Raw genomic sequence first — 72089 nt, 5'->3', positions numbered from 1 at the left:
CTCCAAGGTTTTTGAAGAAATGCAATTTTTAAAAAAAAAATGAATATAAGAAGAGACGGTACTAATAATTTATAAGTATTGAATCTTGAATTATCTGGTTGGACAATTTAAGAAGATTAATCATTTTTTCATAGTTTATTATGGTGCATATAAATTTTAATATACATGTTTTAAAATTCATATGCCACCAACTTCTTTTCACATGAAGGATATATATTTTGTCCCTTATATTGTTCAGTAAGTATAGTTTGTTAATTTGTAAGTTTCATCTATGATTTTAAAGTATAACAATTAAATTATTATCAATTGAGACATCATTGGCAGCTACTTGTGGTTTCCCTACCGAACAATATTGTTGTGTGGTTTTTCTCATTGCACAAGTATTCCCCAAACATCTTAAACAAGTAATAGATTGGTAAGAACCTCAATGTTATGAACTTTCTTTGTGATATGAGTGTATACTAAAACATTCTTTTTTTTCATAGTTCAATTACAGCACATATGATGTTGTTAGGAAAATCAACTGCTAAGGCTAAAAATATTGGATGATTGGCCCTTAATGTTCTGTATTTTAGTCCATACTTTCTTATAATTGTTTTATTTCAGCGATGTTCCTTAATTATTTATAATTATAATGATTTATTGTAGTGTAATAGACAAACTGACTCATATGAGTGCAGTTACTATGTAATGCATTAGATGACGACCATTATTTATGCTCATATTACAACTGGTTGGAAAGCAGTAATATTTGCATTGAATCAATTTTTTTTCTCCATTGTTTTGAAATCATATACACTAATTGAAATAATTGTGTTTTGTGCAGAGATTCAGGACTCCTTTTCTAATTCATGACAACTTCATTCATTACATACAAAAAACATGCGCAAAATATGTAATAGAAATTTACAATAGTATGTAATTGTTAGGATATAATAATTTATACGTTAGGATATCATAATTTGTACATTACATTAATTTTGGGTTATAATTTTGTTTTTGTTTGAAATATATATTCTAGTCTATTTTTGTGTTGTGGATACTGATTTTGATATTCAGGTCTGTTTCGTTGATGTAGGAAGTTATAAAAACAAGAGTGATATTTAAAAAAAAACGTCAACTTTAGACAACGATTATAGCAAAAACCAAGACAAAAAATGGTCTATGGCCTCGATTATTGTACAACTGAGGCCAAAGATCCTTAAATTAAATAATTATCTTAATTCAAATGGGATTTATGGCATTGATTGTAACAATAATCGAAGCAAAAAAAAACTTTTGACAGTAGTTCTATAAAAAACCAATACCATAGACCCTATCATATTTTAAATAATTATTTAAATTTAAGGCCATATAGTAGTGATTCCTACCAGAATCGTTGTCATAGGTCCTTAAAAATAAATAATTATTTAAAATATAATAAGGTATATGGTCTTTGTTGTTTTTAGAACCGCTGCCAAAAATCTATACTTTTTTTTTAATTTTTATTTTTAGTTTAGTGCTTCGATTATTCTTAACCGAAGCAAAAATCTTGACCTTTTTGCTTTGCTTCATAACCGAGGCCAACCCGCCACCCTCTTCTTACCTTGTCTTAATGTGTCCCGATTCTCAAACAATTGCCAATTTTCAACAACTGTTGTCGTATCTCTTTGTTGCACTAGTATTAGCCTTCTAATTGTGGGTGATATGTTTCGATTTTGTAGAAATCGAAACTTATAAAGATGTTGTGACTCTTTTGAAAATTTCACGAACTTATAAGCCTTGGTTGCTAAAGAATCGAAGTTATATACCCCTTTTGGCATCGGTTAATAGAGGACCGAGGCCAAAAAGTGCACCAAAATTTACAAAACTTTTCAAAAAAATGTGCTTTTTATTTATTTATTTGAACATGACATATAACCTGGTTGAAAAAGAGCCGAAGCCATATAACCATTTTGGCATTGATTAATAGAGAACTGATGTCGAAAAATGCGTCAAAATTTTTAAAATTTTTCAAAAATCTCACTATTTTTTTATTTATTTTTTCAGAAGAGGACTTATGTCCTTAGGGTTTAGATAATCGAAGCCATATGGTCATTAAAATTTCAAAATTTCCAAGGTCAGATATAGCTTAGCCAAGATTGGATACAACTCGACAAGGTCGGTTACAACTCAGTCAAGGTAGGATAAAGCTCTTTTTTTTTGTTTGGTAGGACATATGACATTGGTTATTTGTAATAATCAATGCCATATGCATCTTATGCTTCGATTTTCTGAAAAACCAAGGCCAAAAGGTTGATTAAAATTTCAAAATTGTCATTTTTTTTTCTGAACAAGACATATGGCTTCATTTTGTTTTTAAAATTAATGTCATATGTGCTTACTGCTTTGGTTCATGAACAAATGAGGTCAAAAGATTAGTTAAATTTTTTAAATTGCCACTAAAATTTATAATTTTTTTATTTTATTACCAACTCTTAGGCTTCGATTTTACGAACAATCGATGTTATAAAGTTGATATTGCTTTGGTTATTCAAATAACCATGGTCATATGTTTCCTAGGATTAAATTTGTGAAAGAAATAGAGGGTACTACTTCTACAATTTTCTTCTTCCTTCCTTTGCGAACCAACACCACCATCATTGTGTGTTGACTCCTTTTGTCTTTGAACATGATTATCACTGTCACTGCTCCTTTGTCGCCACACCTTTTGTTTCATGTTGTCTTTGCATCGCTACATTTTCACTTGTTCATTCCTTGTTTGCGTCATTCATTGTCTCTGTCACCATGGTGAGTGTGATTCTCGTCATTTTTTTTTTGTTTACATTCGTTCCTCATATTAATATGTTGTTAATATTTGTTTCCATGTATGGACCACTGTGGGGGATTTTGTAGCTCTCCAAAATGCGGGTATTGTTGCATCCTTCTCCATTGTTGCTCTTCTTTCACGCTCTCAGGTTCTTATTATTATCTCCAAAATGAGCCTATAATTTTATAGTATGTTGTTTATTTTTTGTGTGTTGGATATGTGATTAATTATATGCTTAAAAATATTGTTGTATTGAGTTAGCCTTAGTTTCCCGTTTGAGATTCAATACAAAAATTATTTATTGTCTCCAAGCTTTTTGTGTAAGGACCGTGTCCTTTACTTTTTATTATTTTATTATTATTTTAATAAAAGTGGAGGACAAGCTGCTGTAGTGTTTTTGGTTGCATTGAGAATTTAGGAAAAGTAGCATCCAGGTTTCAGGGGATTAATTTGTTGGTATTTGGAAGTGGGGAGCAGCGTCCAAAATTTTCTCGGAGCAGCGTCCGGATTTTTGGGGATGGAAGCAGCCAAGATTTTTGGCACCATTCAAACGCGTAGGAGAATAAAACGGGGTAAGGGGTTCTGCTCTGGGAAGGTTTGCTGCTGTAGTTTGGTGAAGAACGTGAAGTTTGAAGTTGCTGGAGAGGAAAGAAGCTTAGTTCTGAAAGTGTTGGATTCAAAGTTTTACAAAAAGGAAGTCTACAAGAGGTAAGGGGAGCTAGATCTTTTGTTTGATTGATGATATATGTTGTGATTAATGCAAATCTGGGAAGAAGGGGATGAAAAGTTGGGTTTCTGGTTTTCTGGGTTTCTGAATTCGCGATTCTGCAGAATTCTGCAGATCGTGCGTTCGTCCAATTTGATGAGCCAAATTGGACGTTCGTCCAAGTCGCTCGTAGGCAGGAATGGGTTGAGCGTCCGTCCTCAAGTTATATGTTGGCGTTCGTCCTTAAATTATTCTGAGTGTTCGTCCCTAAGATTTCAGTTGAACGTTCGTCCCAACTGTTGAGCGTTCGTTTCTGAACGAACGTCCGCGTTCGTTCGTCTTAGTATAGGACGCTCGTCCAAACAGTGTTTGTCGAGCGTTCGTCCTCCCATTGAGTGTAGCGTTCGTCCTAGTGAGCGTTCGTCCTTCCCAGCGAGCGTTCGTCCCAGTTAGCGTTCGTCCTTCCCAACGAGCGTTCGTCCCAGTGAGCGTTCGTCCTTCAACTCCAGAGAGCGTTCGTCCTTCAACACCAGAGAGCGTTCGTCCAGTGGAGTGTTCGGCAAGCGTTCGTCCGTCCGGAAAATGGACGTTCGTCCAAACTGTGAAAAGTGGACGTTCGTCCTAAACTTGAGCGTTCGTCCGTTTTTTTTTAAATAATGTTCGTCCAGATCCTTAATAGCGTTCGTCCAATTTGGTGGTGAATAGTGTTCGTCCAAGAGTGTGCAAAGGGTTAAATTGCTATTGTTTTGGATTGAATTAAATATGTAAAATGTTGAAAGTATGATACGATGTGATTTATTTGAAAATGTGAGTATGTATGAATTATGATAAATTACCGTGATTATATGATGAAAATGATGAATGTGAGTATGATTCGGAAATGAGATGGATGGAAGTAGTTATGTGAAATATTGTGGTTGTGTCTGTATAATTGTAGGGGCTTCGAAATGGTATGTCTATCCCTACACTCAAAGCATTATTCACACTCAAGTAGAGAAGAATAATGTCAGTGGTGAGAGTAGAGGGAGATCCTCGTCTATAGTCTTTGAATTTAGACATAGGCAGCTTGGGGGATTTATATTGCTAGCGTTGGAGAAAGACCAGCAGAGCTAGCAAGTGTAGAGACGACCAATAGTTCGACAATTATACAAAATCCGGATGAGTTGTGTGAGTATGTAGATTGTGGTTTAATAAGTATGCCTAAGTATTTCTATATTTAAATCTATGTATGATGACGTGAATTAACTGTACTAGGAGATAACATGCTTTTTATATCTAGCTCACCCTTGCATTGTTTGTGTTGTATGCCTATTCGGATTATGTTATTCGGCAATGATCATCCACTTGGATGGGAGCATATATGGTCGAGGAGAATGCCGAGGAGAGTCCTCTGGAGCAAGAGCTTGGGAATAATGTGGCTGCGGAGTAGTGTGCTTAGGAAGTTTCATATCTGAACACGTGTAGTGTTCTAATATATGAACTTTTAAGTTTGAATTTCCGTTTTCTTTTATTTTGGATGACTGTAATTTGTACTTAAATTACACGTCGTATTCTGACTGTTCTCTATATTTTAAATGATGACGTCTTTATTATGTAATAATTGTTATTATATAATCGGGATGTTACATTTTGAAGAAAAGTATTTTTTACAAAAATTCTCTTTTTTTTACCTCGTCTTAGTATGCTTCGATTATAGAACCGATACCCATTGTTGAAAATAACTATTGTCATATCCCTTCCCTACACTAGTGTGTTTATAGTATCTTTAAAAGTTTGTTGTATTTTGGTTCTTTTACTATTCTTGAGATTATTTATGGTTCTCATAACACTACAATTCATTGTATATAAATTAATATTGGTTATTTTTGTATTTTAAGTTTTCGTTTAGACAAAAATTAATTAAATTTAAGGTTAAATAATTTCATTCGTCCCCATTTTTGTAAGGAAATCTCAAATGGTCTCCACATTTTTATCTGTCTCAATTTGGTCTTTAATTTGAAAATTTTGATGCAATCAAACCCTTATCGCTAAATTGGCTCAAACAACTTTTGAAGATGATGATGTGTACATCTATAATGGATACTTGGCATTTGATTTTGAAATGCAGTTCAATAGATGTTGTAGACTCTTCAATTTACTTCTTCATTGATAAAGGAATTGTCTTCACCTTGCCTTTAGTAAGTCACAAATGTATTTACCACCAAACGCTCTACTAAATAACTATTTTTCTGACTCACAAAGAAATTTAGGTGCTTTCCATGTCCAATATCTCCCTTGTGAACCATTTTAGCATTTTCCCTTGCTTATTTTAAGGCAAAGCAACAATCAACATTTATTACTGTTGTTGTGGGAAAAGTCTCGCTTCCTTATTCTGTAAGGACCTCTTATCTCTACTATGGGACTGATCGAAAGCGTGTCCATGTTAGATAGTTTCACAAGCTAGATAGTTCTTCATAAACTAAGAATATTTGGGATACAAATGAAACTTTTCAAGTTTAGTATGGTCTCTAACTCTCAAAATTTTCGTTTCATCAAATTGGTCAATTCATCTAAAAGAGATCTGGATTGACAAAATACTTGTTTGATTGTGTTGAATCCTAATTTGTTGATTGCTTTTTCAATCCTTAAATTTGGTGAATAAATCCATAATTTGAATTGGATCACAAAATATATTTTATCAAATATTCAAACTTTTCTATTTTATAAAAACAAAATTCCACATCACATACTTCTTTATCAAATCACGTAATTTTTAAAACTCCGTATCAACAAGCTTAGTCATTGTTTACTTAAAGTCGTTTAAGACAATTTAACGACAAACACTTAATTACATCAATTTTCTTAAATTAAAAACTAAATTAAAACAAATAGAAATACAAAAATCGATTTAAGATTTTCCTAAAAATAAAATAAAGAAAAATAAAATTATTTAACCTAAATTTTACAACGAATCTTATTATATTTAGGACATATAAGATATTTTATTAGATATAAATTTATGTTACCTGCATTTCCGTTGAACGATTCTGATATAAAATAAATAAAAAGAATTGTTTTGTGATAGTATATTCAATATGACAATGATATCTAGTCTTCAATTATTAACATTGTTCAAAATGAGAAAGTCGCAATATCTAGAGAAAGTAAAATAAAATGAACTAGGTGCCTTGAGTTTTGTTAGGATTCCTTCCTAATTGATAAAAGCACCAAAAACAAGTGGTATACAAGATATGCAATTCTTGACAAACACCACTACCCCTAAGGTGGTGTGAGCTTGGACATTGAAAAATTAACATCCACTATTCCATGAAAAGTTGCATTAGTGAAAATGAAGTCATATATAACTGATCTTTTTGAGAAAACAATATATATATATATATATATATATATATATATATATATATATATATATATATATATATATATATATATATATATATATTCATTAATCGCTTACCAAAATAATTTATATTAAAGTGATATTCACCTGAAGCTCTTGTATGAAGCTTTAAAATTTTAGGTTTATTAAAATTGTAACCTTGTTTCGACTCTTCCTTCGTTATTTTGTACTAATTTCAATCAAAATGTTTGTGAACCCAAACTTATAAAGTCAAATTAAATCAAATTTAACTTCAAAAAAGAAACATTCATATTATATGAAAGAATTTTCCGGTTGAGAATTCATATTATATAGCTTTGGTTGCTAAAACATTATAGTGAAATAAAAAGATGCCAAATTTGACTAATTAACTTCATATTTAACATTTTTTTTTCATTTGCAAAAGTTCCCACATATAATCAAAAGGTTGCCTATTTTAAGGATCCAAACTCTTTCCATATGGACAAATAATCGTTGGTTGTCTAGATCGAAGAAAAAAAAATTGGTTTGATTGAGATTTGGATTTATATGAAAATAATTTTTTAGTAACCAAGGAAAATAAAATTTGCCATGAACACAAGCTCTTGGAAGAATGTAACAAGGTTCACTGATCTAGATCTTGGATGAAGAATCTTCTACGCTTTTTCTTCATTTTCTCAAATTTTGGGAAAGCGAAACACCATCTCATCAATTCATCCATGATGTTTTTTCTTTTTCTTATAGAACACGAGAGAAAAAGAGTAAAAATAAAAGGGTCAAATCAAATATTACCAAAAAGAAACAAAAGTAGCCAAAAATTCTTGTTTGGGTATTTCTTTTCTCCCAAATGAAAAAAAAAAAAAAAAACCCTAACTTTTTTCTTTACAAAGACAGAGAAGATTCATCCCGGTTTCATCAGAATCTTCATGGATTATTGATTGCACTTCATCATCTTCCTTTGGAATTCTCCATTCCATCTTTTTCACTTCAAAAAAATTAGACCCTTTTCCCCACTCATCTTCATCAATCACAATCATGATCATCATCATCATCATGTCCTGGATTGTTCCTTGATTATGCCACTGCCACTGTGCCTGTTCTCACAGCCTTATTTGTTGTGGAATTATTTTGACTGTTCTCTGATTGTCTCACACCCCTTTTGGAAGAAAGCTTCCAAGTTTTCTCCTTTGCGTCATCAATCTCTATTTGCTCCTGCCTGCATCTTTGCTGCAAAATGGTGTGTTCCCTCTGCATAAACAACAGTTACAAAAACCCTCATCACAAATCTCAACAAATCACAAAATTTCAATCAATCTAACACAAAACAACAATAAAAAGTAAATCTTTGGACTTATTGATTGAATTAAATCAGCTGAAAAGAAATCAACAAGTCTCGATTAGTCCAGCCAGAGAAATATTGCAGGTACTTTATTCTAGATCTGAGAACAAAGGTCTAGAACACAGCATCCCACATGGAAATTCAGTGTAAAGATGAAATTTTTTCATTGAAAGTTGAAGGAATGAAGAAGAATCAGCATCTGGGGTAGGGTGAAACAGATGAAAGAGGTGGATTGAGTGATCTGAATTGACCTAACCTGTACATGAAGATGTCACGGTTTTGGCCTAGTGGTTTTCTGCAAAGAAAACAAGCTTGAAGGAAGTGAGGTTCCTCATAGTGGTTTTCACTTCTAGCATAGTAAAACATGCTAGATCTTGGAGAAGGAATTGAGGAAGAAGAAGAAGGTGAAGGGGGAGAAGGAAAAGTAGCCATAGATGAAAAACTCAGAGAGAGAAGAGAAGAAGAAGCTAGAAAATGCAGGAATGGAACCAAAGAAAAATGGCTATTATATAAAGGGAGGTTCACTTGAATTGGATTATATAAGGTGGTGCACATTGCAAACTATGTTCCTACTCTCCACCAATCATGAGGCTTTAATATTATATTAATACTATGTTCATTTCTTTTAACCCTATTTTCTATTTTTCTTATAACACAAATGTTTCTACCTTCTTCGAATATTTTCAAGTTGCTAAACTTGAAAAATTAGTCAACTGCTACATTAATACTGTTTTCTTTTAAATGTTATTTCTTTTATAAAAAAAATATTTCTTTAAATATATTACTACCTACTTATACACATGTTTTATCATAAAAAGTATAACTTTTCTTTCATAAGAGTTAAAAAAATAAATAGCTTTTATTTGGATTTCACATAAAAAATAATCTAATTCATTTACACACATATAGTTGTTAATTAAGATTTAACATTTTTACCTTTATAAAATATATTGTTATTTTAAGATTTTATGGACTATTTATCTATTTTAAAGAGCAAAATAATTATAAATATTATAGAAATTTTTAAATGATAAACACGAATAATGACATAAAAATAATCATGAATTGTAGAAGTGATTAATTTTGATGAATGAATATAATAAAATGAATCATGTGATGTGTTAACAGAGAAGTTGATTGGTGGGGACAATCCAAGTGCACCAGAATAATTTTATTTCTTAAGTATATAATTAAAATGTTGAGTTTTTTTTGTTTATATAAACATAAATGTTCAATAAGATTAACTAATTAAATAAATTATAGTGTTTGTTGTTTCTTCTTTCGTTGTGAACCAAATAATAGACTAATTATAAAAAAAAAATACAGTTGTTTTTTAGATAAGTTTTTCTATTACAAAATTCTTGTTTTGAATTATTCGAGAGAATAATATCGAAACAAATTATAGTATTTATCATTTTTAATTGTTGACCAACCAAACAATTGTCTAATTAGAACCTGCCTCTCTTTTTTAAGATAAATTTTTATTTTAAAATTTTTCTTTGAATAATCATAGAAAACTTGACATTAATAAGTTATATATAAATGTATATAACAAATTAAATATTACTTTTAACTTAATTCATATAATACTTTTATGAATTGATGGTCAACTGTGAAGACCTAGAAAATGGTATTTTAGAAGTGGTAAGGAGTTAAAAATAATGAGACTCCATTATTTAATATTAAAATGTTTTAATATAAAAGAAAATGTTATAAACAAGTTTCATTATTTTAAAATATATCATCTCTAGAAACCACTTTTCTAGAGTTTTCTACTTTTTCTCTAAGAATTCTTGCTCCTAAGTCATCTGTTTGACAATCAGGAGATGTCTTTACGTTCACGGCGTCAAGGTCTATAAATGTAGCCGATCAATTTCAAGAATAGAGCAGGTAAGTTTCGACTCATTTTTCTTCTTCCGTTCCCAAATTTGTTTTAGAATAACCTAGTACTGTTGCATGTGTAATCATGATTCTTCTAGTCATTCTTGGTTAATCTGGAGTTATAAGGACTTTGTCCGCTTTCAATTTGGTGTTTCGTAGGTTCGTCTAGAGATTCCTTGTGTTTTAAGCAATCGGCGGAACGTTCTTTGAGTAGAGAAATTTATTGTGAGGTAAGGGAAGTTAGAACCTTTGTTTTACTTTATGATTTCGTTAGAATTTATATCTCTAGGTATTGTAATTAAACTTTTAGAAATGCCTATGTTTGGTTATATGAGGATTTTTATGAAATTGAGGATTTGGTCATGTTTTGTTGACATGTTGGAATTGTATGTTTGTGATGTGTGAAATTGTATTGATTATATGTACTGAAGTTGTCCTAATGTTTGGAAATTTAATGCAAAGTGGTTGAATTAAAGAAGTGTCTTTTGCTTAGGTTTTAAGGTCAAAAATAGGGGTTTATATGGGTGAATTTTAAAGGTAGAGGTTGGAGTGATGAAGTAACTGGTTGAGTGTTGTTATGAGATCATTTTGGACTTATTAGAAGTGTTAGATTAAAGAAAATCGGGTATGAAATAAGTAAGGGAATCAATGTTGAAGTTGGAGGTATATTTAGTGTAAAAAGAAGGTTTTAACTAGTGAAAATTTGAGGTAAGCAGTGGGGACTGTGTTTAGCAGTGGGGACTGTCTTAACTAGTTGTATTAGGAGACTATTTAGAACTTGCTTAAGCTGTCAAATGAGAAAAGTATAGTGTATAATGATTAGTAGTGCCTTTAGGATGAGTTCTTAAGTGCTTTTGGTTAAAATTGAGATTTTGCATGGTGAGATTTTGTAACATCAGAGAGGTGAGCAATTTGAGGTGTTGGAGGGTGCTAACAGGTATATTAGGACTTGTGAGAGTTGTCAAACCAGAAAAATCTGGTTTATTATGCAGTAGAGGGTTGTGAGGTTGTTTTTGCTTGGTTTTTGGTCAAAAAGAGGGGTTTTAGGTAGTGAATTTCTAAGGGAGTGATTTTGGGTGGAATTGGTGAATCTAGAGTCCATTATTAAGTCAATCAAAACAGGGTTATGCAGTTTTTGAAATGAAATGGTTGTTAGAAGAATTGGAAATGAGTTTGGGTAGCTTAGAGAAGTTGTTTTGGTTTAGAATGGCCAATTTGAGCTAGAGGTGCGTTTTCTGAAGTTTCTTAACATTTATAGGGTCTTAGGGAGTAGTAGAAGTTGGGGGAGAAGCGTCCAAGGTCAAATAAAAAGAGGGATTGGATTTGTCATGGCGTTGAGCGCCAGCCTAGGCGTTAGCTCTCGGGTAACAGGACGCTAAGCATCAGCTTGGGCGCTAGCTCTCTGTCTCGCTGGCGTTGAGCGCAAGTTTGTGGCGCTGAGCGGTAGTCAGCAGGGTTACTTTTTTTTATGTTTTGGGTATTCTCGGGGTACTGGTCTAGGTTATTTTCTTTTCTTTCATAAATTTTGCATGGTTTCTTATGCTTGGATGAAATGTATGACGAAGATATCAAAGTGTTGTGTGAACTATTGTAAAAGTGAAAGGTTATATGTATATGGTTTCAAATGGATTCTTGTGTTGTATGCAATGTATATATAAATATAGGATTTATATGAGAATGAAAGTGGTGTGTAATGAAAATGAGAAAAGTGTGTTATGTGAAGAATCTCAAGGAGAGATTCTATATTCTAACAAGTTGTAAGAGAATGCTTGATAGAGAGACTGTGGTACTCAGGTATCCTGATATTCTACCAATCATTTAACTCATGTAGAGTTGGATGGGGTGGCGGAGAGAATGACAGGAGGGCTTCACCCAAGCCCTCTAGGTTTTAGGAGTAGAAGATTAACCTCATGGTGAGTATGTCGAGTTACCCTTGTTTATAACTCTGCAGAATATAAATACTACCATGGGTGCATGCCTATAGTAGTCTATATCAGCATTATATCCGGATAAGTGAGTATAATGGTCTTGTGGTTGTATGAATTGTTTGTTCTTGAATGTTGTTAATTGTTAAACTAAATTATTATCTGAGACTTTATTTGTATACTAGCTTACCCTTGCTTTTATGTTGTCTGTCTTTGTGTATGTTTTCTCTTTTGCAATGATCATCTTAATGGTGTGAGCTTCGGGAGATGTCTTTTGAGTCTTTTCAGCATGAGATTGAGAGGATAGCTGCAATCATAAATAGAGTTTTATTCTCTAAAGTATAAGTTGTCCTTCAATGAAAGTTTATAATTCTTGATAAATTATCATCAATGTAATGTTTTATTTTAGTAGCTTTATACTACTAAAAATGGATGTTACACCAACTCGAATCAATAAATTTAATATTATTATTAGTTTTTCGAAGAAAAATATTATAAAGATGCAACAATGATAAACTTTGAGAAAACTTATAAAAAAAAGACTAAAATATTATCTTTAGTTTAAAATTGTAAAACAATAAATTTTATATTTCTTTTGTATAATATTCATATTTACTTAATATAATATATTCAATTTTTAACTTATTTTATATTTTTTTAGAGGAAAAATCCAAGAAATTATAGATTAATATTTCAATAATACGCGAGAAATAACAATGCCATTTTTATAGATATTCAAGCTAGTTATCACAACAAAACAATCACAACACAATTGTTGAGTTTTTCTGGAGAAAAGAATTAAAAGAGTTTGACAATAATAAATTATGAAAAAATATGTAAAAAAATTATTATATCATTTTCATCTCAAAATTTTAATTATTATTTTTCTCATTTATATTATTTATTTTTCTCCTTTTTAACTGCATGGGAATTTTAATTTTGACCTGAATTATTAGCCATCGTAATAATAACTTAATTCGTGATGAAGTTTAAACTTGAAACTTTGTGAGAAGTTTTACCACAAACACGCCTTTTCCCAAAAAGACCTTTTCCACTTTAAATAACCTTTTTAATATTTGGTCCTTCCTCTGATGAGTATTTGTACTACACTCCAAAATGGGTTGGGCTACCTTTTAACTCTCTATTTCAATGTGTCTCATCATGTTTCTTAAATTCAATTTAATTAATATTTTATATTTAATTGTTTAATATATTAGTTTATTGAACTAAAAATTAATTTAAGATAAAAAATTGAAATATAATTTTAAGTTTCACAATATATTAAAGATTAAAAAGTTAAGGGTTTAGATAGAAATATTTCTCAATCTTTTTATATAGATTCAACTTATATTTCATTATTATTATTTTTTTATATCAATTATTTGAGTAAGATTAAAGGCTAATTGTTTTTTTTTAAAACTTTACTTTAATTTTAAATAAATAGAATAAATATAACAAATATCTAATGAAAGAAATTACATATACAGTTTTAAAGCAAAAATATTATATAAAAAATAAAATTTAAAATTTTACTTTGATATTAGGTTCAATATCCAGAAAATTATATCTTACTATAGGAAATCTTAGTTGAACTATTTATTCTATCAATTTTATGTATGTAATATTATTTATTGTAATTAAATTGACATAAAATTTCTTTGAATAAAGACAGACAACTTTTATTTGGTCTGGTCTGGCATGAACTAATGGCAAAAAAACTAAATAAATAAATAAACAAATAAATAAATAAATAAAGCATGATGTCTCCACAAGGTTCTCTTCACTTGGACTGTTGCAAGTGCAAGAGAATCCTTTCACTGTTGCATTCGTTTTTGTTTTCTGAATTTATTTATAAGATAATAGAATAATATACTTTCATGATATTTTTTATAACATTTTATAAATGTTATTATGTGATTGGTTCATTATATTTATAATTATTATTAATGACTGTGAAGTAATTTTGGATGATACATAAATAATATTAAAATGTTGTAAAAAAAATATTATTAAAGTATTGTTATCCTTCATCGTAGATAAAGTTAAACTGTACTTTCTGAGATGATCAGAACGTGGCACTTGGAAAATGATGAAATGTGAAGTAATTAAAAACTGATGAAATTGCAAGATTTTCTGTCATACCCTAATCAAACCCTACCAAATGAGAATCTTTCTTTTGCTTCCTAAGATTTAGGTCTTTGTTCTTTATGTTATTACACATGCCTTTAATAAAGGATTATAAAAAACCTTAAACAACTATTTAAATGTCTTTTGCCCTAATATAAAAATGTTTACTATAGTAATTTGTTTGACAAACTTTAACCTAGGTATACATGATTTCAGTTAGTTTATAACTTATGATTCTTTTATTTTATCATTAGCCCTTATATTTTAATATTTTTTAATTTCTTTTTCAATTATTACCATTTTAAGTTTTCAATTATAAATATTAATTATTGTATTTTTTTGTTAACTTATAACTTTTAATTGTTTTATATGGTTTAGATAAAATTGTTTAATATTATAAATCAAAATAACTATATGATGTTAATTATATGAAAATTATATTAAAAAATATAAAAAAAATTAAGAGTTAAGTATATTTTTTTATCTCCAAACTATTTTATAAAAAAATTGTTTCGTTTCTAAACTTATTATAAAATACTTATTCTCATAATTTATGAAAGTAACTAAAACGTTCTCCAAATAAATTTGAAAATTATATTGCAGTCTTTTTTTACTGAATTTTTTCAGATGAAAAACACATGTTAGTTATTACTTTACATAATTTGATACAATACATAAATTAAATACTTTTTTTCTTAATTTTGTTTTAAAAATAAAATATAATCTTTTTATTAGTTTGAAAATGAAAAATATAATTAATCCAAAGTTTAAGATAACAATAATTTAAACAAAAAGAATAAAAGAATAAATACATCATAATTATTTTTATATAATAATCATTTTTAACTAAAAATTTCTTTACATTTAATAAACGATATCAACTAATTTTATCAAATACTTAAAACTAATAAATTAAATAATTTTATGTTATTGTTGGAGTTTGAGATTCCTTTGGAACGTGAGATTTGCATTGAATTGGAAAAAGAAAGCAATAATAATAATAATAATAATAATAAAGGTTGAGAGCTTTTGAAAATGTGCATGGAATTTGATTTGATAATGGCAAAAGACACATTTTTGCTTTTGAAAAAGTTGAGAAAATCATGTAAGAGAAAGGGCATAAAAGGTAATTGTGTGACTCCCATCGCATCAAAATCAAACAAACTCATGATATCTACGCTGTGCATGGCCCCATCTACCACTTATGCCTCTTTCTTTACACAGCACGTCACTTCCCACATTTCTAGAATAATCATAAAATAGTGTAAGAGTGAAATTTCATAGTGGGATTTCATAATTTTCCACCAAATAAATAAATCATTTTCCATAAACCAAAAACACTTCACTTTCAATTCAAATAGATAATTTTGAAAATATTTCTTTTATAATATTTTAACATCATTTACATATTATTTATTGGTCTAAAATTGTTCATGATTAATAATAATAATTTTAAACACTAAATAGTATTAAAATATTGTTAAAAAAATGTTATGAAAATATCTTATCTATTCAAATAATTAAATATTTTTGTTTTACCATATAAATTGCATGGTTTTCTAGGGTTTGAAGCTTTCAAACATTTAAATTGGTGGGACATACATTTAGGTAATTATTTATTGCTGAGAGTATTGATACCCTAATAAAATAAATCATTCTTTAAAAAGTATCATTTATAATGTTAAGAACATTTTCATTATGACCATTCATTTTTATATTAAAAAAGTCTTTAATTAGAGATCATACATAGAGTATAAGTTTAAAAGTTAAGTATTGTGAGATTAAAATATATTTAGATAGCATCAAATATATGTTTTTCAATCTTAAATAACATCAAGAAAAATAAAATAAAAAACACATTTTTATTTTAAAAATATGTATATGTTTATTAATAATTAAATAATATATTATCCAGAGTATGAGCATCAGAGTAAATTTAAAAAAAAAAATTATGCAACACAATAAAAATAAATAAAAATATAAAAAAATCACTATCTCGAAAAATCATAAAATTCAAATAAAAAAACTAAAATTAACTTATAAGGACGAATATTATAGTGAAAAGATGTAAAAAAAAAAATGAAATATATTATTATGAATATTGTTTGAATTTGTCGTTATCTTAATGATTTTTTATATTTACTATGAATATGCTCAAATAAAATCTAAAAAAAAGTAAATTAAAATCTTATAAAATATGATGAAATGACTCTTACAAGAGGCAATTATTAATTTTCCAAATAATAAAAACTCTATTGATTGAAAAGAAGATATGAGAAATGTTGTGTTTCTTTCTCAATAATTTAGAATAAGTATGACAATAATATTGAGAAATAAGAGAAAAAAAGAATGAAGATAGAGAGAAGAAGAAGAAAAAGGTTGAGAAAAGCAAACATGGAGCTGACGGGGCAAGGGACCCACAGAGAAAGAGAAGGCGACAAGGACCATCGAAGTGGGGCCCACCTGACTCATGGTCTTGCTGGCGCTTCTATTCACCTGTCCTTGTCTTCCGGACCCACAACAGCTGCCCGTACATCACGGTCAGCCACTACCCTCCTGCCCCTTGCACGTGCGGGCTTTCTTCACTTCCCAACCTACACAACAGAATCATTGCAAATTGCCATCAATCTTTTTAAATAAATAAATAAATTATTCACTCTTAAATGTATAAATACTAGTATTTATATCCGGACAAATGCACGGGTTTAAAAATTATAATATATTTATTATATTAATTTGAGATTACAAAAATATAAATATAGTTTAATATAATTATTTTATTTTATAAAATCAAATAATAATTTATTTTTTTTTACAAAAAAATGTATTTAAATTATTTATATATTTTTAAATAAAGTTTATTATATATAATTATTTTAAATAAAGACTGAGTTAATTAAAATTAAGCACTTAAATTCTATTTTAAATGAGACATTTAATAAATAATGTAAAAGAAATTAAATAAGAGACTATCCAGAAAGAAAAAAAAATGAGAATACAAAAATTATTGAGTAGACTTTATAAAAATATAATTTTTAAACTATTAAAAAAACGTGAAGAGTTGATAATATAAAAGTAATACAGAAAGATGTAAAAAATTGACGCGATGCAAAATATATCATACGAAAAAACACACAGAATAAATTTTGTAAACATACAAATGTTGTAAGAACTCATAATTTTATTTTTTCAGAAGTAGTAGTGTTGTTTAAGCTGTAAGATTCGAATATTTTAAGGTTAATGGTTGAAATTCTAAATAAAAGTTTTATTATACGAATTTTATTATTTTAAATCATTATTTTTTTAAAAATAATTCTTTTAGAGTTTTTTTTTTAGCTAGATATTCTATTTGTTAGGTTATCTTTTTGAAGATGAAAGTACTAAAGTAATCATTGTGGCAAGTTCTTCTAATCTAGTTGATTTGTTTTTGTAAAGGAGTAAATTAGTTTCTACTTTTTCTTAAGTTATACATATCTTCCATGCATGTGAGGTTTGGTCTATCGCATGTGTCTTCTTAGTTTTCTAATATGTTCTCTGATTATTAGTGGTTCTAACCACGTACCCACGTACCCTGATAATGACTCTGTGGTTGGTAGGTGCAGATAAAACTCTTTGAGATGAGGAAGCGATTTTAGGTCTTTTTGAGTTGTTTAAGCTCCTATCAGGTAAAAGAAGCTAAATACCTATGTTTTATTGTTTTATTGCTTTGATTATTTGAATTGGTTTTGAGTTCGATTAAGAGATTGAGTTTGTTTGAGATTCTATTGTGTTGTGGTATAATTACTTCAAATTAAATTATATGTGTGTTATTTGAATTGGAAAAGTATTGTTGTGAATGCGGGTTAATTGTTACTTGTTACTTGTTTTGATCTTTTGTGTTGATAGATTTGATGGTATATATATATGGGTGGTAATTGGTGTTAGATGTTTGAAGAATGAAAGGTGAGAACTATGGTTGGTTTCTAGTCTAAAATTGGAGGTTTTGACAAGGGGAATTCTAACGATGTTGGTCTACGAAGGTACTTGATATGTAAATTCTATTTCGATGGAAATTAAGACTTGTTTAGCCTTTAGTTTACAAAAATCTGATTTGTAGTGTGTTTAATCTACTGTCATATGTATTTATATATGTAAATGGGTAAAAAATTGTGAAATTGGTTAAAAAGGAAATTTTAATTGGTGAAACTCCATAGGAATCAATGTAGAAATAAACTTGGTGTTTGGAGTCTATATTGAGGTCATTTGAGACTTGTTTAACATCTCAGTGCACCAAAAATATGACTTGTAACTTGTAAAATCTAATATCTTGAGTTTTGAAGCGTGGTTGACATGGTACATCTCATTTCTGGCCAAATAAGTAAAATGATATTCAATTTTGGATATAAACATATTTTTGAATCAATTTTAGTGTCAATTATACCATTTTAGTTATTTTGATATGTATTGGAGGTAACCAAATTAGAAAAATCATGTTGCTGTCAAAAATTGACAAGAATAATTGATTATCATATTTGATAATCGATTATTTTAGTAGGTATTGTTGTCTTTGCATAGAATTCTCTGGAATAATTGATTATCAAACTTGATAATCGATTATCTAATAAGAAAACTTATATTTATGGCTTATGAACATGTTTCTATATATATATTTATGGTAGGTGAATTTAATGATACATATGATGCTTCATGAAATGCAATTTGAATATTAATGTATGGTAGTTATTCACACATTATGATGATATATAATTTTAATACATATAATTTCTGCAAGAAGTAAGCCAATCCTAAATATGAACACTTCTTTTTTGAATAATATAATGTCTTCTGATCATACTTACTTAGCCTTTTCCACCGATTCGACTTAGCTTTTTCCACCGATTCGACTTAGCTTTTTAGATATACCTTCTAATCTTATCTCTGATATAGATGAAACTAATAATGAACTTATTTTTCTTGATCCTACCCTTAATAATACTGATTTAGATAAAACTAATCATTGCAAATTGCCAACCATCATTTTAAGTAAATAAATAAATTAATTATTCAATCTTAAATGTAAAAACATTTCTTAACTTTTATCAAATTATCATTATTCAAACCGTTTTTATTATTAAAATATAATATCGACCATCAAATTTAAACTTTTAATACATTTTAGGGTTCAAAATATTAAAACATAAGTGGTTTTGAAATATTAAAATATATAATTTGTTCTTTAAGCAAAAATAAGTACTTTGGCATGTTAGGTTTGGGGACAGAGAGGGAAATGGGTGAATGGGAAATGAAAGAAAGAACTATGAAAAATGACAATTAACATGACATTTTGTGTGTAGGGTTTTCTATAAGAAAGAAAAAAAAATATGGTAGAATAGGATCTTATAGTATCTTTTAGATATAAGATTAATTTTTAGTATATGAATGAAAATAATTTTTATTTTATAAGTTAATGCTATAATAATAAATTCAATTTCAACTTATTTTTAATATTATATAAAAAAATTTCTATTCGAAAAATTTATTCTATTTGATATTAGTTACATCTATTCTCTCATTTATTATTATATTTCATTTATTTTTATTTTAGATGTCATGAATAAAAAATTAGTTAGAGATTTAATATTACTTTCAAATAAATTCATGTTAAACATATCTATCATTATATAAAGATTTAGTTAAAAAAGATAAAACCAAACTCATGAGATTTAATATTATTTAAATATTAGATTAATTTGTAATTGTGTTAAAAAAATTTGGTTTCACCCAATGAGTACATTCTCATTCAATGACCACCAAGTCAGTAGTTCTCTGAATTTCACTTCGTTAAACGAGTATCACCTAACAAGTCTACAAAGAACATAATTATGTAGATTTATGCTAATTAGCCCTGCAATTTCACTCCAACAGCCAACACAAATGCTCAATTCAAATAATACCACATTCAATGATTCAAACAACATCCTCTACAATATCAATCACACAAAAATTCTCAATTTCATAATGCAATTCAAGTAACCAATTTATAATCCTAATTTCAATTCCACTCACAAATTCTTCTTCATAGAGTTCAATCATACATACAAAACACCATACAAGCATATAATTATCAATTACAGTATATCAATCACATGAAAAATGCACACTTAAGCTTCCAATTTGAGAGACAAACTAGAATTATCAGAACCCTTAAAACACCTTAAAACACACAGAAAACATTATCTACCCCTAGAAACAACACAAACACAATCAAGATACACCATTAGGTCCATTGATTAATAGAGATTAACAAAGAAAATTCAAACATTACATGCAAGCCAAAAAGGGCCATATGCAAAGAAAGAATGAACGAACCAAGAAAATGGACATAAAACTAACATACTCAATTGAAGAAATAGATGGGATAAAAGTGAAGAACCGCCGCATATATCACCTTAAGAGTTTCCAATCTTCAAATAGATGAACCGATAGTGAGAAAAGCTAAAGAGAAGAAAAAAAACTCTAAAGAAAATAATTTTAAACAAATGATATGTTTTAAAATAATAAAATATTTTAGAAAAACTCGATTTATATTTTAAAATTTTAATATTAAAATAATTGAGTCTAACAATTTTAAACACAATATCAATTTTAAAATACAATTTTCTATACTCTTACACAAAATATGAGAATTAACTTAAATTTATTCATTGCATAAAAATCTTAAAATAATTCCGGCTTTTTTATATTCTTGGCATATGTTCAATTTTTACATATGAAAAAAAATATACTTTTGAAAAGAATTTGTGAAGCTTTAACTGTAACTCTGAGCATCGAATTTTTATATTTTTATCATTAACTTACATATATTATGAGTAATTCCAACTAATTGAAAATAAATTTTTATTCAATATTTCTCTTTATTTTCTAGATATTTTTAAAAAATATTTTTACCAGATGTTGAATATAATGAAGAAAACAATTCTATTAATTTTTTTTTTCTAAACAATAATAGAAATAAACATATTTTTTGTTTAAATTTATGGAACAATATTTCAATTTGTGAATTTTTAGAAAAGGAAGGTAGATAATTTTTTCTCTTCTACTCATACCATTGATATTATTATTTACTAGTAGAGATATAATCATATATGTCCACTCTATTTTACAAAAGTAAAAATGTATTTGCAATTAAAAATAATTATCAAAATGAAAATATTATTTGAATTTACATAAAATTATACAAATATATATATATATATATATATATATATATATATATATATATATATATATATATATATTTATATAATTACTACTTATGGTGAAGAATGTATTAAAATTATAGTTTTTATAAGGAGAAAACGTTTCCCAAAATATAAGTTAATTTTTTTACATTATTAATTATTATTAATGAATATCATTAGTATTGAATTGAATTATTTTGGGACTTGCTTGCAGTGTTATTTCATCTTTGATGAAGGAATCACGTGAGGGCTTACTTGCACCATTTGGGCTTGTCGTAAGGCTCGTTTAACATTATTTGTTTGACCCATTTAAGGCTAAAAGGAAGCGTATATTGCTGCAATTTAATTTCATTTTCTACTCAGAACACTGATTAAAAAAACACATTATTAAAGAAAACTGCTAGAGACTATATTGTAAAATTTACTCACTGAATTAGATATATCATACAAATCTAATCCTAACAAGTTATAATTCAATAAAGAAATCTCAATCAACGTTGAAAAAATCTCATACAACCCTAATCAAACTCTAAACCTTACGTTTCATACCAATAATAGCTTATCTTCACAAAATCTCAAATCCTAACCTAAAACTGGGTATCTGCAGTAACATACTATGTGATTTTCATACTCTTGTACCAAAAAAACAAGAAAAAGAATTCGTTTACATTGCATGCTAATAGTAATTAATTTACATTAAAAAAAAACCAAAACTTCTAAATAAGAACCTTTGATCCATGAACCAAACAAAAATAATAAAAGTGAATGTAATAATCATCACTTTTTTTGTGCAACTCTTGTTAATCCTCTATGGTCCAATCACACGAAAGCTTAGATTGAAAAGGAACTTGTATGTCACATAGAACAAGTGTTTTTAGAAGCCCTATTTTCTTTTTAGTGTGGATCGGCCATATTCTGATACTGACGTTATAAAGCCCTACCATGTGGTCCTTCTGTAACGTCGAAAGTTGGTCTTGAGTGAAAGCCACGACAAAGTTACCGTTGAAGCGCATCCTCAATCCGGTGAAACCTTGGACAAAGGTTTCATCTGGTTTGGAAGGGAACCTATGATTTAGGTACGAGGCTGTGGCATTGACATAGTCAAGGGAGACGTAGATGTCGGGGACGATGAGATAAAGAAGGAGGTTGTAAGTGAAGGTGGTGGTGGTGGTGTTGTAGGAGAAGCTGATCACGGTGGAGTTGTTCACAGAGAAGTTGTGATCATCATCATCATGATTAGGCTTGCGTTCAAAGACGAAATAAAGCAAGAGGAAAACAATTATAAATAAGATGTATGTCCATAAGCACTTTGATTTGATACACTCCCTTGTTCTGCTTGAACATGTCATGATGAAAAGAGAAGAGAGTGAAAGGTTTGATTTAGGATTTGATGTGAGATCTAGAAAGGATGGGTTAAGGTTCTCGAAGATTCTAAATTTGAGGAAGAAGAGATAAAAAAAATGATAAAGATAAAAGATGTTGAGAAAAAAATAAAGATAAAGATAAGACGTTTAAATTTAGGAAAAATAAAACATCCATAAAAGAGTGACATTTTTTTTAAAATTTAAAATACTTTTATATTTGTTTGGAAATAATTGTTGGGACGATAAATAAAAATTGAGGAATTATTATTGTTAGTATTTATTATACAGAAATAAAAATTATATTAAAAAAATATTATTTGTTTTAAATTTAGGTTTTGAGAAAATGTCATATTTAGTTTAGTTAGAGATTTCTTTTTACATACTAAATTAAATTTATTGTTAATATATTGAAAGAGTTATATCACTATTAATTATATTAGAGAAAATACATGAATTACATGTATCATCATTTAATAGTATATAATCACTAAATAAAACATTACAAATATTTATAATACATAATAAATAAATAAAAGTCATATAAAATATTAATACAGTATCTATTTTAATAACTATAATAACATAGGATATGTATACCACACTGAAAAATTACACAAGTTCTTTAAAAGAAAAGAAGCATATAGAGAACTAATTAGCTAAAACTAAACAATTTTATTAAAGATATATCATCACCTAACTTGTTATTTGTTCATACAGTGAGGTAATCATTGCAACAAAAATAACAAAATAACAAAGAAAAGAACAAAGTAAGCTAGCGTTAAAAAAAAAAACATCATAAGCTAGATGAGTTATGTCAAATGTTCGTTCAAAATTTATATAGTACTAGAACTCATAAAAAACATACATAACAATTGACTCTAGACTCAATTATTCAGATATATATGCTTTTGACATAAAACTTCAGTGTAGGTGTGCACTTGTAGTAGTTATGCTCTGTAGAGTCATAAACATAGGGTTATTACTCTACTACTTACAAGGTTAGTCTCTTTACGCTAAAGACCAAAAGTTCAAGATTCAGACCTCTTGTCATTCTCTTCCCCACCTCATTAATCTCTATATGAGTTTAATGGCTAGTAGTATATCAAAATACCAAGTTTTTTAACACTCATATGTTAAAGCATACATTAAACATCACCCCCATGTAGAATTTATCCTTGAAATTCTTTCAACACCAATTACACACATAATCATAACAAATATCCTCATTTCCATACATACAATTATCATATTCACAAGCATAATCAATGTTTATACAAATAAACACCAAAGAGCCAAAAAGAAGAAACAAAACTAGTATATAGACTGACGCTCAAAGTTGACGTTCAACATCATACCTTTCACAAAAAGGTGGCGCTTAGTGCTAGACCTTTCACAAAAAGGTGGTGTTCAATGTCAAACCTCTTTGCAAAAAGGTGACACTGAACGATAGTCCTAATGTCCGCCAAACCTATCACAAAAGGTGACGCTCAAGGATAGTTCTGACACTCAACACCAGTCCTAACACTTAACGGCAATCCTAACACTTAACGTCATTCTTCTCACAAAACATCACGCTCAACGACTCTCTTCTACCTTTCAGTATCCTAGAACTAAAATTGCTCCAGACCTGTAGTGCAAGATGGTGCTCAACAATGCCCTATCATCGCTCATGCCAAAGCATTTGAAAAAATGGTCACTTAGCGGTGAAAAGGGACACTCAGCGGTTTGGAGCAAAAATGCTTCCATACTTGCACAACCCATCTTGCGCTCAATGCCACATAAGTACCACTTAACGCCATACAAGATTTCAGCACACTTAGATTTGTGATTTAAGTGAAATGAAACCTGATCAATTGCTCAAATTAGACTTTCTTTTCTAGAGAAATGGTGAACATAGTTTGTATACCTTAAGTCATACTAATTTGAACAATTGCTCACCTCTTTGGTTCTCTCAATCACAACAACCAAACCATAATAAAAAACTTAATTAAATAATCAAACCATTCAATTCAAATCCAAATATAATATCAATGAAATTCAAAAAAAATACCATTTTCAATCAAAATATTAAACCCACACACACTAAAGCAACTAACTTTCATTACCTAAAAGATGATCAAATAACTTAAAGACTCATAAAGCACTCTTAAACACACAGGTAGCTCAAACTGCCCCTATGAAGAATACAAGCACGACCAAGACACATCGTTAGGACCATTAATTGACAGAGACTAATAAGAAGAACACAAACACCACATGCAGGCCAAAAAGGGGCCACATGTAGAAGAATAACAAACAAACCAAAAGAGAGGCAGGAAACCAACTTACCTTACTGAAAAAATTGATTGGATGATCTTGATGAATTCATCACAAGTAAAAATCCTAGAGTCTTTGATCTTTAAAGGATGAACCAATTGTAAAATATAGGGAAAATGAGTTCTAGAAAAAAAGTTTCTAAAGAGAATATGTGTTTTAAAATAATGAAACTTGTTTATAAAAATTATATTTATATTTGAAACTTTTAATATTAAAATAATCGAGTCTCATCATTTTAAATACCCTATAAATTCTAAAATACAATTTTCTAGACTCTTACATCATGCATGTGTTAGTCTTTTTATGATAAAAAAATAATAAATTGTTATTATTTTAATTATAAAGTAAAGTATAAATAATTGTTATAATTTTATTGTAGGTAGCTTTTATTTATTTTGTAGCTAATTTTTTAATTAAAAAATAGTTAACTTAAAAAAACTGTCAAATAAAAAAGAGTGGATAAATTTGAATAAACAGTTACCTAAAAAATAATATTGATAAAATAATTATTTTAATTTAAAAGGTAAAATCGAAAATGTTTAAAAATATTAAATAATTAATAAAATTATTACAAAAATAATCCAATAATTCATAGAGAACTAAAGCTTTTAAATGAAATAATATTTGTTCAAATACGTTTTAATAGTTCACATCACTCTTGAAAATAGAAATAAATACAGTTTAAATACACATTTTACTTTCAATCTTAGAAAGAAAAAAAAAACACCTTTTAAGATTCTACAGACAATATATATGTTGTAACAATGTTATACGACTTTTGAATTCAGAACAACTTCTTTTAGTTAGTGAGGTTCAATTGAAAATTCAATCCAGTTTTCAACCCTAAAATTGGTTAATATAAAAATCAGCCTATAAAACAGTGATTCAATTAAAAATCACCAATTTATTTGGAGGGAAAACAGGATTTATGAAGCTAATTACAGTTTAGAATGTGTTAAATTCTTAATTAAAATTTTCACTCATAACTCGAAAAAAAAAACGAAATCTTAATAATATTGATTTATAATTATTTTTGTGGAAAATATTTAAAACCCTTCATTTTCTTTCCATTCCAAGAGTAATTTACATGCATAAAATCTGAATACAAACTAAGAATTCTCAAAACCTAACACTAATATAGAAAACAATAAACTACAACATAACAAAGAATCTAAATAATTATTTTCATCTAAAAGTTAAAATTTGAGCCCTCTGTCTGGTTCCTCTTTATGAATTCCTTGATCAAGTAACACCAAACGTGCAAATTATTTTTGCTTTAATCTTCTATCAAATCACACAAAACACTTTCACGAATGGGAACTTGCAAATCACATACAATCTATGTGAGTACTCATTATCGATGGTTATAGCTAGACATTAATGTTGTAAAGACTTGACATGCTGTGTTTAGATTTGAAGATAAATTTCCAAAAGTACATTTGAAGGGAAAAATAGACGAAGGAGCGGTTGTTTAGATTAAGGTGGTTTAGATTAAGGGATTAAGGGAAACATATGATTTAGGTACGAGGCTGTGGCCTTGACATAGTTAAGGGATCCATACATTTTGGGGATGGTGACAAAAAGAAACAAGGTTGTAAGTAAAGGTGATGGTGGTATCGTAGGAGAAGCTGACCACGGTGACGTTGCTCACAGAAAAGTTGACTTTACTGTCTAGATACATGATTAAATAGAGTACAAAAAGGATAATCAAAGCATATATTGTGATTGCGGCTGCCACCTGGGCTACCACTTTTGATAACTTCATTATCTTGGTTGAAGATGACATTATGAAATGATGAAAGAAAAAGAAGAGAATGAAAGGTTTGAGAGAACAAGGAGACTGAGACGTTTGATTTACAAAGTGGTAGGTTAAGATTTATAAATATGTTGTCGGCCTAAGAATTAATTGAATATTGTAAGCAATTATATTATAAAGTGGGCGGAATATAGAATGGGTCAGCGGGAGCTCTTGCACCACCGTTTATTAGTTCCACAAATTGCCTCTGGTGTGCCTCAGCTGACACCCTAGCAGCCTCCAATTGTTGTAATGCAACTGTGTTTTGTTGTATCAACGATGCATTCTGCTGTTGCATCGCCACCACAAAAGATTCCATTACTCTCACCAAATTAGAAACATCAGACTGTGCAGGTGAAGGAGAAGGAGGAGGAGATCTGCGTGCCATGGTTCTGTCCAAAGAGAAGAACCATTAGTCTAAAATTCAATTCCTATAATAGGAATACGCAACTAAGATCACACAACTAAGACATGGTATTTTCATCACCTACAAAATTCCTAGTGAAAGAACTGCTCTGATACCATTAATGTAACATCCCCATAATTATAGCATCAAACTATAATAGAGTTCTTACATCATTGATACAATAGAACAGTTGATAGAAGGAGGAATAAGAGTTTTCCTCATTATTATACAAACCCTCACTGTTAATTCAAACTAATTACACTCCACACCTTAAAACAGAAATAAAAACATAGGTTTCAATATTAAAACTATTCTTCAGTCAATCCTCCATCTAAGGCTTGCTCCACCGGCATATCACCGACTTCTGCTCCCATCCACCGGATGATCATCGCCAATCAAAATACATAACACAAAATAACAACCAAACAACAGACAAAGCAAGGGTGAGCTAATGCAATACAAAACATCATAGTAAATTAAATTAATAACCAAACTTCCATCTTATAAGTTAAATTACTCAATAATATAATAAACATACCATTATCATTCGTAAACTCCACTCATTCGGATAATCGTATGAATATTGAACTCTTAGCTAGTTCTACACTTGCAGTGGTACTTTTACTCAACTACATCCTATCCTACTCTGTCCCCAAACTGGATCTTCGGACATGGATGTACTTATTCGCTAGCTCAATTATTCTATCCTACTCTGTCCTCCAAACTGGATCTTCGGATATGAATATCACCACTGAAGCTACATCCTTCCTACTCTGTCCACTCACACTGTGGATCTTCGGTAAGGATTTTCCACTCTCCACCACATAGCTTTCTCTCTAAGTGAGATCGAGACTATTGAGAGCATAAGAATGAACCCCTAAGTCGGAGTTCCTATATTCATACGTACAGTACTTGACACAAAATCAATAAGGAGTTCCTCCTTGGAACTCTATTATACAATTTCCATTCATAAATACACATGTCAACATATTATCATCTTTAGCCATATCTCAAGAAAATAATTCTCACATACTCAGACATTTCACAACCTCACAGAAACATCACTTATTAACACATAACTCTTTATGGTCTATTAATTCGAACCCTTAAGTAGTTCAAACAGCTTAGATACCTTCACTAATAGCTCCAGAAGGGTCAAAAACCCCCATATCGACCTAAAGAACGTCCAAAACGGACATCCAGAACTCCCAAAACGTAAAAAAACATCAAAACACTAAATTTGTTACGCATAACTCGCTTCAGCGAGTTAACTCATTCACTCAAGCGAATTTACTATTCCAAAATTACGAAAATTCACTTTCCGGACTATAACGACTATTCCTTTCATCATACAGATTTTCTAGACATCCAAAAACTTATCTCCCATCAACAACCCATATTCATCCAAATCTTATAAACATCTAAACTAAACATATAATTAAAAAGGCAGCGGATAATTAGTACAATCCAAAATTTCCGATCAAGACCTAGTCTCCTTTTAAATCCATAAACAGATTCAAAATCTTCGATCTATACGTATACCTAAAAACTTCCACCGATTCAAAATGCTTAATATGAACAAGATCTCTTCAAAGCCATCAAAACAGAAACATATCCCAATTCCAAACCGTACATCAATTCAAAAGATACAATAGAAGTAGAATTTCATTCTAAAATCATAAAGAGAATCAAAATCCTAAACATATACCAAATTTAAAATCATACAGAAACAAAAAGACTCAAGGTTAGCTCCCCTTACGGTTTTCTCCTAAGCTTGCTTTCAAACGGTTCCCCGACGTTCCTCTGCCTTAGAATTCCTTCTCGTGGCTCCAAACTTAGCTCTAAAACTTCTCTGGTCCAATGCTTTTAGGTAACAGTTCTCAGATTCAACTTAGGAATTCTCTCAGCCCCAAAACCCTCTTAAATAACCAGAAAAACGTGTTTAAATAGTAAAACGCGTTTACTGAGTCAAAACGCGTTCAAAACGCGTCCAAAACGCGTACAGCGAGTGAGTCTGATTTTGACAACTTTGCCAGTCCGGTTGAACCCCTTCCCGATGTCGGAATTACGCGTATAAGTACTCGAATCGAAATTATTCGAGTCTACTTTCTAATGGAAAAAGAATCAACTTAATATCTAATTTGTACAATTAATTATAATTAAAATACCAAACCATGTCAAAGTTGACAGCATTGTATTTTGCATATAAACTTTAACTTTTGTTACAACTTGATACATTTTTGGTTTCTTACTCTACTAATGACCCAAGATTCACATTTTCCTTTAATTTTTCAGGGTCTTACAAGAACCACATGACAGGGCTTTACAACATCACTATCAGAATATGGCCATCGAAGAAATACTCATTCTACATCAAACTAGGAGTTCTAAAAGCACCTGTTTTATGTGATATACAAGTTCTCACTATAAGAAAAATTTGAAGTATCTACCGATATGTAATGGATTTTAATCCGTAGATAATATAAATATTACATATGGATTTTACAACGAATTTTGGAAAATAAATTACATACAAATTTTTACGAATTTTTACCTATTTATTTTCCGTACGAGAAATTTTATGAAAGAAAAATATGTATGTAAAGATATACAATCAATCTGTATGTAAATGAAAACAAATCTTACATATGGATATCAAAAATCAATTATTAAAAAATGTAAAATTTATTTATCTGGTAGGTAATCCGATAAACCCTAATTTTGTTTTGGTTTCCTCTATTTTTTTCATTCCTTTAATATTCTATTCTCTCTTTCGAATAAAAAGTCATGTGACTCTGGTATTGTAGTCACTTTCATCTCATACCCTTACTCATTCATTACCACCACACATGGGCTCACGACCACCATACTCCAACTCACGGCCACAGCCATTGCCGTATTTTCATCAGATGCCCTCGTCGTTTTCCTTTCCATTCTCTCCTCAAAGAAAACTCTAACATTTCCATTTTCTGTGGTTAGACCAATCATGATTAAGAAGAATTGCAGAAAATCATTATTACACTTCATTTTTACTATTTTTATTTGGTTCATGTAATAAAGGTTCGTATTTATTTAGATATTTTGGGGTTTTTTTTAATGTAAATTAATTACTATTAGCATGCAATGCAATATAAATGAATTATTTTTCTTGTTTTTCCGTACAAGAGTAAGGAAATCACAGAATATGTTACTTTATTTAATTGTTCATAAATGATATCCAGTTTTAGGTTAGGATTAAGATTTTGTGAAGATAAACTATTACTTATATGAAACAGTAAGGTGTAGAGTTTAATTAGGGTTGTATGAGATTTTTTCAACTTTTGATTGAAATTTATTTGATGACTTGATAGGACTAGGTTCATATATATTATGCAATATAATCTCAGCAGTTTTCTTTAACTAATATGTTTCCAGAAAATTACAATATAAAAAGTTAAGGCTTTGTTTTCAATAATAATTTGTTACATCCGGTAACAAATGGAGGAGAGAAAGGGGAAAGGAACCCTAACAAATGGAGAGAAAGAGAAAATAACGCTATTAAGAATATAAGAAAAAAAGAAAAAAATATATAACTTGAACCATTGTTTTTTTTCTAAAAATATCTATTTTACAATTACTTTTATAATAAAATATTATATTATCAAAAAATATTTTTTATATGTATATGATGATTGTAGAAGAAAGAAAAAGTCAACATATTCATTTATTTATATATATATATATATATATATATATATATATATTCACAATAAAACAAAACTATAAGAGATTTTTTAAAGGAAAGAAGTTTTTATAAAAAAATCAACTTATTTTATTAAAAAAATTGATCAGAAGATCTTAATGAACTCTGAAGAGAAATCGTATTGTTTCCTATCTTTAAAATATGAATGGATACTAAGAAATCTTAGAAAGAAAGAAAAAAAACTTTTAAGAAAATGCTTTAGAAATAATGTGTTTTTAAATAATTAAATTTGTTTATAAAAATTATATCTATATTTTATTATGGGTTAAATATGTTTTTTATCCCTTAACTTTCAGTAAAAATTGGAATTAGTCAATCAAAAATGTGTCAAACGATATAAACAACTCAAATGCTATCATGAAAGCACTTGAAACATCAAATAAACCTAACAAAATTTAGATAAAATGACTAAATTCACACATCTCTAAAGTTTGGAAACTAAATTATGTCAAAGTTTTGAAGAGCAACTAATTCCAATTTTCACTAAAAGTTAAGGAACCAAAAACATATTTAACCTTTTTATTATTTCAATCTTAAAATAATAAGTCTCACCATTCTACATATTTAGCTCGAAGGCAAAAAATGACTTTTCCATCCCTATGTTTGTATTTGTTGTTAGAGATAATCTCTCCTTCTAATAATCAAATCTCCCTAATTTTTTAAATAATTTCCGTTCAAACATTTGTGTTTGAGCCTAAAGTGGTTAAATTCTACAGTATACTTGAATCTTAGACAATAATGATGGTTAATACAAAGAATACTAAATAATTTAATTATCAGTAGTTATGTTAATAATACTGAACTTTTTAATCACTAGTAACTACTCATTGTTTTAACTAAAAGTTCTTTGTATCATTGGTCGGATCATTAAATCATAATTTGTTTTTGTAAATAAATCAACATAAATTTAAAATCATACACACAAACTATACAAATTGATTAAATTTTATGGTTCTACTTTAACACCTTCTCCTTTAGGGAATTTTTTTTTTGTCTCGAGTGACTAATGAAAATTAACCTTCAAGGTGATTTAGATAACAGAATATGAATAAAAAAAATCCAAAATATTCATTATTATTTTTCCAATTACTATTGTACAAAAATTAAATGAAAATAAAATAAGTCACATGAAAAACTCTCTAAAAGAAAAATGTTCTTTATTTTTGAACCGTTAAAAAATATTAATACCTATCTATTTTTAATTCAACGTGCAATTTAATATAATTTTAAAAATACTTTTTTATCTCCTAAATCTAATAATATAAACTAATTTTTCAATAGATGAAAATGCCTATTTAGATTACTTGCATATTTCTATTAATAATAAAACATAAAAAATTACCCTGTACACAGTTCTTTTATAGCTGATTTTTTATTATTTAAATTTTTAAACACATTAGATCGCACACCACATATTTCATATCAGTATATATCAAGTAATATGATAGTGATCATGATTTGAAATTATAATTAATAATTATGATGTGAATTTTTCTATTTAAAAGTATAATGGTTCAAAGTTTATGATTTTATGTGTAAAAAGATTAAAAAAAAACTTTACAAAATATATTATACTCAAAACTAAAAGTTAATATAAGACTTTATATATATATATATATATATATATATATATATATATATATATATATATATATATATATATTGACTTTTTCTCTTTTCTAAAATCATATTATACTATATATAAAATTATTTTATTATAATATAACATTTTATTAAAAAATAATTGTAAAATAGATATTTTTGCAAAAACAATGGTTCAAGGTATATCTTTTTTTCTTTTTTTGTTTTATTCATAATAGCGTTCTTTTCTCTTTCTCTCCATTTGTTTTGGTTCTTTTCCCCTTTCTATCCTCCATTTGTTATGTAACAAATTATTATTGAAAACAAATTTTAAATTTTTTATTCAAATAGTTAAAGAAAACTACTAGAGATTATATTGCATAATATACACAATGAATTTGATATATAATACAAACCTAATCCTAACAAGTCAGGATTGAACAAAGAAATCTTGATCAACGTTGAAAAAATCTCATACAACCTGATCAAAATCTAATTAAAACTGAGTATCATTTATGAACAATTAAATGCATTAACATACTCTGTGATTTCCTTAAAAACTAAGAAAAATTATTCATTTACATTGCATGCTAATGGTAATTAATTTACATAAAAAAAACTCCAAAACTTCTACCATGAACCAAATAAAAATAACAAAATTGAAGTGTAATAATGATCACTTTTCTGCAACTCTTCTTACTCATCATTGGTCCAACCACAGAAAACCCTATATTGAAGAGGAACTTGTATGTCACATAAAACAAGTTTCTTTATAAACCCTAGTTTGATGTAGGACGGATATGTTATCGATGGCCATATTCTGATAGTGATGTTGTAAAACCCTGCCATGTGATTATTGTTTAAGGTCAAAAGTTGATCCTGAGTGAAAGGCACAACATATTCACCTTTGAAGCGCATCCTAAGTCCGGTGAAACCTTGGACCACGGTTTCTTCTGGTTTCGAAGCAAACCTATGATTTAAGTACGAGGCTGTGGCCTTGACATAGACATAGTTATGACATTCGAACATTTTGGGGATGGTGACGAAAAGAGCGAAATTGTAAGTGAAGGTGGTGGTGGTGGTGTTGTAGGAAAGGTTAAGCACGGTGGCGTTGTTCACAGAGAACTTGTTTTCTTCCTCGTGTGGGCTGATCTTGGCGTCCACATAAACTAAACCAAGCATGATCAAAGCAGGTACTGCCATCAAGGCTCCTACCAAGAGTGTTGTTATAATAGCATCCATTGTCTTGGTTGAAGATGTCATGATGAAAGGAGAAGAAGAGATCGAAAGAGTTAAAATTTATAAATAATAAAAAATAAAGATAAAGATAAAATGTTTAAGTTTAGATAAATAAAATATTCATGAAAATAAAAAGAGTGATATTTTTTAATCCAGACTTCGTTTGGCTTGCAACCTTGCAGAAGAAGGTTGGAAGTATATCTGTGAAATTCATTGAGATTTGTTTCAAATCCGTTTAGCACTTTTATTAAATTTTGTTTTGAAATTCAAAATCTGTTTAAATTTTTTATCGAAAACCGTTAACATGTATTAACAGATTTCGTTTAAACAATTTTTTAAATTTTGTTTTTAAATTTAAAATTTAATAATAATCTAATTTAATTTAATATTTTGATATTATTTAATATATATATATCTATACTTTAATAATTATTAAAATATTATTTTCTTTACTATAATAGTAAAAGAGAAAAATAATTAAAATAAAAATAGTAATAATAAAAAATAATAATAATAATAATTATTATTATAATAATAATATGAAATCTGATTTAATATATTTAAATATATTAATTTATATTAGAATATTAAATTAATTCAAATATTTATTAAATTTTAAATAAAAATAAAATTTTAAAAAATTTGTTAAACAGATTTCAAAATATAATAAACATATGTAAACTGATTTCTAGTCTAAAAGTTTTTAAAATTTTATTTTTTATTTAAAATATAAACGTTTGAAATCCGTTTAACATAATTTACTAAATTTTACTTTTTAATTTGAAATTAAAAAATATTACTTTAGTTTTTAAAATAAAATTTAATATATGTTGATATTTTCATTGTTATTATAATAATTTTTGTTTTTAAATTTAATATTTAATAAATCTTTAATTTAATTTTACATTTAAATATATATATATATATATATATATATATATATATATATATATATATATATATATGAGGTTTGCTAACGCGCTTTGTTTTTCAGTACATTTTAACAATATGTACCGGGTTTTAGTAGATAAACCCATATATATATATATATATATATATATATATACACACTAATTTTATGTATTTCTATTTATTTGTATTTTTTGTTTTAACTTTTTAAATATATTAGTTTTTAATTTTTATTTTATTTTATAAAATATCTTTCATTTATCTTAGTTGAATAAAATTAAATATTTATTAATTTTTAAATTAAAAAACAAAATTTAAAAGAATATGTTAAATGGTTTAGAATAGCCTAATTAATGGGTCAACCCTATTTTTAAGTTAGTCAAAAGATTCAACTGTGTCGCACTAATATTAATCTTCAACTCTAGAACAAACACTCGTTTGAAAATTCAACATTATTTATAATAGAAAAAATAAGAGTTGGCTTCAGTTCGACACAAGGTAGACTTAAATGATACCCTTGAGAAGGAGAGGCAATTGTCAAGGGAAATTAATAATCACTTGAGTAACAAAAAAGAATTTATGTGTAGACAACATTCAAGTATTCTGGCTTAAGGCATGTAACAGAAAGACTATAGACTTCCATAAAGAAGTCTCCCAGCGACAAAAACATAATAGTATAATACATGACATTCGAGATGCTTTGGGAGAGTGGTAAATAGATCTAGAAAAAGTCAATTTTAGTGGATTACTTCAAACATCTTTTCACCATAAGCAACCCACCACATGCATTTGCTTTCACCAAGAATATTGAGAGGTGAGTTACGATAAAGATGAACTCAAACTTCTTCATTCCTTGTATTGAAAGACATAATATCGCTTTAAAGTAAGGTACGAAGAAACTCTTGCTATGAAGATGAAGATGTTTGATCGGTATTAAATCGCTTGAATGAAGTGAGAGGGTAATGAGCTCGACTGAAAGGAAGAATGGAATATAATTCTTAATGTTATCCTAGACATTACTACTAATGAGTTTTACTCAAGCTAAGCTATATGATTTCATTTCCTTTTCCTAAGACAAGAAAAAGAATACATATTATCGAGAGAGCTACTCTGTTCCATCCTTTTCTCTTTCTTTAAATACTGAGTTGACTTGACTATAAGCGCTTACATTACTCTTGCTACAATAAACTTTTTGTGAGCAAAAGAAATTGAATTTCAGATACTGAATCAAGGCATTAACACAAACTCTATCAAGACCTCTTTAAAGAATGTTGTCTTAAAGGTAGTAGTCCCAAGGGAACGATAGTAATAACGGTCTTAACATATTTAACATATTATTCTAAAGTTTGTTTTTTAATTTAAAAATTAATAAATATTTAATTTAATACTTTAATTTAATATATATATTAATATTTTAATATTTTAAAATATATTTCATTAAATTAAAGTAAATAAAAAACATTTTAAATAAATAAAAACAAAAAATATTGAAAAAAAAAGATTATGTTAACGGATTTTTAATTCTGTTAAAGAGGATGTGGTGAATTTATTAAGAAACAGAAAAAATTAAAAAATTGTCAAGGTTAATTATAGAAATTTTGAAAAAATTGGAGGTATAGAGAGAAATTGAAAGTGTAGAAAGAATTTTAAATTTTTAAAAGTTAAATTAACAAGCAAAATATTTTCAAAAGAATAATGAATCAAGACCATTCGATGGAGTTTCACTTCTAATATATCCACAATAAATATGTAAAAAAACAATAAATAAGTGATATATATATATATATATATATATATATATATATATATATATATATATATATATATATTCAATAACTCAGTTATATTGTCTCTTAAAGAATGTGAATTTTTATTAGCTAAGATTTCAAACAATGAAAAAAAAAAAGAGTTTGAACAAGTATAAAAGATTGCACAATTCTTCCATTTAAAATCATACACACAAACTATACAAATTGATTAAATTTTATGGTTCTACTTTAACACCTTCTCTTTAAATGATTTTTTTTGTTTGTCTCGATTGACTAATGAAAATTAACATTCAAGGTGATTAGATAACACAATATGAATAGAAAAAAAATCCAAAATATTCATTAATATTTTTCCAATTACATTGACTATTGGTACAAAAATTAAATGAAAATAAAATAAGTCACATTAAAAACTCTCTAAAGGAAAAATGTTCTTTATTTTTGAACCATTAAAAAGTATTAATACCCTACTCTATCTATATTTAATTCAACGCGCAAATTAATATAGTTTTAAAAATATTCTTTTTACCTCCTAAATCTAATAATATAAACTTATTGTTAATTATTTATTTGTTTAAATAATTTTAAACATATTTATTTTATCTCCTAAATCTAATAATATAAACTAATTTTAATTATTTCTTTTTAAATAGATGAAAATGCCTATTTACATTACTTGCATATTTCTATTCAAAATAAAACATAAAAAATTACCCTGTCTACACAGTTCTTTTATAGCTGATTTTTGATTATTTAAATTTGTAAACACATTAGATTCCACCATATATTTAATACCTATATATATTTTTTAATATGACACTGATCATGATAAACATAAAATTTTAAACTATAATTAATAATTATGATGCAATTTTTCCTATTTAAAAGTATAATGGTTCAAAGTTATGATTTGATATATGTAAAAAGATAAAAAAGAACATATTATTAAAGAAAACTGCTAGAGATTATATTGCATAAGACTTTGATACATCACACAAACCTAATCCTATCAAGTCATCATTGAATAAAGAAATCTCAATCAACGTTGAAAAAATCTCATACAACCCTAATCAAACTCTAAACCTTACGTTTCATACCAATAATAGCATATCTTCACAAAATCTCAAATCCAAACTTAAACTGAGTATCATTTATGAACAATTAAATGCAGTAACATACTCTTGTACCAAAAAAGAAGAAAGATAATTCCTTTGCATTGCATACTAATGGTAATTAATTTAACATTAAAAAACCCCAAAACCTCTAAATAAAGACGAACCTTTATTCCACAAACCAAATAAAAATAATAAAAATGAAGTATAAAAATAATCACTTTTCTGCAATCCTTCTCAATCATGATCGGTCCAACCACAGAAAACCCTAGATTGAAGAGGAACTTGTATGTCACATAAAACAAGTGCCTTTATAAACCCTAATTTGACAAGGAACGGGTGTGTCTTCGCTGGCCATATTATGATAGTGATGTTGTAAAGCCCTGCCATGTGGTTATTGTTTAACGTCAAAAGTTGATCCTTAGAAAAAGGCACGACATACTCACCATTGAAGCGCATACTCAGTCCGGTGAAACCGTGGACCAAGGTTTCATCTGGTTCCGAAGCAAACCTATGATTTAAGTACGAGGCTGTGGCCTTGAAATAGTTGATGGATTCGAACGTTTCGGGGACGGTGACGAAGAGAGCGAGGTTGTAAGTGAAGGTGGTGGTGGTGGTGTTGTAGGAGAAGCTGACCACGGTGGCGTTGCTCACAGAGAAGTTGTTTTCCTCAGATTTTATTCCATAGACTATAAAACGGATAACTAAATACAATACTATGATCAGGGCTGCCCCAAAGAGCATTGGGTTGAAATTCTTCCTTGTCTTAGTTGAAGATGTCATAATGAATGGAGAACGAGTGACAAGTTTGAGAAAACGAGGAGAGTGAGACCTTTGATTTAGGAAGTGGTGGGTTAAGATCTATAAATATTTTGTGGGCCTAAGACTTAATTGAACATTGTAAATTGAGGAAAAGAGATGAAAGACAATAAAAATAAATAAAAAAACTTAACTAGTCGTTTTGATTTTTATTTCAATTGCTTTTTGAAAAAGTGTGGTTCTTATAAAAAAATGCTTAAGTTTAAAAAAAAATGGACTCTAAAATTAAATTGAAATCAAGGTGATGCTTAATTCTCCCATGATACTTAAATTTTCATGTATCATACCTGATATGGGTGGCAATAAAAATTTTTACAAAAAAATGTTTTAAAATTTAAAATTCACGTATTTACACATGGTAAATGGTTAATTCTTTTTTTAAAAAAAAAACTTAATTGAAACACCATTTCAATCAATTAAAACAAAAATAAAAGTTAATCATCTAAATATTTTTAAGTTTTAATTAATTAATTAATATCTCTAATATGATTAAGGTTTAATGATTTTTTTTTAGTTTTGTTGGAGTATATCAAGTTGATCTTATCTCTTACAAAAGTTTCAATTTTGTTCACTTAATAAAATTTGACTCAATCAAATTCTTAAAAATTTTGTTCACTTTTACTCAATCAAATTCTTTCCGTTAAAAATGAACAAACGTCTTGATGTGACAAAAAAGTATGTGTTAACGTGATTTTTTAAGGGTTCAACAACGGTGGTTGAAACCTGAGGGGAAGGATAAATGGTGAACCCTAGTTTAGATATTTTGCTGTAATCCACATAGAGATGCCCCAACAGGAGGGATCCTAGACCGGTACTGGTTCCTCCGCCGACAACAATGAAGACGAGGAAGCCCTGAAGACCGGTACAGTTGTCAGCGAGCTTGCGGACACAGTCGAGGCACAGATCTACGATCTCTTTGCCAACTGAAAGGGGCAAAATAAAAAATTAGGTTGAATTAAGTGAGTGAAAGTGTGATAGAGAGTGAGAGATGGATACCGGTGTAGTGGCCTCTGGCGAAGTTGTTGGTGGTGTCTTCCTTGTCGGAGATGAGTTGTTTAGGGTGGAAGAGTTGGCGATAGGCACCGTATCGGACTTCGTCGATGACAGTGGGCTCAAAATCGACAAAGACAGTGCACGGGACATGCTTGTCGGATCCGATTTCGCTGAAGGTGTTGTGTGCAACTCCGAAGGAGGAGACACTTCCTCATCCAAATATGCTTCCAAATCCCCAAATGCGCTTTTGTTTTTTAAACCCTCAATTGCAATTCTTCTCTGTTCGTAATGTAGATGACCAATTCTCTTCGATACAAACTCAACAATCCTCTATCACAAATGCCCAAATTTGTTTTCCTTCTTCAAAATCCCTAATTCCATTAACATTAACTCTTTTCCCCAATTAAACCTTAATTCCACGCCACCCTCTAATTTGCTTACATGTCACAAGCAATATCCTAAGACAATGCAACATTACCATACTCTTTTGCCATATCATGAAATTGATAATTTCGTTTGTTCATATTTAACAGAATAGACTTAATTGAGGCAAATTTTATTAAGTGTGGACGAAATTGAAACTATTTTAAAAGGTACGACGAACTTAACACACTATAAAAAAACTAGAGACAAAAAAAACAATTAAACTTAAGATAAATTATTATTATTTATATGTTAATTTATTTTATTATAATTAATAATTAAAACTTAAGTGTCTACATATTATTTAAGTAATAATAATATCTTATACTTACACTTTTCAAATAATATAATATATAAAAGTTAATTTTTTAAACTATTTTTTTTCTTAATTTTAATTCTAAAAAATGTGCTAGTGGGTTAAAAACATCAATTTGACTTACAGGTTAAGATTCACTTTTCCATATAGTATGAAACCTTTTTTAGTAAGCAATTATGTTATATTTTAAATTATATCTAAAAGAATATTTTTCTCAATTGATCTCCTTCATTAATTTGGAATAAATGCAATAATCTTATAAACTAATTAGGTAACAAATAATATGGCATTTATTTAGAAAACTAATTATAAATTAAATATATGCTTACCTAAAATACAATAGCAAAATATATTTACATATATCTTAACACACCCCGCAGTCAAAGTAGGAGGACGACGAACACTGAGATTGTCCCTAAAATCATCAAACAACACACGCGGAAGTCCCTTAGTAAAGATGTCTACGATCTGATATCATGAAGGCATATGAAGAACTCGAACCTGACCACATGCAATCTTTTCCCATACAAAATGTATGTCCATCTCAATATGTTTGTTACATTGATGTTGCATCGGGTTGCCTAACAAATAGATAGCACTAATATTATCACAATACACAATAGTAGCCTTGGTAACCAGACAATGCAATTCCAATAACAAATTTCAAAGCCAACACAACTTAGAGACCACATTAGCAACACCCATATACTCAGCCTCTACATTAGACTGGGAGAATGTAGATTGACACTTGAAGAACCACGAGACTAAGTTGTCACCCAAAAACACACAGTAACCTGAGGTAGAACGTCTTATATCAGGGCACCCACCCCAATCAGTATCAGTATAACAAAAAAGATATTAGATCGAAGATGAATTGAGATGAAGACCAAGATCAAGTGTACCTTGTAAATATTGAATAACTCGTTTGAGAGCTTGCATATGATCCATCCTCGGATCGTGCATATATAAGCACACCCTGTTGCACCACATAAGAGATATGTGGCCTGGTGAAAGTGAGATATTGTAGAGCCCCATCAAGACTCCTATAGAGAATGGGATCCTCATAAGGTGCGCTAAAAGTAGTACCCACCTTAGCGTTGGTGTCAACTGGTGTTGGAGACGACTTGCAAGAAGATATACCGGTCCGATCAATAATTTCTTCGGCATATTTGCGCTATGAAAGGAACATACCACCCTTATGTCAGGTCACTGAAATGCCAAGAAAATAGTTCAAAGGACCAAGGTCCTTCATAACAAATTTTGAGCTTAGCAGGTTCATAATATTTAATCGGAGAGCATGAGAAGAGGCAATAAGTATAATGTCATCAACATAGAGCAAAATGTAAGCCATGTGTGAACCCTTTCGATAAATAAATAATGAGTGGCCACATTTGTTATTTGAGAAACCAAGAGACAAGACATAATTAGCAAACCGCTTATACCAAGTAGGAGGTGCTTGCTTAAGCCCATATAATGACTTATGCAAATGGCACACATAATCCAGATGAGTACAGTCGCGATACCTCAATGGTTGAGGCATATCAATTGTTTCTTGTAGCTTACCATGAAGAAAAGCATTTTTGCATCCAACTGATGAATGGGCCATGTCTGGGAAAGAGAAATAGAAAGAATGGTGCGAATCGTAGCTGGTTTCACTACTGGCTAAAAGTTTCTCAACAATCAATGTCAACCTACTGATTTTTTCCATTACCTAAGGAACGAGCTTTATGTCTCTCAAACACACCGTTAGATTTCTCTTTATGAGTAAAAATCCACAGAGATCGAATAACATTAACATTAAGTGGACGGGATACTAACTCCCACGTCTTATTTTTAATAGGAGCATCATATTCATCATCCATGGCCATTTTTCAATTGGGATCATTAAGAGTTGCAACTAGGTTATGAGGTAATGGAGATCAAGTAACTGAAGTGGCTAAGCCATATTAATCATCATATTTCTTGTTTGGCTTAAAATTTCTCATTTGGCTTCTTGTGACCATACGGGGCAGTTGGATGGGAATATGAGGGAAAGGTACTCTTTGGTTTGCTGTTGTAGAGATAGGAGAAGAGGATGGGCTAAGGGAAGGAGAAGCAGGTAGGCTTGAAGGGAAGTGTGGGTTGGCAATGTCTGGGCTCACGAGATCTGGGCCAGTAAGGGGTGGCTTTGTGTTTCAGGTTGGTCCGTGGGAGGAGCAGAAACATTTGGAGATTGATCATGAAGGTGATAAATGGTATAGGCACTCATATCATCACAAAAGAAATCATCAGAAGTAGAAGAAGAGGAATGCAATTTCTGAAATGGGGAAAGATGCTCATCAAATAAGACGTGACGACAAATTATAATCTTATTAGAAGATAAATCATAACACTTGTAGCCACGATGATGTGAGGGGTAACCCAAAAACACACATGGGGTAGATCGAGGTTGTAATTTATTGATTGTGGTGGATGGAAAGAGAGGATAACATAGACACCCAAACACCCTAATGTGCGAATATGAGGGGTTCTGTTGGTATAGAATTTGAAGAAGAGAAGTGTTTCCCAAAACCTTACTTGGAAGAATATTAAGAAGATATGTTGCCATTTATAATGCATGATGCCAAAAAGAAAAAGGAAGAGAGACATGAGCAAGAAAAGTACGAGACATATTATTGATAGTTTGAATTTTTCGTTCGGCTTTCCCATTTTGAGGTGAGGTGTGGGGTAAGAAAGACGAAAAGACATACCATTAATTTTACACAAGTCCTAAAAAAGACCATTTGTCAAACTCCCTCCCATTATCACGTTGGAAACTTTTCATATAACGTTCAAATTGAATGAGAATGTGGGCTCGAAAAGCTAAGAATTTATCAAATACCTTATAGTCAATGGAAAAGTACACAAATTATTAGAATAATCATCGAAAAATAAAACATAATATCGAAGTCCCATTGAACTCAAAATAGGAGTTGTCCAAATATCACTATGAATAATATTGAAAGGCGTAGACATACTCATAGAAGAGGAAACAAATAACAACTTAATATGTTTTACAAAAACACAAGATTGACAACAACTAGAACTAGAAAGACGATTACAAGCAATGCTTTTAATTTTCCTAACAACATCTAAAATATGAGCACCCGAATGATCCAACCGATCATGCCAAAGCTTAGGAGAAATGGCGACAAAGGTTGATGGAAGAGTTTGATTGTTGATAGGAGTAGTAAGAGGGTAAATATTACTCTGGCTATCACATCTCATTATTGGCATCCCCGTCTGAAAATCTTTCACAGAAAAACCAAAAGGATAGAGTTATCAGTAGTGGATTTTCTAACCACAATAAGATTTTCGATAATTTTGGGAGCATGTAGAACATTTGTGAGAGATACGGAGGATTAGGGAAAAGAAAGTAAGTATGACTATATCTATGAATTGGGATAGTATGATCACTACCAATAATAATGTCATGATGATTGCTCAAATTAAAATAAGACGAGAGATTACCATTGGAAAATGTCATATGAGAGGTAGCTCCGGTGTCCATGTACCATGAAGGATCAGGGGACTTAGAGACATAGTATGCATCATCGCTTCAATATTAGTAGGAACATAAGAAGTGGATTGCTCATTCTGAGAGGTCATGCAAGCCTGTTGTGGTCGTGACCCAAGAACGCCAAACTGTTGTTCTTGTCTCTATGGTGCCAGACCCCATGCCCACCCTTGGTTTGGATATGGGCATGGAGGAACCCATTGAGGCATCCAACCCTAAGGTGGGTAATTCGGCCAAGGTGAAGACCCCCACTGCTGCTGTTGTTGTAGACTCCCACCAGATTTTTGTGGACCACCACTGCCGCCTCCTGCACGACCAAAATTTTCATCGCCAAACCCACGACCATCGCCACTGGATTTTTTTCCAAAATACTTGCGGTATTTAGACGACTTCCCACGGTGCTGGTGGTGGTGTAGCTGATCTGACATTGAGGAATTTGTGTCATAAACAGATTGGGAGGCAGTCACCATTATTGACTCCGAGCCTATGGCAGCCTCCTTTGCCAATCCGACTTCATCAAGTATGAGCATCGACCAAGCCTAATAAAACGGGGGTAGGGGATCATTCTGTCGAATTAACGTCCCTACACCATGATATGCGCTTGTGAGACCCGAAACAAGTTGAATGACGAGGCAGCTCTCCGACACTAGTGCTCCAACATTTTTGAACTAATCAGCGAGGGACTTAAGACGTTGGCAATATGCCAAAGCATTCGAAAAATTCTACATCTTAGTATTGGAGAATTCGGTCTCAAGAGTTACCACACAGGAATGTTTGTTGTCTTGGAAAATATCTCTCAACATATTCCAAGCATCCATGGTCGTGACATCGGGTTCAATAATTGTAGGCAACAAGTCATTGGAGATGGTTGCATAAAGCCATGAACGAACTATTGCATCAAGAGTCGACCATAATTCCTTTTCATCCTCGGTAACAAGTACCTTTTCTTTTCCATTGGCACGAGGAATAATGTGATGAAGGACCTTATGAGAACGTGCGATGATTTTAAAAAGTTCTACCCATGTAAAGTATTGGACATTCTCCATATCAAGAGTGATGGGGATATGGTTACATATATTGGAAACTGCAAGAGCTGGATGGAAAGAACTCTTGTTGTCCATCATGACAGTGAGAAAAAGAAAAAAAAAAGTTAAATGGAGGGGATTGAAAAAAAGAAGCATAATTGCTCTAAAAATATGATACTATAAAAGAATTTTTTTTCTTAATTGATTTCATTCACTAAGAATAAATACAATAATCTTAAAAAACTAATTAGGTAACAAATAATAAAAGCATATATTTGAAAAACTAATTATAAATTAAATATATGCTTATATAAAATACAATAACAAAATATATTTACATATATCTTTTTAAATCTTTATGAGATGATTTCATTTTAAACTATACTTGAATCTTATATTTGACTAAATAGTTTAACTAAGAGTAATTGTGTCCATAATATTTGACTTTTTAATTGAGATTGTTTTAATTAGAAGTGATTAACACTATTTACAACATTAATCTGTATTGTTAAATTTGGTGAGTTGAATAGATATAATTTGTTTTTCCTGAATCAATATAAAAACGTTAATATTTTGAAGATAAGAGACACTGATATTTCTTCTTACAATGAGTTTATTAAGATCATATCATCCAATCAATGTCTTCAATAAAATAAGTTGTTTTTCTATAGAAATTTCTTTTCTTTTGAAAATCTCTTATAATTTTCTTTTAGCGTGAACCTATATATTATGTTTTCATAGCTATTAACACGAATAACTATATCAATATTATATATATTTTTACTATATGTTGTGCATTATCAAATTTTAATGTTATATTTAATAATTATATATTATTAATGAAATGATACAATTATGGAACCGGAAAAATTAAATGAAAAGAAAATAAGAAAGTTACATATGAGAAAAATTATGAAAAAAAAACTCTAAAAGAAAGATTAATAATTATGATGTAATTTGTTTTCTATTTAAAAGTATAATGGTTCAAAGTTATGATTTTATGTGTAAAACAATAAATTATTTTACAAAAAATATTATACTCAAAACTAAAAAGTTAATATAAGACTATATATATATTAAAAGATAATTGTAAAATAGACATATTGACTTTTTCTTTATTCTACCATCATCTTATAACAATATAAAAGATAATTGTAAAATAGATATTTTTGCAAAAACAATGGTTCAAGGTATATTTTTTTTTTCTTTTTTGTTTATTCGCGTTTTTCTCTTTCTCTCAATTTGTTAGGGTTCTTTTCCCCATTTCTCTCTCCCATTTGTTACCGGATGTAAGAAATTATTATTGAAAACAAATCCTTAATTTTTTTTTTTATATTTGCAGAATATACTTACTGAATTTGATATATCATACAAACCTAATCCTAACAAGTCATGATTGAATAAATCAATCTCAATCAACATTGAAAAAATCTCATACAACCCTAATCAAACTTTAAACCTTACATTTCATACCAATAATAGCTTATCTTCTCAAAATCTCAAATCCTAACTTAAAACTGGGTATCATTTAGGAACAATTAAATACAGTAACGCACTGTTATTTCCATACTCTTGTACCAAACAAACAAGAAAGATAATTCATTTACATTGCATGCCAATGGTAATTAATTTAGATTAAAAAAATCCCAAAACTTGTAAATAAATACGAACCTTTATTCCATAAACCAAATAAAAATGAAGTGTAATAATGATCGTTTTTGTGCAATTCTTCTTAATCATCATCGGTCCAATCACATAAAACCCTAGCTTGAAGAGGAATTTGTATGTCACATAGACCAAGTTTCGGTACTTCTCCTTGATTGATGTAGCACGATGCCTTCGATGGCCATATTCTGATAGTGATGTTGTAAAGCCCTGCCATGTGGTTCTTGTTTAAGGTCAAAAGTTGTTCCTTAGTGAAAGGTACGATATACTCACCGTTGAAGCGCATCCTCAGTCCGGCGAAACCTTGGACCAAGGTTTCATTTGGTTTCGAAGCGAACCTGTGATTTAGGTACGAGGCTGTGGCCTTGACATATTTAAGGTATTCAAGCCTTTCGGGGATGGTGACGAAAAGGGTGAGGTTGTAAGTGAAGGTGATGGTGGTGGTGTTGTAGGAGAAGCTGAGCACAGTGGCGTTGCTCACAAAGAAGTTGTTTCTTTCATTGACTTTGCTCTCTTCATTATTTATATAGACAACAATAAGGAAAATGAAAGCATATATTAGGATCATGGCTGCCACACCGAGTGTTGTTGTAACGTCCCGGCAACTCGCAGGGACCGTCAACTGCCCCCACAGATCACCACCAGGCTTTCCAGTGTGCTTTGTCCTCACTCGCACACTTTCCGGGAAAACTTCCCAGAAGGTCACCCATCCCAGAATTGCTCCAAGCTAAGCACGCTTAACCATGGAGTTCTTATGGGCTAGGCTACCGAAAAGCTTCGGTAGCCTAGCCCATAAGAACTCCATGGTTAAGCGTGCTTAGCTTGGAGCAATTCTGGGATGGGTGACCTTCTGGGAAGTTTTCCCGGAAAGTGTGCGAGTGAGGACAAAGCACACTGGAAAGCCTGGTGGTGATCTGTGGGGGCAGTCGACGGTCCCTGCGAGTTGCCGGGACGTTACAGATGGTATCAGAGCCTAGCCTCTCCCAGTACGGTGTGGTTCGAGGACGAACCAGAGCGGAAGCTGGTGGGCATGTGACACCCGGGCACAGAGACGAGGGCGGGGAGTGACGCCGGTGCAAGAAGCATGGTGCAGGGGGCACAGACAAGGAGCGGCTCCTGGCAGCTTCGGGTGGAAGGGGTACATGGATGAATCGAACATACACCGGAATGAGAGGGATTTGGAGACTGTATAGGTATGGGACTATACAGTTGAAGGATAGCTTAAAGGAATTGATTTGACTACTCATATCACCAAAATGCATTTGTTTTTCGGTAGCCTAGCCCATAAGAACTTCATGGTTAAGCGTGCTTAGCCTGGAGCAATTCTGGGATGGGTGACCTTCCGGGAAGTTTTCCCGGAAAGTGTGCGAGTGAGGACAAAGCACACTGGAAAGCCTGGTGGTGATCTGTGGGGGCAGTCGATGGTCCCTGCGAGTTGCCGGGGCGTTACAGTTGTTATGATAACCTCCATTCTCTTGGATAAAGATCTCATGATGAAAGGAGAAGAAGAGAGTGAAAGGTTTGAGAAAACGAGAAGATTGAGACCTTTGATTTACGAAGTGGTGGATTAAGGTTTATAAATGTGTTGTTTGAATAAGACTTAATTGAATATTGTAAATTAAGGAAAAGAGATGAAAAAAATAATAATAGAAAAAACTTAATTAATGCTCTTGATTTTTATTTTTGTTGAATACAGTGAAAATTCTGAACGAGAATAAATTTTCTTTATTGAATATACCGATAAAGTTTTTTATTTATAATAAAAAAAATATGTGTTAAGTTCAAAATATAAATAAAAAATAAATATAAAATAAAAATAATATGTCTAATATTTTATTTTAAACTATTACACTGAATTAGTATGTATCAAGCTTATTGCTAATATAGTTCATAAATATTTAGTAAAATATTTTTTATGTATAAGTGAATGCTTTGCTAATATAATTCATAAAAAATTTTGAATTTAAAATCTATTTAAATATTTTTTAAACTTTTAATAATATTAATAGTAATAATAATATAAAATTTAATTTAATATATTTAAATATATTAAATTATATTAGAACATTAAATTAAATTAAAATATATATTAAATTTTAACTAAAAAATAAAATCTAATAATAATATAGTTTAATTTAATATTTTTTATTTAATATATAATTTAATAATTATTAAAATATTATTTCTATTACAATAATAGTCATATTAAAAATATAAAAATAAAAATAAAAATAATTAAAATAAAAACAGTAATAATAAAAATAAATAAAAATAAAAAAAACAAAAATAAAAGTAATAATAATAATAATAGTAATAATATAAAATATAATTTAATATATTTAAATATATTAATTAATATTAAAATATGAAATTAAATGAAATGTTTATTATATTTTAAATAAAAAAACAAAATTTTAAAAAATTTATTAAACAGATTTAAAACCCGTCTTAAATTTTTAATATTTTATTTTTTATTTAAAATTTAATATATATCCTTAGTTTAATTTAATATTTTAAATTTATTTAATATATATTAATATTTTAATAATCATTAAAATATTATTTCTACTATGATAAATAGGTATAGTAAAATAATAATGATAATAATAAATATAAATATAATAATAATTAAAATAAAAAAGATAAATATAATAACAATAATAATAATAACAATAATACAAAATCTTAAATATGTATTAAATTATATTATATTAAATTAAAAATTTATTAAATTTTAAATAAAATAAAAAATTTAGTAAAATATGTTATATTAATTTAATATTTTAAAAAAATTTAATATATATTAATGTTAGAATAATTATTATAAATATTTTTATTATTATAATCTTTGTTTATAAAATTAAAATTTAATAGATATTTATTTTAATTTAATATTTTAATATATAATAATATTTTAAAAGTTATTATCATTGTTATTATAAAAATAATAATGTAACATTCCAAATTTTTAATAGTATTAACACTAAGATAGATAACACATCAATAAACTAGAACAATCATAAGAATAACATATATAAACTTTTACAGTTATTCAAACATAACCATAATAGTATCACATATACTAGAAAGGAGGATAACATTTCTACCAACAAAGCGCCTTACACTTGAAAGTTAAAGTGCGGCTAGAAGTTTAACACAAGGAGACATATACATCTATAAACATATATATACAACATCAGAAAACTAAGAAAAATAAGGCTAGAAGTTGGCTTAATAACACTGATGGTCCCTATTTTTGTCTGGTTTGTTCCAAATGGTCCTATTTTTTTGGCTTAATAATAGTATCATGGCATTTGGGATGATTCGGGAGAGTGACATACAGATATAGGAAAAGTCAATTTTAATGGATTACTTCAGAAATATTTTCACCATAAGCAACTCACCACATTTAAATGCTTTCACCGAGAATATTGAGAGGTGAGTTACGACAAAGGTGAACTCAAATTTCTTCATTCCTTGCACTGAAAGACAGTATATCACTTTAAACCAAGGTACGAAGGAACTCTTGCTATGAATATTAAAATTACTCGACCGGTATGAAATCGCTCGAATGAAGTGAGAGGGATTTGAGCTCGACTGAAAAGAGAGAGACGATAGGAAGAAGGGAATATAATTCTTAAGGTTGTCCTAAGCATTACTACTAATGGGCTTTACTCAAACTAAGCTATAGGATTTCATTTTCTTCCCCAAGACTAGAAAAAAATACATATTATCAAGAGAGATACTTCGTTCCTTCTTCTAAGGAGCAATCAAAGTCATTCATGTGCTTCTTTCCTACGGGAAACTCCATCTTTCTTCTCTCTTTCTTTAAATACTTAGTTGACATGGCTATAAGCGTTTACGTCTTGCTACAAGTAAACTTTTTGTGAGCGAAGAAATCAAATTTCAATTGCAGAATCAAAACGTTAGCACAAACTCTATCAAGACCTCTATAGAGAATGTTGTATTAAAGGTAGCAATCCCAAGGAAAGGATTGTGAAGCGATCTTAACACATTTAACATATTCTTTTAAATTTTGTTTTCTAATTTAAAAATTAATAAGTATTTAATTTAATTTAACAATTTAATATAATTTAATATATATTAATATTTTAATATTTTAAAATATATTTTATTGAATTAAAGTAAATAAAAACATTTTAAATAAATAAAAACAAAAAATATTCAAAAAAAATAAAAAAAGATTAATATATTAACGGATTTCAAAATATGTTATATATATCAACCGATTTTGAATCCTGATAAAGAGGGTGCATAGTGAATTTATTAAGAAAAAGAAAAAGTTAAAAAAAAAGATTATTAAGGTTAATTATAGAAGTTTTGAAAAAATTGGAGGTATAGAGGGAAATTAGAAGGGTAGGAAGAAACCTCCTTACATATTTTCTATAATGTAAGAGCTAAATTAATAAGGACAACAATAGAGCTTGCTCTTATTATATAAAAATAAACCAAGATTTTCAATCTTATAATACTAAATAGACACCGAAATCTTTTAAAGATGAAAATAAAATGAAATATTCCATTCATTTTATCTTCTTCGAAAGTTTTCTATACTTCAATTAATACAATTTTAAACTAAAATAAACTAAGAAAAAAATACAATACATAATATCATTTAATAATTCAAATTAATAATCACTATTTAAAAATATAAAGGATACTAAGGCCTTAAAGGATTGATGTAAATTAAATTCACTAATTTAACAATTAAGACGTGGAAGGACTTGGTACTTGAAAGCTTAATAAAGTATTTCATAAATGATATAATAATTTTATTGTAAAAAATAATCAAAATTTGTATTTTAGAGTTACTAATTATTTAAAACTATTAATCTTTTTTATTATTAAACAAATATTTTTAATTACTCAATATTTAAAATTAAGTAATGTTCATTTCCTTAGTAAAGTTTAATATCCATAATAAAATAAAATTTTAAAATGATATTCCCTATATCTTAATTAAGAATTTTTAAATTTTAAAAGTTAACAGGCAAAATATTTTCAAAAGAATAATGAAACAAGACCATTCGAAGGAGTTTCACCTCTAATATATCCACAATAAATATGTAAAAAAAATAAATAAATAAAGTGATTTACATTTTACAATAAAGTACACAAGTTCAACATGTTCATGGATAAAATTTAGACCACAAACCCGTTTCAGTTAACTTGCTTCTCTGAACCTTAAAAAACAAGCTGGAGTGTGCTAACCTCTTATAGTTAGAACAGGTCAGTTTCTCATGCATTTTCCAAATTTACTATTCTATTTCCATAAATATTTTACCCATTTTACCTTTTTCAAATTATATAATCCTAAAAATAGCTTTTAAATTCTGAAAATCACAAATGTCATTTAACTTCCAAATTACATAATCTGAAAATCATGTCTGACTTTCAGATTATGCAGATTAAAAGATCAGGAAGTCTTTTTCTAAGAAAACAAAAATTTCTTTTGTACAACATCCCGAAAGGGCAAAATGGGAATTTTTTTATGAGGGTGCAGAAAGAAAGTTATGGAGATGCAGGAAGAAACTGCCTAGAACATGGGATCTTCATCTGCTCCATTCAAGAACAGACCTGGATCAATATACACTTATCAGACCCAAAATCTCAATCTAACTCAAAATGCTTCACCTTCTCTCGTGGGGCCCAATGAACCATGCATAGCAATCATTATCCTGGAGCAAGTTTCATGCATGTGTATCAGCACAATGAAGCAAGAATGATCCAGACAGACACGAGTCAAGTAACTATGGAGTTGCATTAGATGACTAATATTATGATATAGTGCCTATAATAATATAATCCAAAACAAAAAATGAAGCTTTAGTTTCTAATATGAAGGTCTTGCCCAACATCCTTGAGCTAGAAGGAAGCTGTCGAAATATTATTTTATGAAATCACTTTGAACACAGAAATTCATGGTGACAATGTTCTTTGGCAACTTTGATTACACCGTGACAAATCAACGCCACGCAGTGGAGGGGGTGAAAAACAAATAAAGGAAAGGACTCAACACTACAGTACTTATCAGCCTGTAAGAGCAGAGTTGAGAGCGCTGTGGACGTCCACCCCAATCTGAGCCTCAGCTTTCTCCAAGTCAGTTGAGGCTGAGTTGAGCTTCTGGGTGAAATCTTGAAGGCCCTTCTGAACAAGATTTGCATCAATCCGATCTATCGGCACGGCCTCAACAGCTACTATGTCAGCAACAGAGTTCGCGTGGACGAATGCAAAGCCACTGCTGACAAAATACTTTGTCACATCGTTCCCTTCATGAACAGAGAGGACACCAGGTTTCAACTCAGCAATTGTTGCTACATGTCCTGGCAGAACACCCATCTGCCCAGTTGTTGCTGGTACAATCACCATGTCAACCTGTTGCACACAAATTATGTCACTTATCAGTTAAGGAATTTTCTGTACTAATATCCAAAACTTGGATTGGATCAAACCAGTGAATGTAACACATGGCAGAACAAGAAGAAAAAAAAAACAGATAACCATGGGTTAAAAGAAATTCAGCTTCTACCCTGGGTTAAAATCAACTTATCACCTCAGGTTTAGGAGAAAGTGTCCACAAAATTGATCTGCTGCATCTTCATGATGAGAATTACAAGGATAAGAAATTGAGAATGGCATATGAATTAACCTATAGTCTGATCCGAAACCAGCAATCATGCCCTTGGTGGGACGAGATTGGAAAATTACAGCTAACACCAAAAATTCTGATTTCTCCGTTTATTTGATCCTTTTTCTTTCCGGCCATTGTAGGCACAGTTTTCATGTCAACTAAATGCAATCTCATATAGAACAAACTAATAACACTGTCTCATCCAGCTATATTCCACTGCATTTAACAACTTACATCAATTTAATTAGAAGAGTCACACCCAGTTTAATCAGACAACTTAAAATTTACTTTTGAGACTACTGGGGTGCTTTGGAATGTAGGCTGCTTAGAATTTATACCTTGCAATAAAGACCGGAGGAAGTAATTTATAATATAATAAAATTATTAGACATCAGTATCTCATTCAACTGGACGCCTCATTATGTTCCATGAAATCAATTATGTTTGGTTTTCTCATACCTATGTTGTGCGAGACAATGGTGACACTATTCTTCATTGTTCTATCATGAGAGAGTATTTCGGTATCTTTCTCATACCTATCTTCTCTTCCTTCTCATCACTATATATATTTTTTTGGTGTAGACTACTGATTAATATATATGTCTGTTATGGAAAAGGGGCAGATTAACAACTAGATTCACTTCTTTACTATAAGAAACTTTATGTAATATTTTGTATTTTTATTTTGACATAACAAAACTCTATATATAATGATTAGTATATATATATATATATATATATATATATATATATATATATATATATATATATATATATATATATATTTATGGATATGGTGCAGATTTGGCTGTGATAATAGTGCATTACTATGATTTCCTTGGCTGTGATAATAGAGGGTTTCACTCCTCTCAAATTCCTTGCATCCAGACCCTTGGCTTTCAGAAGTGCTACCAATCTGTCATGGTGGAAGCGAATTCTTTACCACTGTAAGTAATTTTAACATCACGAACTAGGTCAAAAGGCTAGGCTTCTAGTTTCAGATATAAATGGTGTATGTTCTATTCAAATATATGTTTACAGTTACTTGAGACCTCTCAGTTATGATACAGTAAAAAGTGTTCTAAAAATTTGTTACACGATTGTTTAAAATATACTGAAAGGTATACTTGTAGAACCACTGGACCCTGAAAAACAAATGAAGGCGAATCTGGGAAAGATAGGGGAGAATCCCAAGTCTGATAAAGCGGAATACATTTATGAAATACATTTAATTTTCACAATCGATTACATAAGGATCTATTATCGAAATACAATATCTAATTTTCACATTTGTCCCAAACATATCCTAAATAAACAAAATAGCTTGTCATTTTTCCATTTCCATCAAACAACGCAACGACAAACCTCGTTAACCCTAGACCTAAATCCCCAGATCAGCACGTGCGAAACGCAGGAACACACAAACCAAAACAGAAGATTCCAGAGATTCAAAGAATACGGTCTTAATTAATGTGCTACAAGAACCAATAGAGATAAAAAAACGTGACCTCTTTTGCGGACAATTGGGAAGCGTAGGGGAGGACGAAGTTGACTGTGAGTTTGGAAGGGAGGGTCGAGGGAATCGGCGGCCGCTCCTTCAAGAACGAGAGCGGCGTCTTCGGAGGATCCAGATTCGGGCTCACTTTCTTCCACGCCTCCACGAAGCTCGATTCCGCCGAGGGCGTTGCCGGTACGTCGGTGGACAAGCGCCGGCGGGAGGCTCCGGAGAGGAGGGCGGAGGTTGCGCGGCGGAGCATCGCGATATTAGAGTCGGATCGCTCGGTCTCGCTAGGTCGGAGAGAGAGAGAGAGAGTGAAGGAGAGTGTAGAGAGAGAAAGAGAGTGAGAAGGGTGAAATTTGAAGAGAAAAATGGGTTAACCTTTGTTTGGACTTTGGAGCAAGTATTGCGCTTAGGAGTTTCGGGTTTCCTGTGACATCGGGCTTAAACACAGCCCAATGAATTTTGCTTCCTGCACTCTTTGATATACTAAGCACCCCATTATTACTAACTCCACTCCTATAATACTAAAACAAGAATAAAATATGGTTCCCGACTTCGTTAAGTCACGATAAAAACAAGAAATACACGTAAAAGTTTATATATACAAGAGATAAGAAATATTTTAAAAAATACGAAGAAATTGTAGAAGTGCAGAAAATAAGAACCCTAAATAAATATTTAATATTATTTTTTAATTAAAAAATATATTTAATATTTTCATATTTTAAAGAGAAGAAAGAACACTATAATCATTTAATTTGAAGATTGTGAATTTGAAGTAAAGTTATGTATACAGGGTCCACAATGTAATAAGAACACATCATAACCAATCCTACTACTAAATTCCATTTAACAGTTTCATTCATCTCAAACTTACTACTTTAAAGAAGACCTAATTTCTTCATTTTGTATCTGTGTAGCCATTTCATATTTCTAGGGAGTTGATAACTCCATATCAATGCACATTTCCTCAGCTTCATCAAAGGGTAACCTATTCTCCAATTCCATTTCTCCTCCACAATCAGAAAACAGTGTTCCCTTCACCTGACCCTGAGCATTGCATGTTGCAACTTCCTCATCTGCACCATCATCATCATCACATGGAATATCATCAAATATGCTCAAAACATCCCCATGTTTATGTAATCCAGAATAGTCCTGGTAACAGTCATGATTCTCCTCCATAAGATAATTCTTCACATGCATATCATATTCCTCCTTCATGTGGCCATGTTCTTGAGCAATTTTCCTGTGAAAACTGGTCCAATCAGGGTGACTCCAAAGGTAGAGAGGTGGTGGCTTCAAGTTCCAGTCTTCCAATTGCTTGTCTCGTACATCAACAGAACCAGGAAGATAAAATGACTGTAAGAATGAACATAATGCAGAAGATAAGCTAATTTACATGTCCCTTGTTTTGGTTATATACAGTATACCATAAAGGATCGGCTCAAGGCTCCAAGCTAGTAAGAAAAAAAGCCTCAATTTGTTTTTAATACTAATTGCTTTAGGCCTAAAAAAAAACTCGAAATGTAAATTTTAAATAAAATTATGATAAAAATGCTTCATTTCTTGAGTTGTCCCTGATTACACAGTGTTGGGGTTGAAATATCTGTACTTTTGCTAACTCACCTTTCCTGTAAACATCTCATCACTCTCCCAAATTAAATCATATCCACCTTTCCTTTTGTCAAGTCTGGAAACATAGTAGATAGCTGAGTATTGTTCTTATTGCATGAAAGAAAAAGGGTATGAAATGAAACAAACACTGACCTTTTAGTTACTTTTGGTACAATTAGAATAAGAAGTTTTGGATTGAAAGTCAATGCTTTGTTAATAAATTTGTTAGCAAGACAACCCTTCACCCCAAAAGGAGGATTCAGCCCTATGATCTGGTAAAATATCAACAGGTGAAAGGAAAAAATAGTAATGAAGATATTAAACATGGAAGTATTCATGAATTATGAAGTAGAAGTTTTTTAGATTCTTACAAGTTTAGAACCGTTGGGTAATTCTTCTGCATTGACACTCATCCAATCTCTCTTTTCAAAGTTGAAATCATTCTACAAGCAGCAGGATTTCATTAGCAATAAAAGGCATTTGCAACAGGGAAAAGGAAGAAACAAATCTTTATTACATTGCAGTTTTAAATTTGAAGCAGGAGGAAAATAAAAACTGAAGAAAAAGCTATGCCATGCATGCCTTCATTTGAGCCACATAAAGACTTACCTTGGGTTGGAATAAATCATAGTTCTTGAATGAACATGACTTCCCCATCTGTTCAAGCTTTGATTTCATTAGACAACTGAAGTCATTAGAACCACAACAGAAGTCCAAAACCTGGCAAGGATTACACATAACCATGGATTGAGAAAGTTAGTCAACACAACGGCTAAATCCAGTAGAAACTTTCAGCAGTTATCATTCATTCATGAATTTCTCATCTCTGAAATTTTATCTGCTTGAGAAGTTCCATAAAAATTGAATGCTAGAAAATTTTGATTCCCATAATTTGTTCCAAAAACATAGGAAGTTACATGGCCTGATATATTCACATTACCCACCAGAAAGGATCCAATTAATTTATATATGCTTCAGACAGCATCATGATCAGCAACATAGCATCAGTAATAGTATGCAACAACGTATATGCAAATCTCAGCAAAAGTTTCTCTTGATGGACTAAAGCCTGACTATTGAATGTGCTTGTCAAGACTATTTATTCCTGTCAAATGGCTAATTTCATGAAATATTGTCTATCATCTATTCATGTATTGTAAAATACTCATTGCCAGAAAACTGTCACCTCCCTGTTTTTCTTCAAATGTTTGCAAATCCTCATACTTGCAGTAGGACGCATCAAATGCTCAAAATACAAAAAGGAAGAACCTAGTATTTCTGAATTTCCACTAAATAGAGCATTCATCTCAGGAGAAAGAGCAGAAGAAGATACATAAATGTGCAATAAATCACCTGTACTAATCTTATTGCCACATTCCAAATAAAATGAACACGCTAGAAAATAAAAGATTGCAAGTAAACATACTCGAATAACTAAAAATCCAAAGCCCCCATTTGAATTGACAGAGAATAACAGGTTGTGGACTCCGATATCAACACATTCAAAAAGGTATTCCAAGATTGTGACATATACTTTTATTAATTAATATCGATAACACACTAACAAAACAAAAATGAATATAAGGTATGTTAGAGCCATTGTGTTTAAAGTTAGTTTTTCTTTTTGTTTAAAAACTGATGTTAGGGATCAGTATGTACTACATCTCAAAACACACCAATCATTAGCTTGTTAGTTGGAATATTTGGTCGGTTAAAGTAGTAGACGTTGAAAATTAACTTGTTGACAATAACCTTAAATATCTGTTGTTTGAAAATGGATAATTTAGTTTTTAGGAATTTATTAACTGTCTTAAATATTTAGAATGCTTGTTTAGATACAGAACTTATTCTTATAATTTAGACTTTAGTATTTGATTTTTATTTATTTTTTTGGTTGCATTTTAGATCAATACAGAGCACAAGAATGAAATTTTATGTGATCATATCCTCTTCAGTTAAAATTAAATTTTCTGTAAAATGAGGAAAATAAACATGGCTTTTACATTGTACAGTGTAGCATAGAGGACAATCTTGTACCAATAGGGAAGGGAAAAAGGAAAAATTAATTGTGAAGGTAGATCCTAGGGAGAGTTGCCTTTCTTCATTCTACTATTAAAAAATAAAATCTTTATTTTTTCTCTTATTTTCTATTCAAGGTTCCAGTCAAGGTATGTATAACCAAAATATAAAAAAGCATGAAGGACAATTACTTAACCACATACCGTGTCTCCATTCTGAACGTACCAATGAAGCCTATTAACAACCTGCACTAGGGAGTGTTCTTACATCAGCTTTACTAATTAGACCATTGAAAAGTAAAACAAAGGAAAGTTCAACATTTAAGTTGTTTGTAGCATTTTAATTCACAAAATCATTACTTACAATTAGTTATCCCCGACACTAAAACAGCCTAGTTCAGAATTTAGGCATATAATTTAGTGATTTGTTATTTAGATACAATGAAGTTCTCATAGTTGTTTTCAAAAAGATGAGCAATAACATTCTTATACTTTAGAAAGTGAAATTTAAGTCAAACTTAATTTCACAAAACTGATTTGTAAGGTGAGATTTGTTAAGAAAATAACACTCAATTCTACTTTTCTAAATATACCTGTGTGTGTTTTCATTCCAGGTAAACCTTACAATTTAAAGAACAAACAATTGGCCTTTCATCTCCATGTCATAATGTCTCCAATTATTACAAAACACAGCAATATAATGACCATAAATGTAAAAACACAACATGCTAACTTAGTGACTCTTGCTCTCCTACTACATTAAATACTTTCACTCACAATAACTCATAAATTTAAGTTTATTCCAACAAGATCTTATATACTATATACTCCAACATTATACAATAACTATATGGTAGTATTGGCTAATCTGTAACCCTTATCGGTTAGTGTAAATGTGGAAAACCAACAGAAAAAGTTCAGACACAAGACAAGAAATGGGATGAAATGTGCACACGCACAAGCGCACACACACTAATACAATAATATAATAGTTGATGAGCAATTTCCTTCATAACTAAAGGAAAAGAACCAAACAGATGCCATAAATGTTCTCCTTTTTGACAACTTATACTTCAAAAGAATCTAATAATGTATTTACCTCCTTGAGTTTGTCTATTTTAGTGAAATGGCGACCAAAGGAAGTATATCGCATGCCGTGAAGAAAAGGTGCAAGATAGACCTTGATCTGCTTCTGCAAGTGAATTAATACTCAGAAAATTGACTCAATATATTTCATGTTTCCTTCAAATAACAGTCATTCAGATATAGATGTTTTTCCACGATAGCAGAAGTTTTTATAAAACACAACACAAACCAATACAAGTATAAGCAAACTCAGTATTGCATTATCACTAAACAGTGTTTGCATCAGTTGCAAGTGCAGAGAAAATGACACGAATATTGATGAAATTTTAGGGAAAGGGCTAAGACACATGAATGTTTTGATATAACATCTTGAACAACAATGTTGAAAAGGTATTTTAACCTGCCAAATGAAAAGCTGATGGAGCACCCCTGGGTCACAAATAGCTTTTGCTTCTTCAATACTACATCCTTCTTCTAAACTCTGCAAAGCTGTTTGAACAGCCTGCAAGAAATCCAGAGATCCTTTAACTAGAACACTAATAATTAATTAATATGCCACTTTATCTTAATATGCTCAGATTCTATTTAACATCAATACTGAATGCTACATTCAAGAGGGAAAAATAAGATAAACCTTAATTGACCCTTCTACTTTCCCTTGAGTAAGGTTCTTATGAAAATCAGTTTCAGTTAAACCTGATGTTGAAGAGAAGGCTTGATGGTTCTTAATGAATTCTTGCTCATTAAATGTAGACATGGATTCTTTCACTAAAGACAATACACTGCATAGACAGTGATGAATAAATGTAAACACCTGAACTTAAATATCAACCTTTCTTCTTCAATTAATCCAAGAAAAAACACAAACATATAACAATGCACATAAAGTACCTGTTTTCCATTTCAGCATTATCAAAGTCAAGAGATGTTCGGATTTTGTTTACCAGAGGCTTCTCAAAGCCAGTTTTTTCAATTCTTCCACAGACCAAATTTTTCTGCAGAGATTTAGCTTCACATAATCTTGAATTACATGACAAGTTAGCACCCTTTAAAGGTATCTTTTTTGAAAGACTTGGAGAGGAATGATTTGACACAGGCATATTTTTGACCTTCAAATATTTTCTATACCAATCAAACTTGATTGATGCACTAGAGAAAAGTGTATCTTTCTTGCAACATATTTTTTCCACATCTTTGGCAACATCCCCTTCTCGAAAGCTAACACTCTGCTTTGCCACCCAGTTTGGAGGAAGATCTTCAAAACTTTTACCCAAATTTATAGTATCCTTTCCTTTGTCAAATAATTTGTAATTTAATACCTTCCTTTTGACTTTTATATCAGGAAATACCAAATGGTCTCTTGCAGGAGTCCCAAGTTTGCTATCCATCTCATGGTTCCTAAGCAAGAATTGGATGAGAACAAGTTTTAGGCCTCATATGATTACTACATTGGGAATAATATGACTAACTGACAGGTGAGAAATATGAAATGTAAAGGTCTGTGCAACCTTATCTAAATTTCCCTGGTTATTTTTTTATCTTCCTGCTTTTTCTTTCTGAAATCAATCTCAACAGAGAGCTACTTGTGCTAGGCCAGAAAGGAGGTTGGTTTATCCTAATTTCTACTTCTAATTCCAAGTTCCTATCATAAAGAATAAGGATACATCTATAATCAAAACGCTGTTTTTAATATCCAATCATTTAAACAGTTACAACTTACATGCAATATATCAAAATTCGATGATCAAGTAAACCATCCCAAGCCCTCTGCTCAATGCCCTTATCATAATCAAGTGTGAAGGAAATTTCCCTGAAGAAAGAAATAGAAACAATGAGACATATAGATGTAGGCATGAGCATGCACCAAGAAGGAATAATAGCATATAGCACGTTTTCATTTCAACAAATAAAACATAAACATAGTAATACTGTTGACATGAATACCTGTAACCATAAATAATTAATGAAAAGGAAAAATGAAAAAACAAAAAAACCCACTTGGGTAAACATTTTCTGTGGTAAGCTTTAGGACAGCGTCTACATATTGCTAACTGCAAATGATGAACATTTTTAACTTCACCCTTTTTGCATAAAGAGCATGTATGAAGAGGACAGACAAATGCTTTGCCAAAGGCAACTTTCTTTCCCATTTCCTCTTGCTCGGTGTCAATGCCATGGGAGAGAAGCCTTGCTACACAGTCAGGATGGTAGTAGTGACCGCAATTTGCAGTAACACAAGGAAATACCTAAGAAGAAACAAACATGATAGTTTTTGTGCACTTTACAAATTTTATAAGCCAAAAAGCAGGTAAATTAATTTCAGCATTTAAAACAAAATTGCACTCCAAACTACAAAAGAAAAAAATATCCTTAAGGAACATGAACAAATTGTTGGTTGTAAAAAGACCGAAGAAGGTGATACACTAAGACAACACTTGAACCAAAACAAAGCAAGAATGTACAAAACACAAAGCACAAACACACAGAAAAACAATGTAACATAGTAACAAAGGAAGAACAAGGTTTACATTGTTCAACCATTGTAGTCTACGTCTAGGAGAGAACGTAGCTTCACTATGAAACAACAATACACACTAACATATAACAGGTAACCCCTTGGTTCTTACCCCTTCTACATCAAAGAGAAACCCAGCAAACACCAAGCTTCACACACACTCTTTTTCACTATTGATTCTCTTTCTTTCTCTTCTCTCACTCTCTTCTACAAACAGAGTGTTCACACACCTTTCTTCTCTCTGAATACAAGTATTTCAACCCTGCACTCTCCTCTACATACAGTTCTCTTTAGAATTTACAGATTAAGAACTCTCAAAAGATATGATCCACATCAAACTAATATAAGACAAAATGTTTCCTCTAGATTTAGCGATCAGATGGTCCTCATTAGACAAGGTTGCGATTTGACCAAGCCATCAGATAATCTCTGAGCCTAAACACCACACAATCCTTAATCAGATTAAGCATTTTAATAGTGATTATTAATTCAAGGAGCTCACCACTCCATATGAGCAATATACATCCCAATGTTCCAATAATGATAGGCTTGAAAACCAAACAAATGTTCTAAAACTTTCAATATCATACTTTATTACTACTGCCCAAAATAAAGATGAATAGCTTCCGGACACTAACTAATCAGAAAAAGAAAACCTACAGAAAGAAAAACTGACGACATGCATCACTGGATGTTATTCGAATGAAATGTTACCTGAGGTAGAGAAAGACAGGATCCAATGTATACAAAAGCTAAAATGCATCTGAATTATACCTCAGCTTTAGATGATACATCAGATGAACCCAATTTGCCACATGCAAAGCACTGATGCTGCTTATATTTACAATTTTGACAGTAAAAGTTTGGAAAGGCCTGCAAAGTTATGATTTGGTTCTATCAAGCAACAGTTGAAGTTTTATTGAAAAATAATGCTGCCATGAGTTAAGGAGTTTATTATGAAATGGGAAGGAGACAGGTGGGAAATGAAATGTGAGGAAAAGGTATGAAAAAGAAAGATATTCATCATCACATTGTTTGGATTGAATATGCTAATAAAAAATACTCATTCTCATTAGTTTGGTAATTATTTTCAGAGAATAATTTATTTATACTCAGTTCTGTCCAAAATTGGAGAGTAACATAATTTTCTCTCTTATAGAAGAGTGAGGAGAATTGTCTCCTCTTTATTCTCCTTCCCTCCTATTTTTTTCATTACTCTTTTGCTAAGATACACCAATACTTCAATTTGTATCACATATCCATATCCGACAAATATATGTATTCGATACTTTAGGATACTTTACCTTACCAATACTTATCAATAAAGTATCTAAAACATAAACCAATAATACTTTTATGATGATAATAATTTATAAATTTTTATGTTGAAACGTCTAATACATTTGATTTGGGTTTACACAATTGTAATCATATATATTTATTATGTTTTTAAGAATTTTTGTACATTTTTCAATATACATATATATCGTATTCTATTATTTTCAAAATACATGTATTGGCGTATCAAACACATGTCGTATCCGAAATATGTATCCTATCGGTGCATCATTGCTCTTTTGTTTCCCTTATACTGTTCAAACATAGTAACAGCGGATGGAAAACACTATATACTTACCTTAACTTGAGCAGTGGTGTAGCCAAGAGATTCACAAAATGCATCTATACCAGCCTCTTTAGTTGCATGGAAGGATCTCAAACAACTTCCTTCACAACTGATCATTAAAACAGAAAAAATATAATATGTAAGTAAAAGTTCAAAAAGGTTTAATTAATAAGTTATTTATGGTTATATGACAAAGACATACGGAAGTATTTCACCACCATTATCACATATTGAACAAACAGTATCATATCCAATATTTTGCTCTCCAACGAGATTCAGTTCATCAGATTGTACATTCTCCTCATCCTGAGTCCACAATAAATTTTGGTTGCATTGTAGGATGAACATCCTGCTAATTAAACAACTTAACATGGAAAAGGAAAGAACTGCAAAGATCAAATACAGATAAAAAGTAAAAAAAGGTCAAATTTTACATTGTACTCATGGAAGTCTTCATTTGAACATCCCTTTTCCATTAAATCACGCAGGTACTGTCCATTAAAATAAATAAAGATTTGTGATAAATATCATTTACAAAGGAATTCAAAGATACATTGTGCAAGCTAAACATCGAATAATGTATTCGTATTGAACGTGGACACATAGCTCAAAAAGTAGTATAAGATGTAATTCAACACAGTACTTTAGAAGATAAATGAATTAGATGGTAAATCATTCATATTCATGTGAATCCAAGCTTATAAACAAACCTGGGATTGCCCAAAATCAAAGGAGTTAACTTGGCAGCACTAGAACCAAAACAACCTTCTATTATGCCTTTCAAATAAATGGTAATCACTTCACACAAAGGCTAATGAAAACCCAAAACAATACAGTGCTACTAAACTATAAGTCTGTCATTCTATGGGAAGAATTTTAGATTTTTGTAGGTATCATCAAAATTGTTGTGAATCTATTAGATGTTTTTAAAACTGCAGCTATCTGGTGCAGACATTGCTACCAGCAATGAAAAATATCGTACCAGTTACATTTTCAGACAATAAAACATAAAATCTCAATTACGTGGGATAAATGCAATGACTAAAAACATAAAATCTCAATTACGTGGGACAAATACAATGACTAAAAACTTTAGAAATACAGAGGGATGCATATCAGTTGCTTCTATCAACTGCATAGTTTATACAGACATCTAGTGCATGCATATGGAATAGATGTATTTCTTATAATGTATTCTAATTTTATCAAAACAATGCAGGACTTCGTACCTTTGATTTTGCTAAATCTTTGTCCCTTTTAACAGCTTCTCTCATCAAACTCACATGATTTAGAATATCATTCACAGATGGTATGATATCAAATGCGCTTCAAAACATTCATAGCATTAATTAATTGAATGGAATGTGGCAGATCACAAATGTACAAAGGACAAAAGAAAATCCACACCTAAAGGCCTTCTTCAGTTTGTCCCAAATAGATAGTTGAGATTCCTCTGGATTCCTTCTTAGAAAATGTAAAAAATATACAGTGACCAAGATTGTCCTAATTGTACTTTCAAAACACTCCCTTGGTCTTTGGAGTGTTATCCAATTTCGGTCCTTTGAAAGCACTGAAATCTCGGGCTGCTCATAGGTAAGTTCAAATCTCCATCCTGTGATCTGTTTGTAAATTTTCTGCAGGCTATCATCGGTTGTGCCACGCAAAAATACTTTTTCTCCCAAGTCACATTCGGTCTCACTAATGCTAAACAACAATGTCAAACTACAAAGTGACACAAAATCCTCCTTTTCATTTTCAAACCAATAACTGGTAACAACTGGGATAATTTCACCCTCTTCATCCGATGATGCCATTAGATGTCCAAAGCTATGTTAGAAAAAGTGTGTAACAGAAAACATATAAGTTTTAGCAGTCCATCACTTTATAAGGGCATAACCTAGATTGACATACTTAAAATATGACACAGAGACAGTAAACTAAGAACATATAAAATAACACATCATTCAGAATAAAATATTCAATTTATAGCTTTTAAATGTGTAAACACAATTCATCTGTGTGAACAAGTCATTATAAAATTGTATGATTGCACTTGGCATGATTTTAAAAAGCTGTAATGCAGGATAGAAGAGAATCAGACAAAAAGAAAAACTAAACTTATAACTCCACTAGTACATTGTCCTGCATCATTGTGACATGTCCCAGGTAAAACCTTTTCAGTGTCCCATTATCTCCACCTCATGCTACTTTTCACCCATGTTCATGTTTTCCTTTTTCTTTCATCAGCAATCAAGGTTTTCATGTCTTAAGACAATACAGATTGCACACAGCCTTACTTTCAATCATATACTCATTATTATTACCAATAACTAAACATGTCAAACACTCAAACTGAAAATCATCAATGTGCAGTACCACTTTAGTTATGAAGTCAATATGTGGACCTAAACCAACATCAAAATATTAAGGTAAGAAAACAATGCACAAAGGAGTACAAAATGAAACCAGAGACTGTTACATTCCTTCTTTTTTTCAATATATAATATAAGAAGAGGTGAAGTAATCACAACTTAGCCAAACAATCCCCCTCCCCTTTTTTTTTAAATCAAGGTATTCCCACAAACCAAAAGACTAAAACAAAAATACTCACAATCCACAAAATCATCAAAGTAAAATCAAAATAAAACCAACCACCCAAATACCACCTTTTACATTCCACATTCTTGTCCTCAAGCATCGCACATGGATTTGCACAAACAGCTTCTATTCTTTCGCACACAAAGAAAAATCTCACAGTATTTCCCTACCCACTATTCCTTTCATTCATACTTTTGGAGTTCATACAAACCACAGTTTGAAAAAGAAATATATACACACACACACACACACATATATATATATATATATATATATATATATATATATATATATATATATATACACACACACATATATATATGTGTGTGTTGTGTGTGTGTGTGAACTTACAGCTTTTAGAGCACAGGAAATGGTAGAAATGTTAAGTAAGAGCACAGTCTTTCTCTGCAATTTGGGTTGATCATGAGAAAAACAAGAAGGAATAAGAGAATATGGTTATATTTTTCCTTTGTTTGAGTGAACAGAAAACTGTCTTTGTAACCTTTCAATTTTCCTTTTTTATTTATGCATTTATTTTGTAGTGGAATTTTCATTTTTGTTGTGTACAATAATAGTAGCATGGTAAGTCCATGTTCCCAACTCACACGGGTTTCATGTTACACAAGAGTTTTGGAAGATCATGGTGGTCGGAAAATTAAAAAAAAAAATTATATATATATATATATATATATATATATATATATATATAATTTTAACTTATTTTATATATGTAAAATTTATCCTAGAGAGTCTCAAATATTTATTGTAAAAATAATGAGAATCTTTTAACTTAGAAAATAAAATTCGAGCATGTTTTCACCATAATGTATTAATAATCGCCCCTTGTGTGAAATCTAAATTCTAGATATTCATGTGTTATTTAATACAAAATATTACAACTTAGAATCGTTTTATTTAATTTAAATAAAATTACAAGTAATTCATGATGATATATTTATGGGAATTAACCAGTTTGAAAACTTGTTTGTGATTTTAATTGATAATAGTGTATATATTATGAAAATTATTCCATAATTATAAAAACTATGTATCAACCATATATAGATAACGAATTTTTTCCATCTTTCATATTTTTTATTTTTTTAATTATATTTTTAAATATGGTAAGCCTTGTAACTATTTAAATACATATGGACCAATAAAATAGCGTAATAATAACAAAATACTCATTCATTAAAAAGAGAACGATTCACACTGTTAGCTCATTTTTTTTACTCTATTATTTCTCCAACATTAGCTACATTTAATTTTAAATTAAACCTATAATACATATATATTTTACAAAAGTTAAATATATATATATATAATTTCAATTCATTAAGATAAATCACATAACATAATGTAAAAATAAGGTCTCTGACGACCATTACGAATTCATTAACAATCATTATAAAAATAACCCTGTCTTATTTGTAAAACCTATAAATATAAAAGATAAAATATTAGTATTACAAGATAAACACACTATTAATTTAGATTTTTTCTATTGCTCTTATTTTTTTGACTTAATATCATATTTTTTGTTTTTACTTTTTGTCCATTTTATTCCATGCGAAACTCAATCTTTTTAGTGTAAAATATATTTTCAATTTTTGTAAATTTTGTTCATTTGGATCCTTCTTTTTTACAACATCTAAATTTTGTTCATTTTTTCTGAAGTGACCACCTCAATATGGTAAGAAAACGAAGTGTATACAAAAAGGGAAATGATACTTGAACAACAGAATTTGACAACATTTTGACACAGGACAGATGTCAAAATGGTAGTGGTCCACGTGGAAAATGGTTTGAGAATTTTTAATGACGTGGAAAGAGAGTTTGCAGAGAGGTTTGAAATTTCGGGGTTCCATTTTCAGTTTTCACATTTTGAATTTGGGACATTGGTAGAGAGAGAAGAGAAGCTTGAGAGAGAGCGGGAACCCTAGAGTGAGAGTGCGTCTTCCTCCGACCAGCCACGAGTGCCGCCGGAGTCTGTCTTCTTCCACCCAGCCAGTTCCGATTCAGGGCCGCCGCAGCTCCGGCGTTGGCAGACGAAACGAAGACGACATCGTCTTCCTTCCGACCCAGCCAACTAAGGGCGCGTTTTGAGTCTCGATTCCTCCCACCCGCTTCCTTCCCTGTGCCGGACCCTTGCGGTGGCCGCCAGAGTGCCGCCGGAGCATCGCCGGAGTGTTGCCGGACCCTTTCAAGGTATGGTTTAGTGTGGGTTGAAGTTGTGTAGAAGATTTAGTGGTTGATGGCGTTTTTGGGTGGAAAGTATGAAGTTTTTTTCTAATTTTTTTGACCATTTACTGGTTTAGTTCTTTTGACACAATTATTATGCTATTTATATACAATTCCATGTCCAAGGAACCATTTTTTGTAAAACTCATGGTGCAGAAACTGCAATGGTAGCAAAGACAAAATAAGTGAGGACTTCAGGCAAATGTTTTGCACAACCAGGTCAACTACGTTGCAGGTACAACACTTGCACACTCCAAGCCAACCAAACTTGTAAGTTTTTAATGCTTATTTCTGCAAATAAAAATTTTATTGTTTCATTGATATGTTAAATAACATTATTTGTATTTTGGACTTTGTTTGATGTTGGTATGACTGTGGAGTTATTGTTTTGAAATTTATGGAGTTGTGGGATGTCGCTGAGGAATACGAAAGCAACACAATGCCGCTCTCACTCTAGGGTTCCCGCTCTCTCTCAAGCTTCTCTTCTCTCTCTACCAATGTTCCAAATTCAAAATGTGAAAACTGGAAATGGAACCCCGAAATTTCAAACCTCTCTGTAAACTCTCTTTCCACGTCATTAAAAATTCTCAAACCATTTTTCACATGAACCACTACTATTTTGACACCTATCCCGTGTCAAAATGTTATCAAATTCTATTGTTCAAGTATCATTTCCCATACAAAAACTACTAAAACATCATCCTTTGTCTGAGTGTGCTTTCTTTACAACTTGTGTATTATAATTCACCACCAATCCATTCATCACCCTCGTGATCATTTTCCATTCCAAATATCTCCATCTCTTAATTCTTGTCCATGTTTCACAAATAAACATGTAAGAAAATTGTTTAGAAAAAAGACAAGTTTATAAGATATAAAAATTACACAGTACATTTCTGGTTTGACTTTATTATGCAAAAATCCTAAACTTATTGCAGATCAAATTTGGAACACGTGGAAGTAAGGTAAGAAATAAAGAGATCTATAAGCAAAAAAATGGGCTCAAAAATTAATAAAATTTTGAAAAGGAAAAGTGTAACGAAATCTAAGTGGAATGGAGACATGGGTGTAGAAGATGAAATGCTTGAAAAACAATAATTGTGAACTAACATGGTGGCATGATTTTGGTCTGATTTTTGTTTGCAAGTTTCACTTGAACGAAGATGATGACGATGGTGGTGCGACCAGCGGTGGTGTTGTGGCTATTGTGTCTTGGTTTTATTTATGATGGTTTGATGGCATAGTGACTTTGTAGTAATTTCTAGTGACACAATTAGGATTTTGGTTTAGAGCTTAGATTGGCGGATCAAATAGATGGTTGAAGAGAGACTCTGATTTGCGGTGGTTGATGGTGGCCCCTTGAGAAAGGCATGGTGATTGCATGGAGTTTTTAGGTGAATTGGGAAAATGAGATGACATGATAGGTTACTTGAATAAAAAGGAAACATATCATTGGAACATTGCTCACGTGGAAACCGAGTCATTAACGATTTAAACATTATTAACGATTTAAACATTATTAGAAAAACGGATCAAATTAAATAAAAATTACAAAAATTTAAACTACTTAGAACCTTAAAAAAGTCAATAATTACTTTAAATAAAACTGACAAAAAGAGACAAATAAAGATATTAAACGTATTTTTATTATATTGTACTGTTTTCTTGTATTTTTTTTATCTTTCAATCTAAATTCATATAAAAAAAATCTTATTTTTTTAAATACATTCATTAAATCTAACTAAATATACAAGTCAAACTAAAAAATAATTTAAACACATTTTTCTTTCTTATGATTCTTTTGAAATGTCTTTAAAGAAAATAATCAATCTCCAAATTTTACAATGAATAATATCATTAATTAATCTTGAAAATATTATCTTCACATAATTAAATTTGAAACAATTAATGTTCATTTTACTTAATAATACCTGCATACATCACGGATAAATTCTCATAATTTTCTCTTATTGAAATTTAAGAAGCCAAAACTAAAATTCTGCAAACCTCACACCCATAAACACTTGCAGATTATATCTTACACTCTTAGGAGCATTCATGTGATTTTCAAGAGAGCTTGTCTCAGGCTTTTTACAAGATTATTCACTGTCATGCAGTATTGTTCGTCCATCTGCAACAAAACCAAAGAAAATTAACTCAGAAAGTAAAACTATTATCTCTGCATGGACAATACATATTCTCATACCAATATTTTTCCTTAACTTTTCTTCATAGTAATTCATTCTCAATTTTCTCTAAATAGACAGTGAAGTAACAATGTTAATCAATAACATTATCTAAGGGAATTTAACAACGTATGATGCCCATTCTAGTTAAACTTATTCAAGGTTTCACCTTAAGAAATTATGAATAAGAAATGGATGAAAATATGATTTTAATCACTAAATTTTTAAGTAAAATTAGAATTCGTTTAAATCTAAAATTTGATATATTTTGGTTTTTAAATTTTAACAATAAATGAATATAGTTCTTTTAAGTCAATTATGTTAAATTATTTTATATCTCAAACGTATTTTATGTTAGTATTAAGTTGTTTATGTTATATGACATATCTGATTAAATATGAACTGAAAAATATGTTTGAAACATAAAAAGTTTAACATAATTAGATTAAAATATTATATTAATTCACTCCAAGATTAAAATATATTAAAATTTCAGATAAAAATAAATTTTAATTTTACTCTAAAGTTTAGAGTTATTCATATAAAACACACGAGTTATTCATATAAAACACACATCAATTTTAACACAAAACCTTAAGTTTAAGGTTTGTGAATGTTGTTTTTCTTGTGAACTTTATTAATTTTATTCAAACTTTTTTAAAAAAAGTAGTGATTGCTACTACAGTGTTTTGGAAAATGAAATTTGTAATCACCTGAGCAATGATTGTGACTTTAAGAGTGGAAGTTCCAAAGGGCAAGACACTGCTGCTAGCAAGAGAAAGATAATGATTTTGGAGCAAAGCCATGATTTTGAGCACAATGTCCTTTTGTTTGTGGCAATGGATTCCAATGAGAACCTCCTTTTCCAACACTCTTGCTTCAACATGAGGAAGTGGAAGATTTGATCTATCACACTTGCTTTCTTCTTCTCTTTGCGAATATTTCTTTATCAATATTCTTGATTCTGTACTTCTCTTCCTCTTGTTCTGCTTTTCTAGCTCTATCACTCTCTCTTGAAGTTCTTTCATGTATATCATTGCTTCCCTTAGTATATAGGCCTTGTCTGTCTATAAATTCATCTTTACAAGTCAAGTTATATATAATTTATCATTTCTCTTTTCTGTATTATAAGATGCAACAAATTATGTATAACAAAGATAGACACATCAAAACATTCATCAAATCAAAATTACAAATTAAGGTCTCACTTAGACATTACTTTATAATATATTTCTTTTGTTTGTAAACTAAATTATAAATTATTTCATCTTGAATTTTATGAAAGTTGTTTAAAATATTAATTTTAATAAAGAGTGCGTGGAAATTATATTATAAGTGAAACTTCATTTATTACATAAAGAATACTTTACATATCATTTGTTAGAATGTATTTTACATAAGTTGATCAAAATGGTTTATAATTTTTTTTATAATAATTGAAAATTGAAAAACGTATTTAACCTACAAATAAAATATACTAATTATACTCAATCATTTTTTTTTCTTTTCTATCTTTCTTTTTTATCAAAGAATTTCAATTAAATTCATGCTCTTTCTTTCCAGGCTCACCCTCTACTAAATCCTAAACAAGACATAGCATAACTCTTTTTATCCTTGATAATATGATGTACTTAAAATAATATTTTTACTTTAGACAATAGTCAGAAGAATCTGATAGCTAAAGAAAATTATAGC

At 30.1% G+C, this 72089-nt stretch overlaps 5 protein-coding genes across 5 annotated transcripts in view; all 5 read right to left on the bottom strand.

The window, feature by feature from the left end:
- Window positions 1-7614: 7614 nt before the first annotated feature.
- LOC108346963 (FCS-Like Zinc finger 3-like) lies at window positions 7615-8702 on the bottom strand. Its single transcript, XM_052868533.1, is given in 3 exon segments — window positions 7615-8075; window positions 8078-8100; window positions 8448-8702. Coding segments are annotated over 3 exon segments (348 nt in total). The 5' UTR covers window positions 8624-8702; the 3' UTR covers window positions 7615-7926.
- A 29112-nt stretch (window positions 8703-37814) lies between these two features.
- Window positions 37815-38360, bottom strand: LOC128193965 (uncharacterized). Its single transcript, XM_052868172.1, has one exon. It carries the CDS (start codon window positions 38358-38360, stop codon window positions 37815-37817), a length of 546 nt encoding a protein of 181 aa, XP_052724132.1.
- Window positions 38361-52116: 13756 nt separating this feature from the next.
- Window positions 52117-54871, bottom strand: LOC108347667 (ATP synthase subunit delta', mitochondrial). Its single transcript, XM_017587061.2, has 2 exons — window positions 54514-54871; window positions 52117-52749 (listed from the first exon to the last, which is right to left on the bottom strand). The coding sequence occupies exons 1-2, from the start codon at window positions 54760-54762 to the stop codon at window positions 52405-52407; spliced, it is 594 nt and encodes a 197-aa protein (XP_017442550.1). The 5' UTR covers window positions 54763-54871; the 3' UTR covers window positions 52117-52404.
- Window positions 54872-55311: 440 nt separating this feature from the next.
- LOC108346783 (protein ENHANCED DOWNY MILDEW 2) lies at window positions 55312-65180 on the bottom strand. The gene is made up of 17 exons (XM_052868171.1): window positions 64774-65180; window positions 64596-64692; window positions 63569-63672; window positions 63379-63475; window positions 62517-62615; window positions 61226-61473; window positions 60948-61037; window positions 60119-60625; window positions 59862-60009; window positions 59628-59729; window positions 59241-59333; window positions 58346-58387; window positions 56733-56843; window positions 56495-56566; window positions 56277-56395; window positions 56136-56199; window positions 55312-55868 (listed from the first exon to the last, which is right to left on the bottom strand). The coding sequence occupies exons 1-17, from the start codon at window positions 65178-65180 to the stop codon at window positions 55440-55442; spliced, it is 2829 nt and encodes a 942-aa protein (XP_052724131.1). The 3' UTR covers window positions 55312-55439.
- Window positions 65181-70144: 4964 nt separating this feature from the next.
- The window catches only part of LOC108346782 (transcription factor bHLH18), a 4158-nt gene continuing 2213 nt past the window's right edge, over window positions 70145-72089 (bottom strand). The window contains exons 3-4 of the mRNA XM_017585828.2: window positions 71108-71461; window positions 70145-70339 (exon numbers count right to left, since the gene is read on the bottom strand). Of these exons, the coding sequence (XP_017441317.2) occupies window positions 70265-70339; window positions 71108-71461 (429 nt within the window). The 3' untranslated portion in view covers window positions 70145-70264. The remainder of the gene's footprint in view (window positions 70340-71107; window positions 71462-72089) is intronic.

The sequence above is a fragment of the Vigna angularis genome, chromosome 9, assembly GCF_016808095.1.
Source record: "Vigna angularis cultivar LongXiaoDou No.4 chromosome 9, ASM1680809v1, whole genome shotgun sequence".
In the NCBI taxonomy this organism is placed as follows: Eukaryota; Viridiplantae; Streptophyta; class Magnoliopsida; order Fabales; family Fabaceae; genus Vigna; species Vigna angularis.
Note: the sequence above shows the minus strand (reverse complement) of the source record. Positions and strands in the feature narration are given on the sequence as shown.

What these genes read in the sequence shown, in the direction of transcription:
- LOC108347667 (XM_017587061.2), bottom strand. Translation starts at nt 54,762, where the DNA reads ATGCTCCGCCGCGCAACCTCCGCCCTCCTCTCCGGAGCCTCCCGCCGG. An exon ending in CCCAATTGTCCGCAAAAGAG is followed by an intron (nt 52,750 to 54,513) that starts GTCACGTTTTTT and finishes TGTGTGCAACAG; the next exon opens with GTTGACATGGTGATTGTACC.
- LOC128193965 (XM_052868172.1), bottom strand. Translation starts at nt 38,360, where the DNA reads ATGACATCTTCAACTAAGACAAGGAAGAATTTCAACCCAATGCTCTTT.
- LOC108346783 (XM_052868171.1), bottom strand. Translation starts at nt 65,180, where the DNA reads ATGGCATCATCGGATGAAGAGGGTGAAATTATCCCAGTTGTTACCAGT. An exon ending in AAGTAGAAGGGTCAATTAAG is followed by an intron (nt 59,730 to 59,861) that starts GTTTATCTTATT and finishes GATTTCTTGCAG; the next exon opens with GCTGTTCAAACAGCTTTGCA. An exon ending in ACGTTCAGAATGGAGACACG is followed by an intron (nt 56,844 to 58,345) that starts GTATGTGGTTAA and finishes AATCCTTGCCAG; the next exon opens with GTTTTGGACTTCTGTTGTGG.